Source organism: Eumetopias jubatus, unplaced genomic scaffold (genome assembly GCF_037043125.1).
Source record: "Eumetopias jubatus isolate StellerSeaLion01/CBP00866 unplaced genomic scaffold, mEumJub1_p1.0 scaffold_6, whole genome shotgun sequence".
In the NCBI taxonomy this organism is placed as follows: domain Eukaryota; kingdom Metazoa; phylum Chordata; class Mammalia; order Carnivora; family Otariidae; genus Eumetopias; species Eumetopias jubatus.
Window position 1 is genome coordinate 9,085,383 of NW_028274812.1, and position 72,089 is coordinate 9,157,471.

At 43.0% G+C, this 72,089-nt stretch overlaps 2 protein-coding genes and 1 long non-coding RNA gene across 4 annotated transcripts in view; all 3 read left to right on the top strand.

Annotated features, from left to right (window-relative positions):
* Positions 1-12,199: 12,199 nt before the first annotated feature.
* Positions 12,200-16,038, top strand: LOC148164040 (uncharacterized). The gene is made up of 3 exons (XR_015768428.1): positions 12,200-12,474; positions 14,946-15,262; positions 15,622-16,038. It is a non-coding gene; the product is annotated as an uncharacterized LOC148164040 (long non-coding RNA).
* A 12,504-nt stretch (positions 16,039-28,542) lies between these two features.
* On the top strand, positions 28,543-38,235 carry TAGAP (T cell activation RhoGTPase activating protein). The gene is made up of 10 exons (XM_028103289.2): positions 28,543-28,689; positions 29,279-29,362; positions 29,451-29,504; positions 29,821-29,887; positions 31,618-31,784; positions 32,434-32,595; positions 33,060-33,169; positions 34,629-34,824; positions 35,405-35,519; positions 36,134-38,235. Exons 2-10 carry the CDS (start codon positions 29,336-29,338, stop codon positions 37,405-37,407), a joined length of 2,172 nt encoding a protein of 723 aa, XP_027959090.2. The 5' UTR covers positions 28,543-28,689; positions 29,279-29,335; the 3' UTR covers positions 37,408-38,235.
* A 30,268-nt stretch (positions 38,236-68,503) lies between these two features.
* The window catches only part of RSPH3 (radial spoke head 3), a 20,094-nt gene continuing 16,508 nt past the window's right edge, over positions 68,504-72,089 (top strand). For both annotated transcript variants that reach the window (XM_028103204.1, XM_088023813.1), the window contains exon 1: positions 68,504-69,122. In XM_028103204.1, coding sequence (XP_027959005.1) covers positions 68,512-69,122 — 611 coding nt within the window. In that variant the 5' untranslated portion in view covers positions 68,504-68,511. The remainder of the gene's footprint in view (positions 69,123-72,089) is intronic.

Consider the following 72,089-nt stretch of genomic DNA (forward strand, 5'->3'; position numbering starts at 1 on the left):
AAATTGAGGGTTGATGGAGGGAAGAAGTGGAGGATGGGCTAGGTGGGGGATGGGCATTAAGGAGGACACTTGTGATGATCACTGGGTGTTGTATGTAAGTGATGAACCACTGAATTCTACTCCTGAAACCAATATTGCACTATACGTTAACTAGAATTTAAACAAAAACTTGAAACAAAATAAGATAAATCAAAAATAAATAAATAAATAAATAAAAAGGGGCACCTGGGTGGCACAGTTGGTTAAGTGTCCAACTCTCGGTTTCAGCTCGGGTTGTGATCTCAGTGTCATGGGATCAAGCCCCACGTCAGGTTCTGTGCTCAGCATGGAGTCTGTTTGGGATTCTCTCTCCCTCTCTCTCTGCCCCTCCTGTTCATGCTCTCTGTCTCTCTTCTGAAATAAATAAATAAATCTTTTAAAATAAATAAATAAAATAAAAAGAGCTACTCTAGTTAAAAAGGAAAAAAAAAAAGAAGGGAATACATTCTATCCTATCTCAGGTTCATTGCATATGCTGTTTCCTTTCTCTGGAACAATCTTCTTGCCTCAGCCAACCCCACCCCTACTCCCACCAATACCATCATTCTTCCACTTAGTCTCAAGTCCCAGCTTGTTACCTTTGCAGCGAGGTCTTCTCTGCCGCCTTATCTAACATCCGTTAAATAAATGAATGAGTAGAATGGCAGGAAGAAGTTTCACAAGGAAATGGAGAGTCTGGATATCTACAGTGTTGAATTTGGGGTGTTTTAGCCCATACCACTATGATTAGTATTGCTTTTACTTTTTAAGGTGGCACATATCTCTGTGAGTGAGTAATGAAGACTTCAAATATCCATAGACTTAAAAATATATGAAGTCTGACATGATGTTTTTGCCTCTAGCCAGCTCCAATGAAGGCAGAGACTTTGTTTATTCCTTAACATATCAACACCTAGCATAATTCCTGACACACGGTAGGCACTCATCAAACATCCACTGAACAGAGGAAAATGGACCAGTCTTAGCAAAACTTCACCCTTTGGCCCCACCTCGGTTGCTTCTGTTACTGCTATCCTGACTTTGGCTCCAAGTCACAGAGAAGCTGGTGCCAAAGTTGTGTGGCTCGTCAGGGCGCTAGAACCAGGAGCCAGACACTCTGTTCCCTGTTACGATACTTAACTACCATGTGTTGACTGAGGGCCAAGCAGAGCTCTATATCAAAATGTGACTATGGCTTTTCCTTTCTTCAAATGACTTTGAACCCTTCAAAGGATCACAGTGTACTCACAGATTAATTCCAATTATTGTTAATACTAAATTTTTGTTTTGTCAGATCTGAAATTTAGAGATCATTTTATTTACATTTTCTTTGTTGCTTTTATACTTTTTCCCTATAAAGAGAAGGGGAAAAAAGACAAAAGAAAGGCACACGGTGGGATGTATAGTGCTGCTCCATACCCCGCAATGAAAACCAAAGTTGCCCTTTCACAAAAACATGAGGCATTTCTGGAGAAGATAGTAAATGACACTCCACCAAAATATGTCCTACAAAATATTTGGTTTTGTTTTTAATTATTCTTTCTCTCCCTTCTCCTTCCACCACCATTGAAGACTTGTCTACTGAATTAACTCTTAAGTGACTCTGCAAATTTGAAATCTCTGGGAGAGTTACAGTTTGAGTGTACGTATTCTATTTCTGCTTTCTAATAGAACCCCGATTTTGCTCAAGTATCCACGTCTCCTCGGTAGTTTGTGTTCCTAAGACGAAGCTGAACAACTCTCAGCTGGATTGGGGTGAACTTGATTGGTCCGAGAGTAATTCTCTCCTCCTTGCAATTGACTGGCTCAGGAATAGACATACAACATGTGACTCCATTCTGGTTAATGAGAAGCCAGATGAGGCATCTGGTTAAAGATGCCTATAGATGCTTTACTAGATGCTTCTGCGAAATGCTGAATTGCTCCATAGAATATCCCCATAAGCAATAGCATCCAGTGGAAAACAACCCTTTCTAAAAATAAGTTCAGAGTCCAAATCACATTAGGAAGCAAATTACCAAAAGGGGCAGTTAGCAAGCACATGAAATGGGAACATTTGCACATCAAAACTGGAGACAATAAAACAACCCAAAGAGATTCTAAATATATTTAAAACATTCAGGGATAAAACATTTACTGTAACAAAATAGTGCAGGGGAAAAAGATAGAATAATCTCTCCCCAAAAACTCAAACAGAAAGTATACAAATTAAACAAAAAGCATGGAAATTAAGACTCAATAGGTGGGTTTAATAGTAAGCTATATGCAGTGGAAGAGAAGAGAATTAGAATATAGCACTAAGGAAATCACCTAAAATGTAGTTCAGAAAGATAAAGTGTGAGGTATAAAAGACACAGGGTAGAATCAAAGGGCCCATCTATGTCTAATCAGAGTTCTAGAACAAGAAGATAAAAGAGAAAGATGGAGAGGTGAAATTCAGCTGAATTTCTTACAAAAGGAGAAAAACAGGTCTTCGAATTGTGTAAGTAGACTGAAAGTAGACAAGTAGAAATAAAAGTCTATGGGTGCTTGGTAATAAAGCTGCAGGATATCCAAGGTAAAAAAGAAAGTCTTAAAGTTATCCGAAGGAAAACAAAACAGTTGAGCTACCAAGGAATAATAATTAAACTACCAGTGGATTTCTAAGAAGCCAAAGTAGATGCCGGAGACCACAAATAATATCTTTTAGATACTCGGGGGAAACAATTGTTATTAAATCTAAATTCTAGCTAAATTATCATTCAAAGTTAAAATTTAAAAGCTAAATGAAGACAATTGTAGACATACAGAGATGAAGAGAGTTAGTTGAGTGCCTAAAGAGGCTTGCTGAAAAAATTACTAAGAGGTGTATTTCGGCAAGGAGGAAACTGAATCCAAAAGGAAAGATGAAGACACCCAAAACAATGGTGGCCAAATAACTCAGTAAAATGCCCTGTGGAATCTGAGTCATTACTGACTGGTACAGACACTGATCACAGCTAATTTTGTGTTGCTTAAAATCAGGGTGGGGAGCTCATATAATAGGCGCCAACATCGTAAAAGATGGAAGAGTTCAGAAAGAAGCTAAACCATTCTTGTTCAAGGAGAAGACAGAAACATAAATCACCTCTGGAAAACATCAGGTCAAGTACGCATGTTAAAAATCAATGGATGACCTCAATAATAATAAAAATAGAATGTATGCTTCCCAAACACTTAGAAGGAGAAATGAGGAGGTAAAAGAAAAGTTGATGAATTTGACACAAGGCAGGAAGGGAGGGGAAAGAAGAAGCAAAGCTTGAAGACGCAAGCAAGAGATGGATAATTATTCCTCAAATTCAGTCACATTCCCAGCCAAATGTTGTGCTACCCAGAAACAGAATTGTAAGTCAGCCTCCAACGAGATGTGTTCACAGGCATAAAGAGGAGGAAAGAGGAGACATATGAATATATATGCACACCCTTGTACACACACAAAGAGCATGTGAAGAAATATGCCTGGTTTCTACAGTCTTCCTCTCTAACTGGTTAATATGTGCAACTCCTTTCCTCCACGATCCATTCTGTGCTTCTAATGTTCTCAACCAAGTCTTCAGCTTTTTGAAGTTCTCTGACACAGTGACTCAATCCTTCATTCCAAACGAGTCAGAATCCTCAGGGGCCCTCTCTTTTTTGGTTGCTATAGTTTTCCACTGGGCATGGAAGTTACTAAGGGACAGCCCAGAAAATCCTCTGGGTTCCAGACATAGTCCTCCCTGCCCCCGTAGTGCCCAAACAACCAAATTTCCTTTTGGTGGTTGGATGACCCACCATAGCCTGTGGGGTCATGGCAGGTAAAACTCAGTGTTTCTCCTTGACTCACACTGCTACCACACAACACTTCTGACATCAGGTGTGTGGACTTTCCCACACACCCAGAGCGTCTCTGTGACACCTGTGGGTATCCTACAGTTCCATTTAATTTGGACACTCATTGGAGTTAGGTCAGACCCCACATGTTAAGGGCTCAATCCCACAAGACTGCCCTCACTTCAGATGCCAATTGCAAGACCAGATTGTCACCCATGCTATAAACCAGGGTTCCAAATACCCATCTCCTCAGGTTCAATCATTTGCTAGAATGGCTCATAGAACCATTTACTGGTTTATTATATAATAAAGGGTATGATAAAGGATACAAGTGAACAACCAGATAGAGAGGTACAGAGGGCAAGGTCCAGAAGGGTACAGAGCACAGGAGCTTCTATCTCCACGGTATTGGGGTGCGCCACCTCCCAGCATGTGGATGTGTTCACCAACCTGTAAACTCTCCAAACCCCATGCTTTTGAGATTTTTATGTAGGCGCCATCACACAGGCATGATCAATCATTAACTCAGTCTCTAGCCCCCCTCCTCTTTCCACAGGGTGAGAGGTCAGGCTGAAAGTTACGTTTCTATTCGTGGCTCGGTCTTTCAGGGGACCAGCCTCCATCTTGAAGCCATTCAGGAGCCCACCAAAAGTCACTTTATTGGGATAAAAGACACTGCAATCACCCAAGAAATCCCAAGGGATTTAGGAGCTCTGTGCCAGGAACTAGGATCAAAGACTAAACGCTAGAACAAAAGATGCTCCTAAATGCTCTTATCACTTAGGAAATTATGAGCAGCTCCTAATTATAATTAGGAGCTGTGTGCCAGGAACTGGGGACAGAGACCAAGATACATGGTTTCTATCATTTCACACATAATCTCCTTCTTTTCCTTTTGGTTCAGTGGTGTGAGGAGCCCCAACTGATCAGATGGTAGTCTCAACTGCGAATTCAAAGGAACCACTGTTGGGTCCCCTGGGGAAGCATTCCTCCCTTATAAAATAAAACCTCCTAGAAGAGCTTAAATTGGGGGCAGCAGGAAGCAAAAATTCCAGAAGTGTATTATCAGGTATAATTGTGGGATTCCTGACGCATGAATACTGTCTAAGGCAGAATTTTATTTTTTCATCACTGTTTGATGAAACCCGATGAACTAGCAAGATCACATCCATCAACTGGGGAAAGTTAATCCAATTCACTTTTACCTATTTTTTTCTCCCCAGCTGCATAGGCATCCCACAGTTGTTTAACCAGCCCCACCTAGGGCAAGCTTGCAGACATCCAGGTTTTTAATTTTGTCTCCCTAGCCTAAGGGACTGCCAGGCTTAGCCTCTTGAATGTCTTAACCTATCCCCAGACACCACGGCCATCCAGTTGCCATCTTCTCTCAGCAGAGAAGGGATATCCCCTTTGCACAAAGGAATGTCTCCCCAGAAGAGCAATGCAGTACTTTCCGTGAGCATGTGAAAGCATCCCTCCTGGTGCCTTGAGCTGTGTTATCACTTGAAGACAACACATGATATTGAGTCAACTCTATTTCATAACCCCTCTGAGTGAAGCAATATGTCAGACCCTTTGGACAGCTTTGCCACTTCACACGTCACATGGAACCCTGTTCCTAGGAAAGGCCCGATTCTGTGCCTTCCCCTGCCCTAGGGCATCAGGTTCCTCCCACTGGAATCCATGTTTTAATGACCACATGTGACGTGTAGCTAGAGAACGAGGAAACAGTCTACTGTGTTGTTTCTGGCACCACATCACTACTCTATAATCCTATTTCACGGCTCATGGTGTCATCTTCTATCTTAACAAATATAAAAACAGAGTCCCCTCAAAAGAAGCAAAGAGCTTATTTGGGGGGATAAACAGCCGAACTATTCTCCTAGGAGAGAAAGCATTGACCATTTCTTGATTATCTTTCTCCTTCACATGAACGAAAGGCATGACATCGTGCTGGGGTGACGTGGCCTTTTGTCTTGCCATTGACCGAGTTTGTAAAAAAGGCAGAACCGTGTTATTTGCCTCGTAGTTTGCACAGCAATCTAGAGACAAGCCAAAATAATGCAAATAAACACAAAGTACCCCCAGGCTGCTGCTCGCTTGAGAAGGTGGTGGATAAAAACCTGTCCTGAAGATCATAAAACACAGAGGCTGGTATGGGGGTGAGGGCAGGAAGGTATAGGAGAAGGGAGGGCAACTGTTGAAAACCAAGAGCATAGTTTTTAAATGTTCACATTGTGGAAGGACAGCGTTGTCTCAAGAGTTTGAGTTCAAAAAACACCCAGCGTCTCTGATTGCTCTTGAGAGACCACGTGTGACAAAACACAGCTCCCTTGAAAACAAAAATGTGCTGGGTGCGGGGAAGGGGAGTAGGCACTGAAGACCAAGTTCTAGCAAAGTCTGGGTCCTTGATACACTCCAGCGCTCAAAAAAAAATGAGTTTTGGAGGAAGACTTAGATGTCTGTTTACTTCCAAAGAAACAGTATGTGATCACACGGCATGGGTGCCATCTTTAAAGAGAATAAATTTCCAAATGATAAGAATTATAGGAAAATGTCAGGCAACTTCTTCCCTGGAGCCTAAATGGGGGATACCACTGGCCATTTGCCCTGGATCTCTGCAGTGAAAATAACCTGAGGGGCCCCGGTGGCAATGCAAGAGGGGAAAACCAAATGCGACCTCAATTCCTATTTATTATTTCAAGCAGAAAAATGTTGTTGCAAATCCATATATTTCAGATGGCAGGTCAGCCTGCCCTGAAGAGTAACTGGACTTTTTGCAGAGAGCCAGCAGAATCCCTTTTGTTAATCTTCGGAAACATGAAAGAATTGCTACAGTGACCTGCCCTACGCTCTCTTTTGCCCTCAGCCTCTCCCTCCCTACCAACCAGCAGTCCTCCCAATGCCCTGGCATCATCAAAGTTTGCTGTTATGTATTAGAGCCGCCACGTGTTTCTGGGATGGTTGAAATATTTTGAAAACACGCCGAGGCTAAATGATATTTATGGGTCCCTAGTTTTGCACTCACTATTTATTCCATTCTCCTTATTTGGCTCAGATCTACTCATCGCGATAGAGCGATCCTCCTCTCCCTAAATCCACACCCACCCTTGGCACTGAGCCACAGAAACAGGTAGCTCGCAAGCCCCTGTTGTCCCCTTCCCACAGTTCTGTTGCATCCAAGTTAGGATCTTCACAGCAAAAGAGCCTGAGAATAGTCCATAAGCCAAGAAATATCTCGCTTCTAGGATGACTATTTTCTGCACGTTCAGAATTTGTTTCTTTCCTGCTTCACAATAATTATGTTACGGTACATGGTGGCGGCCACTACGATTGAAGGGGAAACTTCCAAGTTTGTCCTCGTCAGGAAGGAATGTTTCGATAGTTCTGTGTACTCATGAGTCTTTTTCATCCTTCAAAGTGCCTGGCAAGTTCTGATTCTTCCATAAGTTTTTCTTTTCATTATTAAGTGCCTACTATCTGCCTGGCCTTACACTTTTCTTTTGATCTATCATATTATGCTTTTTATTTACATCCACAACAAAGATGGGAATCTCCTAAATGTGAGCTGGGAGGAAATGTCCTTTTGCTGACTTTTAGTGTTTTCAAAAAAAAAAGTAATGGAGAAGACAATAACCCTCATCTATTATTGTTGCTTTTATTATCAAAACACTTGGCCACTGAGTATGTCATTGCATAAGACGGGGGTGGGTGGGGACAGTCCCCACGCAGTTCTATTAAGGAGCCCATAGCCCTGGTGCTATGCCCAATCTAAAATACAAGTCCGTTCTCCTCTTGGAACTGGGGATCTGGTGGAAATCTCAAGTCATTTGTGCCATTGGGTGTCACGTAAGACCAAACCCACGGATGGCTCCTTCCTCACGTGCCTCACACCCACAGATCCAAACATGTTTGCTAGTGCTTACCCTTTCTTTCCCAACACTGTCTGAGTAGACGGTCAATCAAGTGACAGCTATGGATATAAAAGAAGACGAGAGGACTAAGCTTCTAAATTGGGGCTGCTGAGGGGTCTCACGAGGTGGCTGGCTCAACTTGGAGCATTTCCACTGTACTTCAGAGTCGAATGGAAAACACAAACCAAACTCTCATTGTCTTTTATCCAGGTTTTCCAGGAGCTACAGATTCAAACAGATGCTGCATCGCTCTGTCTTGAGTGTAGTCTCCTGGGACGAAGAGGAAGAGCAGGAAGAGAATGAAGCCGGTGACCTCGTTATGAGAACGAAGCCGGTGACCTCGTTATCGGTGGAGGAAATGCTCTCTTCTTCACACTGGCCTCCAACCCTTCCTTGTGTCACTGAGTTTCTGTGAGTGCCACCAAGTTCAAATGCAGGTGTACAACACTAGGATCCTCAGGAAGGCCCTGGCCCTTTAAGTAACTCAAGACCGCTATCAACAATGTCTTCCTGAGAACCAACGAGGAAGGGTCTGCACTGTTATATGCATATATGCACATAAGCATTATCATTATTCCATTTCAGCTATATAAAACCTCAGAAAGGACAGTATTCTCCCTTCAATGTGGAATAGAAGGCAACGTAAATATAGGTCCATTTTGTCCTCAACATCATCCTTCTTTGCACCAGTGACCCTAACAACCCACACACGGTGTTGGGTCTCCTTCCATCTCCATCCCCGACAGAAACAGGTAGCTCCTACCTGCAACTCACTATTGGCGCAGAGACTGGCACATAATAACCTTCAAAAAATACGTTTTGAATCTAATTGAATCTTCCTGCTCCTTTCTGGTGATTTCCGTGAAGCCTTCTTCATCTCCCCTTGCCGGCCCTACTCACTGTGCTCTCAGTGGGCCGCCAGGAGCCATGTGAGTGAGAGACCCACATGGGCAGTGCTCCTGTGTTCCCCTCCACATCAGGGACTTAAAGTTGGATGGTCACCCTCTGTAAACAAAGGGCTGGAAACAGAGACTCTGACTAAGGAATTCCAGCCCTCTGGAGAGACCTGGGAGAGGGGTTTCCGTACATCTCATCAGCCTTGTCCATCCCTGTCTAGATAGCCCACCCTGACTCTGGTTCTCCCAGGCCGAGAAGCTCTGTAGGGATTTAGAAACGGTCTAGAATATGAAACCAAAAAGACCTGCATTGAAATTCTAGTATATACGTGTTTATTTTCCAGGGGCAAATTCCCCCACATTTCTGAGCTTCGATTTACTCCACTGTTAAGGAAGTAACTGTATGTGCTGTACAGAATTGTGAGAAGAAATAAATGAGTTGCTGCCACACAGAGTCTTGAAGATTGAGAAAGAAAGCAACTTAAATAAAATTCTGAGCACTTAGCAGGTGCATGATTCAAATGTCGGCTGCTAATTTTTTTTTTTCGTGGAAGGAAAAGCCAGGTCAGTAAAGTTGGGCTTCACTGCCAAGATGATGGGTCAGATTAGAACTGTGCCTCATAGTTTCTGATCTTGGTCTCTTAGGGGTGACTGGAAACCTTCCAACAACCTCCCTACTTGCTTCAAATTGTTCTGGCAAACCACTCACTGGCAAAGTGTGAAGAAGAGTTTTGTGGTGTAGAGCAGAGATGCACACATGCGAAAGAAGGGGCCAAGAAGAGGGCTCGATTTATACCTGAAAAGCTTGGAGTCACACATAAGAACTGAGCTGTTCACTGAGCATCGTTCCATGGGAAGTAGGTCTTGCGAGGTTGGAGCCCCAGATTTGGGGCGTGGCAGGAAAGGGCTGGTATTGTGTCACCTCCCTTGATTTGCTGCAATATCCTAGATAAACAGTTGCTATTTCATCCTTGTGGTGGATAACTGTGATCCCATAAACATCGTAGGATCAGCTCGCATACACAAGGGAGGAACCAAAGTTAACGTTTGTGCCACACGCCCCTGGCAGAGATGTGGCAGAATAATACTAATAACAGCCAGGAGTTCCGTAGTGCTTGCTATGTGCCCAACACCACTCTGAGCACTTGACACACAACACAACACCCACTTCCCTTCTGACACAGATGCCCTAGTCTCATGTGAGTAAGTCTTTCAAACGGGGCATCACACATTTTCTTTTTCCAGAATGGCTTCCTCTAAGTCACTCACACAAAAAAATGATTTCATCTTACTATGTTGGAAGTCCCACCACACCCAATATCAGGTGACCACAACACGTCCCGGTGTCATGCTGGGCCCAGGGCATGGCGCCCAAGGATGGCGGTGCCCTGTGACTGGTTCCTTCAGCGTGGTCACTGGGATACCATGAAATCATGGAACTGCTCTCTTTGGTTCACTGGGATGAATTCCAGCTCTCCTGTCAGTGCCAGCCAACCAGGATATGAAGCGCTTCTTTTTATAAAAAGGAACTTCCAAATACCGTGTTGCCCTGAGAATTCAATGAGGTAATGCCTGTAAGCCTCCTAGCACAGAGCCTGCCACACAGAACAGAAGCTGAGCTTTCTGCACCAGTAACGGAGGGACATTCCAGGCAAAGGGAACAGCACGTGCAAAGGCAAAGGCACGAAGGAGAGGCTGAGGGACCTGAGAACAAGGGTGCCCTAGTTTGCTCGGGCTGCCATAGCAAAGGACCACAGACTTCGTGTCCCAAACAACAGAAACAAAGATGTCTCATATCTCCGGAGGCTCCAAGTCCAAGAGCAAGGTGTCAGCAGAGTTGGTTCCTTTGGAAGCCAGTGGGCCTGTTCTAGAACTCTCTCCTTGGTTTGTAGGTGGCTGCCTTCCCCTTTTGTCTTCACATCGCCCTCCCTTTATGTGTATCTCTGTGCCCGAATTTCCCCTTTTTATAAGGACACCAGTCATATTGGATTAGGGCCCAACCTCACAACCTCACTTTAACTTGATTCCCCCTGTAAATGTATTATCTCCAAAAAGGGCCACAATCCAAGGTACTGGGGGTCAGTGCTCCAACATATGAATCTGAGGCCACAGAGAGGGGAACAACTCAATGCTTAGCCAAGAGATTGGTTTCACTGGATTGCAGTCCAAGGTGGGGGGGGGGAAGGGGGGGTCAGTCGGAATGAACAGATCAGACAAACTGATCCTGAAAAGCTAGCTGGAGACGAGATCCTTAAGAGCTTTAAATGATATTCACTGCACATCAATATGTCATTAGGCTGAGGAAATTCAAAGGTCAATAAGGCATGACCTCTGACCTTACGGGCTGCAAGTCTGGTGAAGACAGGCCTTGAAGAGATCATTTGAATAGTGGGCCAGGCCTGTACGTTAATGATGGGAATAATAAAATAATAATAATAATTTTAATGGGAAACACAGAGGCAGGAGCCCCTCACCCAGTGCTGCCTGGGGTGTACTAGCGAGGTTGTGGTGGGGCGGCGTCACCCCAAAGGCCTGAAATGACAGAGAAGCTTCAGGGTGGGGCCAGAATTGGGCTAGCCCCCAGCTGGAGGGTAAGAGCAGCCTGAGTCCAGTCACTGTAGGAGCATGAACTGGCCTGTTCCCCGGCCCCCCCCAAGCCCTCCATAGCACCCTGCAAATATTATCAGAGCACCAACCCTGCAGAAAGCATCATAGGAGACCCGAAGGGTAATCCCGCTGGATCTGGTAGGAGAAGGCAATGTGTACGGGAGAAGATAAAACATGGGGTGAAAATTGATGGGTCTCAGGAGAAGATCAGATGGGATGATAGGAGACCCCGAGAGAGGTGGTATATTAGTTTCCTGAGGCCGCGGTAACAAATCACCACAAACTTGGAGGCTTGGAACAGCAGATATTTATCCTGTCACCATTCTGGACGCCAGAAGGGCAACCCTGAAGTGTCGGCAGGGTCGACTCCCTCTGGAGCCTCTGAGGGAGAACCTGTTCCGGGTCCTCTCCTAAGTTCCAGTGCTGCTGGCAATCCTCGGTGGGCCTGGCTTTGGGGACACATCAGTTCAACCTCTGCCTCATCTTCACACAGCCTCCCCCTGTGTCTCCGTGTGTCTTCCGTCTCTTATAAGGAACCCCTTCACTGGATTGAGCGTCTACGCTCATCCAGATGAGCTCATCTCAAAACCCTTTCCTTCACTACATTTGCGAAGACCCCATTTCCAGACAGGGATGCTTTCACAGGTGCTGGGAGTTAGAACTTAGACACAACTTTCTGGGGGACACAATTCAACCCATGACCAGCAGTTTGCCTCAGGTTGGGAGAAACAAGGGAGGATTTGGGGGTGGGGAGTAGGTAGCATCTGAGCTGGCCTTGCAGGAAGACAGAGGATTGGACCTTTGGAGAGGTGGGAAAGGGACATCCCAGCAGAGCGGTAAGAGGAGCGAAGGTCCAGAGGCGCAAGAGCGCCATTCACACGCAGAGGACACCAGCCATGTCACGGGAGGGCTGAACAAAGAGTGTGCATCTGACTGTCCCTTCCTTGTGATTCCTTAAGTCGTCTCCGTCATGAGCACCGTCCCTGTCATGACCCAGCACTGAGTTCAGCCACGTGGCAGAGACGTGGACCAAGGAATGCCCCTCTCCTCCATTCCTTCAGAGCAATTCCAGCTTGCCCACGTCCTGAGTTGTCTTGCTCCAATTCCCTTACAAATGTGCTCAGTCGAAAGTATCCCAAGAACCCAGTGTGACCCAGGGACTAAGCACCTCCCTGCACCTCAACTTCACTAGGTGCTTGAAGAATGAAAAGGTATTATTTTATTTTATTTTATTTTATTTTATTTTATTTTATTTTATTTTATTTGAGAGAGAGCAAGAGCAAGGAGGAGAGGCAGAGGGAGAGGGAGAAGCAGACTCCCCAACTGAGGAGGAAGCCCGACACGGGGCTGGATCCCAGGACTCTAGAATCATGACCTGAGCCGAAGGCAGACGCTTAACCGACTGAGCCACCCAGGCGCCCCGAAAAGGTATTATTTTTATCAAGAAAATACACCCTGGTCTCTGAAGGAGGACACTACAACAATTACCTGAGATTTTAAGGAAAAGGTGGGGGGCAATAATCCCCACCTCTCGGGTTTGCGGTAAGGCGCTTACTTGATAGAGTCTGTACAATGCTTCACAGAGAGCTCAGCCTATAGGATGAGGCTGGCCCTGAAAGAAAAGCAAAACCCAGAAGAGTTTGGGAGACCGTCTTGGGCTCTCATTTGCCACTGGGTCTCTTCACTAGAAAGGTTTCTGGAGCACTGGCCCACTGGTGCAGTGATGGGAAGGCACAGCGGGACCCCATTACTTGCATGTCAGCCAGAGGGATTTCTGCTTTCTCCTAGAGCCAGTGGGAAGCTGCTGCCTTAGAAATCAGTGAGGTCAACTTGCATCGGATTAATGTGAAGCAAAAGATGGACAAGCACTTGATGCACTGGGGCAGGGTCAGAAACTCATAGCGTACGCCCCTTTCTCTCCTCCTTCTGAGTGCTCAGAGCCACGCGGAGAGCAGTAGTATCTAAGCAACTGGAGACACACATTTCTTTTGCCCCCGAAAGAGAGGGTTGATAGTCTTTAGAAAGTTGTGTTTGTGAGATGAGCCATCACTCCAAGCTGTTAAAGTTAATTCTTTTCAACTAGTCACATAGCTGCCAGTCATTTTGTTACCCACTTGTGCTCTTACTGTTAAAAATTTGTTAACTTCTTTTTTAAAACCCACATTGAGTCAGACTGAGTGAACTCTGCCGTGGGCATTTCCATCATTCGACACTGAGCTTCTTAGCAATAGCCAGAGGTGGGACTTTTTGGCAAATGCTGTTTATCCATCTTTGAAATGAGACATTGATTGCAAGCAGATTTAAAAGGAAATTCCCGTAAAAGCATTTTTTCAATGATAGTCTTTGCTTTTTTTTTTTTTCACTCGCCCATAACTTTCTGGAAAATTCTACTTTTGGCTGAATTTTCTCATCATTGTTTTCAGTATAAATTTGTTTTGTTTTTTATTAATGGAAAGTTCAGGGCTGGGAAAAATCCCTTTGGTAGCTTTTGAGATACGAGAATATGAAAAAAAAAAAGATACTTTTTCCAATTAAAAGAAATCTTTGGCCTTATTTTTCTTTTTAACAAAAACTTTGCATTTGAGGACTGGAGTAGACTCTAAGCAGTGGTTCTCAGTATCGGCCCCATGTTAGAACTCCTCGAAAGGCTTTAAAAAATACTGATGCCCTGGGAGCCTGGGTGGCTCAGTCGTTAAGCGTCTGCCTTTGGCTCAGGTTATGATCCCAGGGTCCTGGGATCAAGCCCGGCATCGGACTCCCTGCTTGGTGGGAAGCCTGCTTCTCCCTTTCCCACTCCCCCTGCTTGTGTTCCTGCTCTCCCTCTCTCTCTCTCTCTCTCTCTCTCTCTCTGTCAAATAAATAAATAAAATCTTAAAAAAAAAAAAAATACTGATGCCCGGGGCGCCTAGCTGGCTCAGTTGGTGGAGCGTGCAGCTCTTGATCTCGGGGTTGTGGGATCAAGCCACACGTTGGGTGTAGAGATTACTTAAGAATAAAATATTTTTAAATAAAATCCTTAAAAAAAATACTGATGCCTGAGTCCAAAGACTCCAGAAAAATTAGTCTGGGTCCAGCCAGACTGGACTGTAGGCTGGTTCATATTTCCTTTCTGAAACCATGTCTTGTCTCCCGCCATGGCCAGCAGGAGGAGGGCAGCACCTCCCACCGGGATGGCTCCAGCCCTTCTGGGCTCTGGGACATTAGAAGCTCCCCGGGCAGTACTGAGCACTACTGTCTTAGGACACTACCACCCCGATCTCCAAACTCGAAAAAGGATGCAGAGGTCTGGAGATTTCAGAAGGGAAAATCAATTCTTACAGGGGAGAGTTGAGAGAAAAATAGTTATTACTGTGTAAACCATATGTCTCTAAGAAAGACGTGAAGGAACTTTAAGTGGAAAACCTTCATACCCCCCACACAAGTGGTCAAGGATCCCCAGCATCAGATCATCTCCTGTTGCTCTGGCAGAAACTGGTTCCTCACTAACACTTAAGAGCAAGGAATCCCCCCCCACCCCACCCATCCAGCTTCGGACAAGGTATCTCTTTTTATGTTTGTGGATATCAAAGAACAAAAGTGAGACTTTAGGGGATCGGCTGTTTTCCTGGCTCTGTGGCCACCTTCTGCCATCGTCGGGTCTTCGCCTGGACTCTTATAAAAGTTTTCCAAATGGTTCCTCTAGGGCGGAAGCTGGGATAGACTTTTTTCCTCTGGTCATGCTGAGAAGGTGATCGCCAAGATGCACCACAGAGAAAACCAGACTCAGTACCACATCGGAAATGTCTTCTCCCTCCGGTGTAGTCCCCAGAGGAACATGACTCTGCTTCCTCGTCCCTCCTGACTCTGGACTGACCCCTGGATAGGCCCAACTAGTGAAGTTGCTGCCGTTTGATAACACCCCGTTGCCATTAGCCGCAAAGTCCAACCACACCTGCTTCATGCTCACAGATGGGAATTCACGGATTCAAAAAGCCTTGACTGGCTGCCCCCTACCAGCAGGTCAGTGTGGAGAGAATATTGATTTTAATAACGCACAGCCCCTGCCCCCATAGAGAGACAGAGAAGCAAACCACTGCACAAGACACCCCCAGGGCCTGGTTATCAGACTTGTTTGAGCGTCGGGGTGCCTGAAAGTCATAAGAAAGGGTCTTGATCACCATGAAACATTAATGCATTGACTGTAAAGTAGCTGTGTGATTTTGTACCAAATCAAATAACATCACAGAGTAGATTTCAACAGAGACAAATGTCGGTGACACGTTCATAATAAATATGGAGGGTGGGGGCTTAAAACTAAGCAAGTTCTATGTCTCAGATTTGTCTGTGAATCAAGAAAATACCCCCACTCTTCTGTTTAGCCACAGAGTACTGGAGAGCAGTTGAGCAACCCCAGGAGGCTCCCTGGGAAGACATGAGGAGACCCTCAGTCCTTTGACGGTCACATCCACCCCACACGGTACCTTCGCTGCTGCAAGAGAGACCCAGGGCTCCGGTGTGATGTATGTCCCACAGATGGCTCCTCTTCTGGGGGAAAGTAGTTTCTCTGTTGAGAAAAAGCAGTACAGAAAATATGTACATATTTTACTCATTTAATGAGCTCTGAGTAAAGTTGATCATCTGTATGTGCCAGGCTCACTGCTGAAATATTGTGCGAGCTCTCAGAGTCTGCCTCCTTTAACATTTTCAACCTGATCATGCCTAAAACAGAACAAACAAACAAAGTGTGCAGGAAGGCAAACTAACTACAAAACTAAAACCCACAGAGAGAAGATGTCCTGTCTGGGACTCCTGTGGGACACGGCCAGCATCTACCCAATATCTTCCTGTTGAGCTCTGTCTGTGGGACTCAGTGTCTGCAGGATTTGATGTTTTCCTTGGGCCATTTTGTTGACAATTCCAATTTTGAGATTGCAATGTAACACTGTCTCACTGTTCCTGGGTAGGCTGTTCATATTTCCTTTCTGAAACCATGTCTTGTCTCCGGCCATGGCCAGCAGGAGGGCAGCACCTCCCAACGGGATGGCTCCAGCCCTTCTTGGGGAAGGCTGTGGGAAGTCTCGCCTCTCTCTGGCTGGCTTCATGGAAGTTGAGTGAAGGTCTGTTAGACTCATTTGGAAAGAGGTTCCTCAGACTTGAGTATGGAATGGATTCTATAACACAGTCTGTTGTGTTTGAAATTAATACACGTTGTCGGGCTTGGGCAAACGCCCTTGACCCTGCTTTCAGACTTCCTAGTTATCTGCAGAATTCCCCTTCAGTTGAGAAACGTCTTGTGTATGTGTGTCTATCTGACCACCGTGCTTTTTATTTGAAGTGCCTCCAATTAGAGAAAATGGGAACTAAGTGACTTTCATTTAAGGAAGTCCCATCTGCCTATCATCTTAAGGAGAGTTTAAAAATGAGAAGAAAAGAGCCGCCAGAAAAAAAAAAGTAATTTCCTCCTTGACAATTATTTCTGAATAGGAACTTGAGCAATCTTACTCAAGAAGGTGGGGGTTTTGTCCCAGTGCACGTGCTCAGGAGTGCCTAAACTGATGCCCACCTCATAGTGTGTGGACTGGCACAGGGCAGCCCACCTCCTTGCATAGAGTGCTTTGCTGCCCACCACAAGCCCACCAGGCTTCCTACAGCTTTCCTGGAGTTTACCTCCAGGGATTCAGTCTTGAGTATCTGCTGCTTCAAAACACCTGCTGTCCCCTTCCCTTTGTCTTTATCTGTAGGTTTTAACATAAGGCAGAGAGCTGATGCTAACCCCTTGACAAAGAAACAAATGCAGGCATACTCTCTGTCAATGAAAGAGAGAGAGAGATGTACTATATATCCCTATACGCTATATATCTATACTTGTGGGCCAAATTATGTCCCCCACCAAATTCGTCTGATGAAACCCTAACTCACAGTGCCATAGAATGTAACCGTATTTTGGGACACCTGGGTGGCCCTGTCGGTTAAGCATCTGCCTTCGGCTCAGGTCATGATCCCAGGGTCCTGGGATCGAGCCCCGCATCGGGCTCCCTGCTCAGTGGGGAGTCTGCTTCTCCCTCTGCCCCTTACCCTGCTAGTGCTCTCCCTTTCTGTCACTTTCAAATAAATAAATAAAACCTTTTAAAAAAAAGAATGTAACCATATTTTGAGAGGCCTTTTACAAGGTGATTAAGTTAAAATGCAACCATTAGGATGGACTCTAATTCAAAATGACTGATGTCCTTATAAGAAGAGATTAGGTCACACAAAGAGACATCAGGGATGCTAACAACAGAGGAAAGGCCATGTGAGGACACGGGGAGAAGGCAGCTGTCTGCAAGCCAAGGGGAGAGCCCTCAGGACAAACCAACCCTGCAGACACCTTGATCATGGACTTTCAGCCTCCAGAGCTGTGAAAAATACATTTGTGTTGTTTAAATCCCCCAGTCTGTGGGATTTTGCTGTGGTAGCCCCAGCAACATAAAGTGTGTGTGTGTGTGTGTGTGTGTGTGTGCGCGCGCGCGCGTGTGCACATGCACACAATGTGAGGAGGTGATAAAAATTTGAGTGGTTAGTTGCAAGGCAAAAACCTTCTCATTGAGTTAATTGTAAATTGCTGAGTCACATGATTATGTTGCCCAGGAGAAGCCCCTTGCCAAGGATGGTGAGTGAAAAGTCCCATCTTTCCTGATCCATTCGTCAATCCATGGAGCCCTGACAGAAAAGTTAGCTCCCCTCCTTAGCACTAAAGAACCAGAGACAGTTTCCAGAAGAGCTAGATTTGAATTCCAACTGTTAGGACTGAGATATGCACATTGTCAGCAGCTAATAACTTAGAAAACTGAAATGATGGGATAGGAACATGATACACACTTCCTGAGTTTGATAACAGCATCCTTTTTTGAACCTCCTCAACATCCAATAAAGAAAGTACCTTGCCCATTGCAGGGACAATATTTACATATTGTATATACTATATATATATATATATATATACTGAGTGAATACAAATAATATCAGGACTAAATTTACAAAAGTATCCCAGCTCCACACCTCCCATCCTCAAAGAAAGTCATGCTTTTCTGGAATTTGTAAATGTCCTACTCAAAGTTGTAGATACTCTACCCTTCAACTTTGCATCCTGGAAATTCCCTTATATATAATTTGTATCCCTAGGTACTGGGTTTTTTTGTGTTGTTTTTTTTTTTTTTTTTGACATCTACCGCTGATCGATGTTTATTTTACATCTCTACAGTCTATTTTATTTTTTTTAAAGATTTCATTTATTTATTCGACAGCGAGAGAGGGAACACAAGCAGGGGGAGTGGGAGAGGGAGAAGCAGGCTTCCCGCTGAGCAGGGAGCCCGATGCGGGGCTCGATCCCAGGACCCTGGGATCATGACCTGAGCCGAAGGCAGATGCTTAACGACTGAGCCACCCAGGCGCCACCTCTACAGTCTATTTTAAATCATATTAGCATGAACACACTGAAAAATGCATCAGGGGCTCATGGTGAGAAATACCATATCATCATGGAGCTGCTTTAAAATAAAGACTCCCACTGAGAAAGAGATTAAATCAGTGCTTTTTAAAATCAGTACTTGCAGGGCAATGCACAGCCGTCCTCGTGGCACAAGTGCAAAGTCATGAGAAGGACACACGAAGTCACTATTTGTTTCAGGCCTCTATTCCTGAGTAACCACCACCCCAAAACTCTGTCTCTCAAAACCACAGCAATTTCCAGTGTCCACTGATCCTGTGGATGGCTGGGCCGCACCCCTCTGCTGGTTTCACAGGGCTCACTCAGATGACAACGTTCTGCTGGAGAGTCACTGAGCTCTGGGGGTTGGTGTCGGCTGTGGCCGGGGGAGCCTGGCCTCTCCTCCTCAAGGAGGATACACTAGTTTCCCATGCAGGCTTCTCAGGGCCACATTCAGGAGGGCAAGGTGGAAGCTTCCAGTCCATGGGAGGCCCAGGCTCCAGAACTTACGTGACATCTCTTTTGCTACAATCTACTGGTCAAAGCAAGTCATGAAACCAGCCCAGTTTCACGGAGTGGGGAAGTAGACTCCATCTCTTCATGGGAGCAGCTGCAGAGAATTTATAGCCACATTGAATCAACCACAAGAACGCAGCAGATTCAAAGTCACCCCACTACCTCCCTTGGTGAGCAAAGGGGTAAGTCAGGGAAACGGTTGTGCTGTGCTGGTGCTCTTCTGTGGAGGGAAACTGAGGCCCAGTCTTCCTTCCTGGCCAAGGATGAACCTGCTGTGTCCGAGATGGCCTGGTGCCCACCTGCAGCCCACAGCTGCAGGAAAGAATCCAGTTAGAGAATCAACAGATGGGTTCACCCAGAAAGCTGTTGCTGACATCACTGCTTCTCACATTTGGCTGCATGTTGGAATTCTCTGGAGAGTTTTTAAAAATACTGATGTCTGTCTGGGTCCCATCTCTCGAAATTACAATTTCACTGGTATAGAGTGTGGCCTGGGGATTGGGGATTTTTAAAAGTTCCCTAGGGGATTCGAATGTGCAGCCAAGTGTGCCAAGGACCGGTGTCTAAACTTGAAGCTGCCCTGTCTCAGTTGGCAAGAAAGATTCAGCCATACTTATTGATGCTTATTGATTCTATTTACCTGGTCATTTGTGATGTGTAAGTAGAAGGATAATGTTACACGCACATGCACGCACGCGCGCGTGCAAGGCATGTTCTGGTAGATGGTGATACAGGAAGCTTGCTTTCAAGTGTTTAGGGATTTGCAGAAGGGTATATTTTGTGGAGAACTGAGCTCTCTTATTGAGGAATAAGATACCCTGTGGGCAAACAGCCGACTCTAAGTTTCAGAACAAACTAGAGTGTCTTGTGGTCCATTTGGTTTCCTTAACCCAGGGCCACTGGAAGTGAGTCACCAACAGGGGAATACCACATTTATTTGAAAAAAAATAAAGTTAGCAAAGCTTCTATATAGTTAGATCCTGGACTCTGAGTCAAGCGATAGATGCCTTAGCTGTCTTTGGCTACCTAGTAAAGGTGCTTGGAATGATCCTGAACGTGAAAGTTTGCACCATTCCTTTGGAATGGTCCCCAACTTTTTATCTGATAAAAAACAGCATTGAGGGGTACCTGGCTGGCTCAGCCCCCGGAGCGTGTGACTCTTGTCTCGGTATTGTGAGTCTGAGCCCCATGTTGGGCGTAGAGATTACTTAAAAAAAAATCTTAAAAAAACAAACAAACAAACCAGCATTGAGCATAGCAATCGGAGTAGATATGTGTCGAAATATCTGATAAAAGCAGAAGTATAACTTCTACTGGGGAACCCGCCATTTTGCTCATTCTTAAAAATGAACATTCGTGCCCTTCCTACCGGGAGGGCCCCAGGGCCTGCCTCGCTGTCAGCGTGAATTTCTCCATTGGAAGGGCCTGCAGGCTAATTTCAGGGCTAAGACATAGGAGTGAAAGCCAGCAAAGTACTAGAATTGTGGAATAACCCAGTGATTATAAAAATGCCATGCAGTCAGGCACTCCAGTGCCCCGGGCAAGCAGCGGGCCAATGTGCTCACTGTTTATTCCGTCCTGAGGCTGCCGCAGCATCACCAGGACCTCAGTAGGAATACACCCTTCAGGCCTCTCCCAGACCTGCTGAATGTGACGCTCTCAGGGTTAGGCCCACAGTCTGTGTTTCCCTGAGTCCCCAGGGGATGCTAAAGGGTGTTCAAGGTTGAGCGCCACCGTACTGCGCATCTGAAAAAGGATCATCCTTGATTTCCTGAAGATCTCACGAAGGCTACACCTCAGAGAAAGGGCATCAGGGGGCTCAGTTTTGCAGTCCACGTGGATAATATTGAGGAAAGATGCAAGAATGTTTGAAAATAGAACACTGCAGGGGCCTGGTCCTTTCTCTCCAGCCCCCGAAGAAGAGGGCTGAGCCGTTGTGATTATCAACTGGGTACACAGATGACAAGACATCTTTCCATGGCCAAGCGTAAATGTGGCTTCGCTCCATTCATTTTCACTCCTCTGCCTTTCTCTAAGGGAAGCTGTATCAGGATTACCAGAATCATCAGGCTTAACCTTGCCCCCTCCGTGCAAAGTCTTCTCACCTGGACCACACGATGTTTTATACAACACCCCGGGACCAGGCCTAGACTGGAAGTCAGAACCAGTCTGCACAATTGCATTCCAGCCAGGTTGCGGTTTCGATGGAGACCCCTTCCCCCATCTCCCCAGGTGGGAGCTGCATGGATGCTGGCCACACCCCCACCTGTCTCCAGCCACCCCGCCCTGAACCCCAGCCCCCCCGAGCCAGAGCTGCCTTCGGAGGCCATTATTGGGACATTTTCTCAGGAGACGCCAAGTAAGGTACAGTATCTGAGAAAGGGACCACACACATTCAAAATGACAAATAGTCTTCTGTTTTTAAAATTTAAACAGGGAGGTAAAAGCTCTGGGTAATTTTTTTTTCATATGACAAATGGAAAAAGAGCTAAATTAAAAAAAAGAAAGTAAACTAAATATCTCTTTAAAAAACATTTTGAGAGGATAAGGCTAACTAAACATTTCCCATCATTTCTACTTTTCTTGTCCAGATTTTTGACAAAGGCTGCGCATGAATTTTGTGGGCTGCTAACAAAGAAACCTCATTTTTCATAAGTTTCTCTTTTTCTCTTCAACAGCCAATCGGTTGGGTTATATCTTAGTTTAGTGATGTTCAGGGCTGCTGACATACCCTTTGTGACATTGTGTTTTCTTTGTGTAATTTTTCGAGCCAAAATATCATCAGAAGGGAAGGACTCATTAGTTCTTCAAGTGATATATGCAAGCAAGTTGGAGCATTGCCCGTGACACAGTGGTATTTTGTATCATCAGCAATTCACAGATTACAATCTCCTAATCTCAGAATATTTTATTTCTAATTCTTCATCTTGATCTCAATAAGTGAGGAAGGCAGTTTAAAAAGAACATTTTGTTCTAGCCTTTCTTATTTTTTGAGCCAGCTTTCTGAAAACACAGAGTGTTCTTCGAACATGATTTTATGCTGAGGCTATATCTGTCTTCCAATGCAGAGATGAATTAGTTATCATAAAGATCTCAGAGGCAAATTTAAAACATATGCATCCACCACAGAAATGCAGGCATTTGCAGGTACAGCAAATAATTCTGCGAGACACAAAGACACTCTGTAATATCTCAGGAACACTGTGGCCCCAGCAATCCTCAAGAGACATCCAGATAACCCTCATGCAACAGCATGAGTTAAAATTTGACTGGAGGACAGCTCTTTTCCAGGAAAAAAAATAACCTTTAAGGACAGGGACTGGATTTACTCTAGGCCGGACCCAGTCCCCACCTGCCCTCTGTCCGAGGCACCCGGGGCAGAGGGATCTAGAGAATCCAGGATGGGCCCATCCGGGGAGTTCCTCCTCCGAGAAGGGGAAGCTTTGGTCCATGGAGGGACTGAGGGACAGTCAGTCGTGATGCCCTCCAAGCTCATTGACAGAAGTCGCCATCCCGGAGGCCCAGGGGCCTAAGTCCAAAGTACTGGCATCACGTAAGCCTGCTGGTCCCCAGGGCAAAGCCTGCAGGGACACGTCCTCCTCACATTAATCACAGCTCACGTGCACGGTCACTGTTCTATCCCGACAAAGAGAAGGTCTTTCTCCGGGAGGCAAGGAGTCAGAGAGGCTAAGTAACACTGCGATACCAGTAAACACACAGTGAGATCAAGTGCTTCATTTAACAACACAATTTTCACGTGGCAAAGAATCAAAGTATAGGAAGGAATAAATACCAGCTCCGTGCAGAGTACTATGAAGGCGCTCATAAGGACAAGAGCAAAAAATCGGCCCCTGCTTTCTGGAGGCACCCAGTGAGCTGCTGTTGGAGAACTGGGAAAGGGAGCCTAATTCCTTCTGGAAGAGTCTGTGCGGTGCTCTCAGAGAAGAGGGGACTTGAAGAGGGCTCAGCGGGAGGAAAAGGTGGCTACTCTGAAAGACAAATGTGTGGTGGTGAACAGTATTCCAGGCGGGCAACGGCTTCTCACAGGCCTGGAGAGGCAAGAGTGCACTTTTAGGGAATGACCAAAACAGGACAAGTCGGGGAGAGAGGAGGAGCCATGATCAGCGAAAAGGCTGGATAGCTTTTTAATTTTTTTTTTTTTTTTTGGTAACTTGGAGAACTTTCTGGAAGCTCGATGTATTAATCAATCATCAGGCAGCCAGACAGTGGCTGATGTAGAAGTCCTCTAGGAAACTGTGACCTCTTTGGGGAAACCGTCCTCTTTGCAGGAAATAGTTGTTATTGCTGTAATTAAGGAATGTGGGGCTCCGGGCCACTGGGCAGTCAAGGGGTTAGAGGGCAAAGCGAGCTGGGAATGAAGACACTGGTTCTGGAGTTGGTGTCCGACAGGTAAGGTGGGTAACACCGCACACACAGCGGTCAGGACTGAAGTAGTGACTGAGCTCACTCAGCACAGAAATCACAGTCCCTGACACAGGGTTTATGTCTAGATAGTCGCCACAGTAAAAACAAAGCCAGTTCTTGGATAAAAATTGGTTGTGATCAGGAGCTAATAAAAGTCCTGGGGTAAGAAGCAGCCGTCTTGTCGATTTCTGCTTGCTAGCAAAAGCCACTTAAGTCCCTTTCCCTGTTCTGAAAACTCTTGTCACACAGGATAAGAGCTTGCTTTTCAAAGGAAATTGTACGGGGCAAGACTATGGAGAGAATGAAGCTAATCCTTCCAACTTTTTGTCTGTATATATATATATGCCTGCCTCCACATTTCACACTGTATTTACAAATGTTTCTCCTATGGCTGGGAAAACTGCCATCAAACTTACTCTGAGATTTTTGGACTCAGCGCATCAGGAACTGCCCCTTCCACTCTATCTCCACCGAGGGAACCTTATGCTGGACAGGCCAGCACTAATGATAGGAGAACATCTCCTCCATCCGCCACCTGGACCAACTGCTCATGGTGACTTTCCATCAGTCACAAACACATCTGTTAATTAGATGGTGACTGTCAACATCTCCCAGAGGCACCAAGAACACCTCGCTTTGGGGTCCCCTATCAACGATCTAGCCTATAAGAAAAAGATATTCCTGCTTTAGAAAACACTGGGGGCCCTGACACACATTTCTATTGCCTTGTTTATGGCTAACTTCCAACCCAGATAGCTCAGTACCCCCCTTCTTTGCTGAAGTGGGGCATGGTAGGTTGATGGAAGAATTACAGACAAGTGGAAAATTCTAATCTGTCGATGTAACACTGTCTGCATGTCACTGAACCTTCAGTGCTATATATTTTTTAAGACGATGTAAATTGAATTCTCTTTATGATTATTAAAGAAACTAACAGAAGGAGGGGTGCCTGGGTGGCTCAGTTGGTTAAGCGTCTGCCTTCGGCTCAGGTCATGATCCCAGGATCCTGGGATTGAGCCCCGCATTGGGCTCCCTGCTCAGTATGGAGTCTGCTTCTGCCTCTCCCTCTGCTCCTCTCCCCGATCATTCTCGCTCTCTCTCTCTAATAAACAAAAAAATATATATTTAAGAAAGAGAGAGAGAGAAAGAAAGAAAGAAAGAAAGAAAGAAAGAAAGAAAGAAAGAAAGAAAGAAAGAAAGAAAGAAAGAAAGAAAGAAAGAAAGAAAGAAAGAAAGAAAGAAAAAGAAAATTAACAGAAGGCGAGTTGAAGTTTCAGGACAAGGCCCAAATCTGACTCTTTGTGCTAGGTAAAAAGAGTTCCCTGGAAGGATTCACCAGGACTCATCTGGCATAAATGGATAGAATAGGTCTAGACATCTTATTTCCATTTATAAATGAATCCCTTCAAGGATTATCCTTGAGAGAAACTGGAAAGAGCAGGTTCAAACCCAGCAGCACGACCTTGGGAGAGCTAACTGACCCGTGGAGCCCCAGATGTTTCATCTGTAAGCCTTGGAGAATGACAGACTCAGAGCATTGTTTTAGTCATTATGTGAGATAAGGTACTTGAAAATACTGCACAGTATACAGCACATAATAGGTGTTAAATAAGTAGGTCTCACACCCCAGAATGCAGAGCTAAGGATGGATGCCCCAAACCAAGGCGATGTTTAAAAGAACATTTCCTACTGGGACAATAAAGGCTCGGGGGTCATTTCATTTCAAAAAGAGAGGCTTGTATGCTTGGGGCGGTGGGTGGGGGTGGCAGGGGCTGAGCAGAGGAAGCTGAAAACTCTCTCTCAGAATGGGATGGGATTTAAGACAGGAGAGTTTTGGAAGGTGGGCTCCCCTCTGACATATGCAGAAGCCTTCTGCCAGAATAGAGAAGAGCTTATTCCCTTAGCATGGGAGAACCTCGAGAACAACCATAAAGAGACAATCTGGTGGGGTGCTGCAGAGATAAAAACATCAAAAGAGGGAGAGGACATTAAATGAGTTGCTCACTTAAACCCTATTCAGCCCTGAAATTCAATGTCAACAAATGTCCACATCTAGTCCCATAGTTCAGTCCCAGAATAAGAAGAGAAAGAAAAAGGGGAGGAGGAGAGAGGAAGAAGAAAATCAAACTAGGTTACAGGAAATTTTATACCTAATGTAATTTATAGCATTTGCATTTTAATCACTTCTTCTTATAAATGTCCAAAGTCACCACAATAGCATTAACAGACATATAAACCGTTATTCCTCTTTCAAGAGTTGTTACTGAAATATACATGTTGATTTAGGTCTAATTCTTAGTATGTTTCATAATAAGTTTATAAACATGATTCTCTACATAATAAAAAAAAATAATACCCCAGCAAAAATTAAATCTCACTTAAAAATTCACAAAGTTCTAGGAGGGGTGCCTGGCTGGCTCAGTTGGTGGAGCATGCGACTCTTGATCTTGGGGTCATGAGTTTGAGCCCCATGTTGGGTAAAGATTAGTTTAAAAAATGTTTTCCAGGGCCCATTGGTGGTGGTTAAAAGTTGAATAAAGATTTTTTTTTTTAATTCAAAAAGCTTTGGGATTACATATCCAAAGGGAAATAGCACTTTTCTTCTGTCCAACTAACTTCCTCATTTTTCTCCATTGTCATATTTTGGTGGCTGAGTTTACAGTGAGGGGCATTTGTGTCATTAGAGGGACTCAAGCAGACTCCCCACGGAGTGCAGAGCCCAAGTGGGGTTTATTCCCATGACCCTCAGATTGTGACCTGAACCAAAATCAAGAGTCGGATGCTTAACCAACTGAGCCACCCCCAGTCGCCCCTTAAAAATTTTTCTTTTACATTTTATACATCAGGAATCTGGGTTCATCTTCCCTTGAATATAGAATTGCATGGCAAAACAAAAACAAAAACAGTTTTTAAACCACTATAGAATGTGTATTGTGGGGTATAGTGCATAATCGAAAGAAGAAAAAAATATGGCCTTCATTTGAAATATTTAGATTGAGGACTGATGCATTAGTTAGAGCAATGCCAACATGAAATTTCATAGAAAACCCCAAAAACTGTGCCAAATGAAAAAAAGTTCGTGAAATACGTATTAGTGTAAAGAAGGACTATTTTATACGTAAATGTATTTGTTCAGAAATTATTTCCTAAGTACCTACTACCTGCTTGTCTCTAGGCTAGGAACAGCATATATGACCTTTTTGGTAATAAAAAAAAAAAGTCAGTGAGTCATTTTGAAGGTTCGTAAAGGCAGGAGAGAGGATGAAAGGCAGTAACGTGCACAGACTCTGCGGGGACACAGCTATAAACTCGCCTGTGTGGCAGTTTTCAGAGAGGGAGCCTCCAGCTGGAGACCTGAATGCCACCCGCCGAAACACTGAGTTAGGGGGCAAATTTTAACTGCTCTGTGCTCCAGGTCCCCGAAGAACACCTAATCATGACTTCCTTTCGGTATAAAGATAAGAGAGCTATCAATCCGAGAAAGTCTTGGAATTAAAGCCTTCTGATGATGAATTAAGACAAGATAGTTTTAATCTTTTGTCGAAGAATAACACATATGCAGAAATGTGAACTTGAGATGATCAGCGCCCAGATCAAGAGATGGAGCATCATGAAGCCCTCTCTGGCCCCTGGTGGTCACTACCCACCCCGAGGATACTGGTATAGTGGCACAGATTGGCTCCTAACAGCATGGATCACTTTGCTTTGCATGCAAGGTATACTTTTTGGGGTCTGGCTTCTTTAGCTCAACGTTGTGTGGTGAGACCCTGCACAGTATACAGCACATAATAGGTGTTAAATAAGTAGGTCTCACACCCCAGAGTTGGATGTAGTTATAGACCACACGTTCTCAGTGCTATGCAACACTCCACTGTGTGAAGATGTCACAATGGATGCCACATTCTGCCCCTCAGGGACTCGAGTCATTTTATATATATAGCCTTTTAGCCACAGAAAAGACCAGAGATTTTCTCTTATCCAGAAGAAAAGATCCACAGATGAAATTCACCATCTCCTTTCTATTTGAAATTGGTCTGATCAAAAGAATTTTGGTGGGTACCCGGGAGGCTCAGTGGGTTAAGTGTCTGCCTTCAGCTCAGGTCGTGATCCCAAAGTCCCAGGATTGAGCCCCACGTCGGGCTCCCTGCTCAGCGGGGAGTGTGCGTCTCCCTCTCCCTCTGCCACTCTGCACCTCCTCCCCCTGCTTGTGCTCTCTCTCTCTCTCTCAAATAAACAAATAAAATATTTTTTAAAAGGAATTTTTGGTTTTCTTTCCATGTCAGGACTAGAGATGGTCAAACTACAAATTAAGTATTAACAATTTTAACTAGGAGTTAGAGAAAGGAGAAGGGGGTTATTATCTTGGCAGGTGACTTTAGTGGACTCTTCCTAATTCCAAAGGAAACTGATGGTGACCATTTATCAAATGAGGCAGTGTGTCTAGGACTTCTTAGAGGCAGAGCATCCTGCACCCAGAGAGTTGCCAGGCAATGTATGGTGGTGACTGATGAACGGAGTGGATGGTGGGTGGGAGGGGAGACAGCACCCAAACAGGATACAAAATAAGGGCACCTGAAATCACCACTTTACAAAAGAAAATTATATTTATCACAGAATAACACAATTTCTTATTCATACATCCCACCTGTGACATTAATCAGAGCCGTCACCTATGGGCCATATGTCATCTTTTCCACCCTTACTAGTTTATAGATTTTTTTTTTTTTTTTTTTACTTTGAAGTGTTAGAAGAAGAAAAAGAACCAGAGCTGCCCTAAAAGGAATGAGGAAGTGAGAGCTCCCCACAGTATCTGGCTAGCTATGTCTGGGTGACAACCCATGATGTTCTTTCCGGTCCCAGTAATATTCTGAATTTCCACCTGCCCGCCCCTTCTTGTTTATAATGCAGAACACGTGAAGTTAGAGCAGTTCAGTCTTCCTCTCTCTATCGGTGGATTAGTAGGAGCAGAGTGTTATGCTGTCTCTCCCATTTTGCACCGTTCCCCGGAGATAAGAGAACCCTGGCTGGAGGCCCTCCGAGGGTGAGTACCATAAATTAACACAACTGGAAAATTAGCTAGCTGGCAAATCACTGGTCTTTGAGTGCACCTCCAACAGAAAACAGCTGTACCCCAAAACATGCAGCAAATAATGTTAAAGACGCTGAGCACTGAAAGCTTTCCTTCAGTGTGAAGCCTGCACTCTTTCGGTATAGGAATTCTGTCAACGTTAACTTTGTTTTATGTTTACTGCAAGTAGCATCCTGGGAATAAGGTTTTTCCTCTGGGGGTTAGAGGAGCTAATCCATGCAGAGCACATAATACAGTACCTGACAACGTGAGCTCCTCCCCCCAAAAAACGTTAGTTATCATATGATTGTTAGATTATCTCTTGATGGGAATGGAATAAATGAATAACAAAGTTTGTCGTGGTAAAGATATTGGGTTTAAAAAATTTAGAAATAAGTGTGTTCAGGTGCGTCCTTAGTAGCCGAAGACACCTGGAAACATATCACAGACGTCAAATGAAAACTTTTCTATCTAATAGTTTCAGATTTTGTGTTTTGGCACCGAAATTGGCCAACTTATCATGTGTCTCCCTCCTCACTCTCTCCCATATGATTTCTCACAGGCAGGGCTAAGGCCACACGGAGCTAAATTCATCCCTGGACAGTCAGCCCAAAATCTAATGAAGTTGATAAGCAACTGCAATGCTGTACGTACCCCTCTTATATTTCTTAATTCATATTTTCCAGAGGTAATAGTCAAACGATCTTTACCTAATTTAATTTTTTCTCTTTCAGTCAAAAACACTAAGTGCCAATAATATGGAGACATTGATCGAATGTCAGTCAGAGGTAAGAGGGCAATTTTTAAAACTTTTCATCTGCACTGTGAGAACATGGAAAACTTTCTGTTTTTATGGAGTATTGTTTGGATTGTATAATTATCAGAGTAGAAAATTAACATCCTAAAGGTAGTTAATTAAATACATTAATTGGGACCTTATATGATGACAATCAAGACTTTATTACTGATTCTAGAAGCTAGAAAAAGATCATTGGACTTTACTGGCTAATTTTTAATGTGAATAAAATGTTGTCCATGTATTTTGTGGGGAAAGACTGGGTATATCTCTTCAGTCATTTTTAACGAAAATAAATATATTTTTAGGACAATATCAAGGAACATCCTCTGTTGGCATCATGTGAGAGTGAAGATAATATTTGCCAGCTAATTGGTGAGTTTTGAAAACATACTGGTCTTTTATGTAAGTACTAACAACAAATGTTCTTGGTTTGCAAAACCACAGTACTTTACCCTACTAGGAATTTCTTTTTTTAAGTGTTCTTCTAAAGACCGCAGAACATTAACACTTAAATGGCCAGCAGACTCCCGCTCACTAGAGCATCAGAGCACTCTGACAGGAAAGATCCTTCCTTCAGCCAAGCCCCCAGCTTTCCGAGGAGTTTTTAGTGGGGTCAGATCTCCTAGCCACTTCTGTTTTGACAATTAAAGTAGGCATACATATAAAAAGCAGACAGTTCCTTTTCCCTTTTCTTCCTTCTCTAATGAAGAATGAATGTAAGAACCCATGAAGCAATTGGTGCTGATCTCCAATTCCCAGGAACCCACCATTCACTCTTGAACCGTTTTCGTAATGTGTTTTGTATTACATAACCGCGACCCAGTTCTGAACTGTAAGGGACCAGCCCCTTCTCCAGCCATCCTCTCCCACTCGCCAGTGTGGAAACCTACTGCAGTGCATTAGAAAATAGAACTTTTATATGTAGGGGAAAAGAAGAGAAGGAAAACGGGAGAATAGAAAGGAAGGAACGCGTGAGATGCGATATCCATTGCACACACGTCTTCAGGATTTTGCAAAGATAGAACATCTCACTAATGTTTTCGTGATAATTCCCAATTTCCTGGTCTAGGTTCAAGCCTAACTGAGGCAATTTGTGCCAGCCCTTGTCCTCAAGCAACCCCCACCCAGGGCGGGGGGGGGGGGGAGAGGGGGGGAGGGAGGGGGGAGGGGGGCCGCTGGAGGAATCCTTAAGAGAACTGCAGCCTGTTGTAGCTCCCTCTAGTGGCTAGTTGGTGCTAGTGTGGCTGCAGGGGTGTACTGGCCCGCGCCGCTAAGGGCATTCAAAATGGTCTGGAGCAAGATTCCAATCTTTTTTATGGCTCAGTAATATTCCGCCGTATTTATAGACCACGTCTTCTTTATTCAGTCATCTATCAGTGGACACTTTGGTTGCTTCCATTTCTTGGCTATTGTAAATAATGCTGCAATAAACATAGTGATGCACATAATCTTGTTGAATCAATGTTTTCTTTTTCTTTGGGTAAAACCTAGTTTAATGACTGGATCATATGGTATTTCTGTTTTAATTTTTTGAGGAAACTCCATATTGTCTCCCATCGTGACTGAAACTAATGTAACATTCTGTGTCAACTAAACTTCAGTTTAAAAAAAGATCTTGAGCAAGTCACTTCCTCTCCTTTTAAGTTTTGTTTCCTCTGCCAGTCAAAGGAGAAAATTAAAATAATCTATTTCGCATCAGAAAAACCCACCATAGTTATTAAGGTCAATATATGAAGATGGTTGTTTGTGATCTGCTCGGCTAGTTTTGCTGATTTTCTGTAGCAAACAGCCAGCGAAGAGTAAAAACAGGAAAGGTGGAGACTTTGAGGAACCTGGGTGTTGATATTTAGGGGCCGGTTGCTCTGGTGACCATGTGTTTGCTTTTCGGGTTCATTTTTCTAGATTAAAATTCATGCCCTTTGCTTTCTCAGTTTTTCAAAATTATTCCCCACCCCCACCCCCGTGGCATACCATAGATGACATTATGTGGCTGACAATATCCATGGTCTTATATGGATCTTTATTAATTATTTTAATAATTATTTAATAATTTAACAATTATGAATCTAATTTTTCTCTTTGCCTTGTTTTCCTGGCTGTAGAAATTAAGAAAAGAAAGAAGGTGCTGTCCTGGCCCTTTCTCATGAGAAGGCTTTCTGCTGTGTCAGATTTTTCTGGGGCTTCAGAACCTGAATTAAAAACATCACTATTTGATCAGCCCTTGTCAATCATCTGTGGTGAGGATGACATGCTCCCCAGACCCATTCAGGTAGGTGCACGTACTCGCAAATCTACTTCAGGTTTTTGTCCGATGTGAAACATCCTTGGGAGCTCTAAATATCATTCTCATGCTAAACTTGTTGGGGCCAATCTTTAGGTTTTTCCACTTTTGGAAATAGTGTTTCCACATATGAGTGCAGTCAGGAGACTACCTAACTGCTTACATTCTAGAAATCCATCCCTCCATCCTCCTGATTTTGTGGAGTTAAGAATGCTAAAAGATGTGTAGCTTCTGAGAAGTCAATGGATAGAGATGGGGTATAAAGTATATGATCAGAAATCCAGCGTTTATTTAGAATGACTTGAAAGGAGAGAGACCAGAAATAATTTTAGAACGTACAAAATTAGAGCATTCGCAACTTACCTCCTCTTAGAAAAATAGCAGAGTGGAGGGAGGAGGTCAGTAGCAACGGGGCTGTGAAAACCCGGCAGGCATGGTCTCTTGTAAAGACCATGTTGGTATCACAGAGACCTATCTTTTATGGAGAGGATTATCTATGACGGGTGAGGTTTGCTACCGTTCACATGCACTGTTTTAATACCGAAACATCGATTCTTCATGTAGTTGTAGCCTCATATGGTTTCACGTATTCAAAGTAAGGGTAACCTTTTCCTATCCCTACATCTCTTTCCTACAGGATATTCTCACTATTCTGTGCCTTAAAGGACCTTCCACGGAAGGGATCTTCAGGAAAGCAGCCAATGAGAAAGCCCGCAAAGAGCTCAAGGAGGAGCTCAACTCGGGAGGCGTGGTAGATCTGAAAAGTCTCCCTGTGCACCTTCTGGCTGTGGTCTTTAAGGTGAGGTCCCGGCATTGCCACCAATAATCTGCCAGTGGGCTCGGACACTTTGTCTCCGGGAATAAGAAACAGGCCCTTCTCCCTAAAAATCAAAGTAAACTGATCTTGGAGTTTAAGTTTTTTAGTGAAGCCTTTTACTTTCTTATATAAACATCTCTGTGTCTGCAATCTCAGATTCCAACAGACAATGATACAGTACATTCTCCTCAAATTCTTATGAGAAAAGGCCAAGTCCATGCTCCTGAAGCTGGGAGCCCCTCAGAGGACGGCCTTACTCTGTCCATTGTCAGGATATTGCTACGAGAGATTTCCCTAAGAGTGTTCAAATGCAGGAAGGAAGGCGGCGCGCAGCCTGTGGTAGGATGATCAGAGGGTCCCTGGGCTGGACCAGACAAGGGGAAGATGAAGACGCCAGCGCATGATGTAACCTAACCGGGCCCAACCATCCCCCTTTCACCCTTCAGGACTTCCTCAGAAGCATCCCACAGAAGCTACTTTCATGTGACCTGTTTGAGGAATGGATGGACGCTCTAGAGAGGCAGAATGAGGAGGACAGAACTGAGGCCCTGAAACAGTAAGTGGCCAGAGTCGTTGCCAGAGTCCAGGCCCACACAGTCTCCATCTTCTGATTCTTCACACAGTTCTCTGAGTGTTTCAGGAACATTGACGTGTTTAGGGAATCAGAGTGGAATTATATGTCTACTCCCAGAATAAAAATCACGAGGTACCCTGGACATTCCTTTTAAAGTAGTTTTAGCCAAAGGAGAGGAAGCGCTTTTTCAAAGAGTAGAAAGTGAACTTCAATATTCACAAACCCCAAGAGATGGAAGAGTCTAAAACATAAGTAGTTCAAGAAGGTATGAGACAAAACCATAGATGGAAGCCTCAAAACAGGCTAGGTGGCCAAGTGTAGGAATGTGGGGTTATCCTTAACCTAATAGATTAGTGTCAGGCGAGGCAAAAATTCCCCCGTAAAACATCCCTTAAAGCACAGGAGAACAATCCGGAAGGGATTGCTTTGATCGTAAAATTCCACAGCATATTTCATATTCTTCTTCTTCTTTTGCTTAAAGATTTCATATTCTTCTAATTAACCGAAATGAAAACTCTATAAAAACAAATTCCAAAGACAACAAAAACGATTACCTTTGTAAATGAAACTGTAACCTGTTAGCAACTAGACGATCTCAAACCCCTAATTTCAAAATCTCAGCACTTTTGCCAAATGCTATGAAAGTCTGTCTCTTTGTTATGACTGTCCCATGCGGCTAAATATTTCTAGTGAAATAGTTATTGAATTGAAGGCATTAGAGTATCCGTCCCAAATTGAAAAGCCTAAGATTACCACAAGTTTCTCCTTAAAGGCACTAAGCTCTTGCATAATAGTAACTTCTTATGAGAAGTGAAAACAGTCCCTATCTTAGAGTTACCATTGCATATTTTGAAAAAGTGAGGCTTTACACATCTCATTTATTATCATTCGTACCAATGTTCCCGTTGAAGTGCTGACCTGACCATATTTACAAACATGCCCTTAGAAACTGATTTCTTCTCCATAAAGATGTCTCGGAATGGCATAAAAATGGGTCATCTTTGGGTGATGATCACAGATCAAGAAAGGCAACTGATCGTGCTCCCAAAATACCAGTCTTGCAGTGTTAGAAAGACATTCTGCCTGGCCACACGATTGTTCTACAAAGCAGTTTTCAAAATGTATTCGACTATGGAGTTTGTTGTAGAAGTTAAGGATTCCCAATGTAAGATCTATACAAATAGTAAAGGGCTGTGTTATTGGTGTCCTAATTATAAAGAACCAGTGTCTTAGGTCTTGAAGATCTCGTGGTTAACCAGTTTCATTCCACATCAGTTGCCACTGGAAGTGTCTGAATGAACGTTTCACAATCTTACTGATGAAAATGCACCTTCCTCATTTTGAAGGAAGTCTGGGTTAGGCAGAAATTTTCAACTTGCTACACTAAAACTGAGATAGAACATTAATCCTCTAAAACCAGCTTTCCTGAACTTCATTCCAGGGTTGCAGATAAGCTCCCCCGGCCCAACCTCCTGCTGCTCAAGCACCTGATCTCCGTGCTCTACCTGATCAGCAAGAACTCTGAGATCAGTAAGATGGACGCCAGCAATCTAGCTATCTGCATCGGACCCAACATGCTGACCCGAGAGAATGACCGATACCTGTCTTTCGAAGCCCAGAAAGACTTGAACAACAAGGTTTGTTCCCGTGTCTGTCTGAGAAACTCCCAATGTATGATCTCACCATTTGTTCGAAAAAGCCAAGTGATAAAATGCCTCCGAGTCTCTCTGGCTGACTCAAGCTCACAGTGAAATATGAGATGCAAAAGGCTTTTGTCATAGTTCTGCTCTCTTAGATTTATTCATTTAATGAAACGGAACAATCCTGTCTCGTAGGATTTCAAAGGTGTCCTTTGTTACGACTAAGTCTCACTGCCTCCTAGGATAGAAAAGCCCCTTTGTTTGGTTGGGTTTTTTTCATCTGTGCATTGCACTCTGTCAGTCCAACTATCAGTTTGGGAAACTCCTTACTTAAGTGAAAATTTTAGTTAGAGGGTTTTTTTATAATTCTCAAAAAATGCATGTCTCAAAAATAACTTCAATATATATGATTTTTACCAATTTTCTGTATGTTCTTTTCAAAAACATAAAGATCTCATATGCTCATTTTGGCGCCTCCCTAACAGTGGACCCTCATTATATCCCCATTCCTTCCCCTCTTCCCTTAAGAGAATGAAAGATGTCTTTAGGCTGACAAGTTGCTTCTTTTTCCTCACAGGTTAAAACATTGGTGGAATTCCTCATCGATAACTGCTTGGAAATATTTGGGGAGAACATTCCGGCACATTCCAGTACTGCTTCTGATGACTCCCTGGAACACACTGACAGTTCAGGTACCAAATGTGTTCTTGACTGATTATGATTGTGGGGGGATGTCCTTTCCAGTCTGCCAGTCCATGCCAGTAACGTAAAGTATCTCTGGCATTTGAAGCACAAGTTACCTGCACAAGTCACCAAATCAAATTCATAGGATGCCATTAACATGGAAACTTGCTCTCAAATTTTCCTGCAGCCTCCTCATTCCGCTGACACGCCTTCAGCTTCTTTCTGAATCATAAAGAATTGCTAATTTTACTGAGTTACCTTTAGCTAGAGGGTTGTTTCCACATAACGGGATACGGGTCCATTAAAATGGAATGGATCCCATCAAAGAGCCATCCAAAGGATTAATTTTTAAATTTAAGATCAACAAATGTTCAACGAAATGTTTTGTCTCTTTTCTCATTCTCATTGTCTCACTCGTATTTCCTTTTCCTACTTCTCTTCTGCACCTCAAGCTAAGAAAGAAACAAAATTTTAATGTGACAGATTTCTCTCGTATCAAGCCCCAGGGTAGCTTCACCAGCTTACCTAGCGCCATACGTGCTACAAGTAGGGTGAATGGTACTAAAGTTTATTTCTCAGAAAAACTGACCCAGAAACTCAACTGTCCCTTAACTTCTTCCAGACATGTCAACACTGCAGAATGACTCAGCCTATGACAGCAATGATCCTGACGTGGAATCCAGTGGTGCCATCAGATGCCCAAACAGGCAGCCCCAGGTGCCCTTGGAGACGGCTGCCGGCTGGGAGCCCAGAGGCCTGCAGCTCACTTGGGAGTTGAGGCCAGAGCCCATTGTCAGCACTGTAGCCAGGCTGAAAAACTCCCTCAGGGAACCAGACAGGAGCTACTCAGAGCCCTGCATGTCATCCTCACAGGAGAGCCTCGAGAGCCAGAAAACTCACCAAAAACTAACACGAAGTGAGGATGACTTCACCATGGCCCAGGCAGGGGCTTGTTTGGAAGGTGAGGAAGCTGAAGACCCATTTCCAGAGGAGGTGTTTCCTGCAGTTGAAGGCAAAACTCAGAGGCCACAGGACCTGAAGGTGAAGAACTCGACTCAGGGTTTGGGGTTACTGTGGGGACTGGCGCCCAAAGCCTCCTCCAGTGGCTCTCTGGATGCTTCCTCTGACAGCTCCCCTGTGGTTTCTCCTTCCAGTCCCAAAAGAAATTTCTTCACCAGACATCAGTCTTTCACAAAGGCAGAGAAAAGTAAGCCCAACAGAGAGATTAAAAAACATTCCATGTCATTCTCTTTTGCCTCTCACAAAAGAGTGTTGACCAAAACCCCCAGCTGTGTGTCTGTGAAATCCAAAGGCTTTACAAGAGACCAAGTAAAGAAAGTCTTTAAAAAAGAAAGCCAGCTTGCTGGGCGAATCATCCAAGAGAACTTGTCTGAAATCCAGGGCCAAACAGCTCTAGACTTTAGCTCCAGATCCTATGCCCTCTCAGTCGAGGATGTGTTCCAGCAAGTGGATCAGAGGACCCCTGGGAGTCCACCATCTTATGAAGAGGCCATTCGGTGCCAGGCATTGGACCTCTCGGCCTACGGGAGCCAAACAGTTGGCAGCATGAGGGCTAGAATGCTCAGCTGGGACACTCAACTACCACCTCTCCTACCTTTTCACCACGGAGGGAATTCAAGAGATATATGCAGTCAAGAGCCACTTGACAGGCACAGACTATCTCCCAGGACTGAGAGTTGGAAACAGAGCAGGACTGTCCATGCTTCTGTTGAAACGACAGGACAAGTGACTATCACAGGGAGACCAGAGCTGCACCGGCTAAGAACGACATCTGAGTCAAATCAGAAGACTAAGCTGGACCACTTCGTGCGGCGATGTAGTCAGCCGGTCTTTGAGGCTGACCAACTCCAATATGCTAAAGAATCCTACATTTAGGAAGGCAGACCAGACACCATGACGTGGCTTGTGGTATCTCTGTAAATGCATGACTGTATGAAGAACTGCTTTAGACTCTGTTTTCAAAAAAGTCGAGAATAAGCTCCTTTAGAGAAGCTGTGTAGAGCCCTCCTCAGTGGGGCTAGCTATGCAAGGGCACTCAGGCAGTGTCTGTGTGTGCCTGAATTTGTGCAACATGTAGCAAGTGTATGAGATGTACTGAAGATAAGGTGTTAAGGGCAAAGATGTCTAGATGGGTATGTGTATATTTGTTTGTGAACTTGTGGTCAATGGCACTGCTGTTCTCTGCCTCCTGGGGCACTTTTCTATTGGTTAGTGTTCAAAAATAATTTTTCTTCTATTTTTTTGTTGCCTCCAATATCATGCCATTTTTCATATTTTCCACAAACTCCATTTAGGGGAAAACATTTAAATCTATTAGAAGTTTACTCCAGTAAGCAGCTTTGTGATACCTACTCACAAGGAAAAGGAGCAGACTGCAAGGAATAGACTTCAGTGTTTGGAGTTATCAAAGGCATTACAAACTCCAGGAAATGAAAAAGCCATCGTTAAAATTTATGAAAAACACTTAAATGTGTCCTTTAAATCATCTCATTTTCAATTTGGATAGATGAGTAAAAATGCAATACATCAATATTATCTGATTTATAGCACTTTGAGTTTCTTTGTGACTCAGTTTTGTCTTCTCCAACAGTGTGCAGGAAATTACTTTATACGCATTGGGGATCATATATAGAATTTCAATGTAATCTCACTACAGTAAATTGCCTTCCTTGTTTCAAAGTAAAAATGTTTATTCTTTACTGATATGTTGCCTTCTCTCTCTTGATTCTATAGAAACCCAAGAAAAGCACTCACACATTGGTTCATTCAACAACATTTATTAAATATATATTCATTACCCTAGATTAATAGGCAGGCTGGGATCTTGTCTTTAGAAAAAAAGACAAATCCAGTTCTCCAGTGGTTTGCAAATTCATAAAAAGTACCTACTTGAAGCCATTTTTTCAATAGTAACTCAGAGGCCAGAAAATTCAGAATGCAGGGGGTGCCTGGGTGGCTCAGGCAGTTAAGCATCTGCCTTCAGCTCAGGTCATGATCCCAAGGTCCTGAGATGGAGCCCCGCATCAGGCTCCCTGCTCAGCGGGGAGCCTGCTTCTCCCTCTCTCTCTCTGCCCCTCCCCCCACCTCTCGTGCTCTCTCTCTCTCTCTCTCTCTCGCTCTCTCTCTCTGTCTCTCAAACAAATAAATGAAATCTTAAAACAAAAAGATGGTAAAAAAATTTAGTATGCAAATACAGGGTAATATAATATTTCCCGTTACTGAATTAAACTCTTCAGTACCTTTACAAACCTTATTTTTATGATGCTCAGGTTGCTTATTCACAAACATAATGGTAAAATATCTGTCATATATTAGAACTTTAATGCTCAATGATTAAGATATTTACCTAGTACCTTGGAGATACTAGATTTCTATTTTCCTTATTTTATCAACCTCTTTCATAAAACACTGTGTTTTTGATTTATTCAAGAAATATTTTTGCATCGGACAACCACCAGATGGTGAAGGTCTATTATTCTTTTCAAAGGAGATTTATTGATAATGTGGTAAAAAGTTAAAAATGTAACCCAGATTGCTCAAGGCAACATGCTCAGACCACAAAATGTCATTGGAAATACTTTATTAGGCACACCAAAAGTGTACAGATTTCAAGGGATAGACACTCCCCTCTGACTGCTAACTTCAAAAAAGCAATCCTTTTCCAGAGTTGGACACGAATAGTGATATAACTAATTTTTACCATCTACCGTGTGCCAAGCACTGTTTTATTTCAGAACTAAAACAAGCATAGCAACTTCCTATTGAGAATCAGAATTCTCATCAATAAATAAGACTTGGAAGCCTCCAATCGATTCCACTTTACCACACTGATCTGACCTCTGTGTGACCAAACTCAGATCACAAAAAACCTGTCCCAAATGTCCTTATTTAAAAAAAAAAAAGCAGGTGTGAGACTGAAGTCTTCTCCCTATTCCAAGTAGTACAGTTGCTGGCAAACATTTATGAGCATCTTGCAGTCAAGCAAATGTCATTAATACTCCTGTCTTTGAACAGTGGAGGAATAGGTGCGGTGACTACTTCAAATATTGCAGAGTGGTCTTCCCACATCTATCCATGGTTTTTAGGATTGCCCAGGCTGCTGGCCAAGCCCATCAGTTGGCTAGGGCTACCATAACAAAATATCACAAACAAATAACTTGAAGTATAGAAATGTATTGTCTCACAGTGCTGGAGGCTAGAACTGAAATCAAGGCAGCAGCAGGTTGGTTCCTTATGAGGGCTGCAAGGAAGGATCCGTTCCAGGCTTCTCTCCTTGCTCGAACCCAGCTATCACTCTGGGTATCTACATTGTCTTCCCTCTATGTATATCTATCCCCAAAGTTCCCTTTCTTGAGGGACACCACCAGTCAAACTGGATTAGGGTTCTAGTGATCCATTTTACCTCTTTATAGCCATATGCTGACATACTATGAGTTAGGACTTCAACAAATGAATGGAGGGTGGGAAAGGACACCGTTCAACCCTTACACTAAGTTTCACAGACTAGTACTTCATGAGACCTTCATTATGGCAACAATTTTTGGGGGGGATTTTATTTATTTGAGAGAGCGAGAATGAGAGACGGAGAGAGAGCACATGGGGGGGGGAGGGTCAGAGGGAGAAGCAGACTCCCTGCTGAGCAGGGAGCCCGATGCGGGACTCGATCCCGGGACTCCAGGATCATGACCTGAGCCGAAGGCAATCGCTTAACCAACTGAGCCACCCAGGCGCCCCTATGCCAACAATTTTTAATACTTCACCATAACCAGAGGGCCCAAGCTTATGGTAAGATTTGGATATTAAAATGGTGCTCTAAGGTGGGCACGTGATGTGATGAGCACTGGGTGTTATACGCAACTGATGAATCATTGAACACTACATCTAAAACTAAAAATGTATTATATGTTGGCTAATTGAATTTAAATTTTTAAAAAAAATTATGCTCTAGTGAAGGACCCAGGAACACCAGAGTCCTGTCCTCCATGGACCTCCCAAGGGCCACACAATCACAAATGGGACAATCACAAGTGTGCCTGACACCCCGTTACAAGGTGTATGGTAATGTCAGTTTGGAAGTCAAGGGCTAAGTAGGGGCTTCAACCTAAATCCAGGTCTGATCTCTAGCCTCTGAGCCACTGGGCCTCCCCAGCATCCATGCATTTCCTTCCTGGGCCTAGTTTAATAGGGACCCTGGCCCTCTTACCAAATGAAATAGAGGAAGCATGTACGGTTATTGTGCCTACTGGGAAATACCCAGCATTCACTGCCCTGGAATCTGACTGAACAGACTAGAATTTCTTCCTCTTGGGGAAGATAAAGAATTTTCTCTCCTCCTATAAAGAGGGAAAGAAGTGGGTTGCCACATGCCATTGCCAGCCTCCCGCATGATGCACTGTGATTACCTGTGAAGACATGCTGCGTCCGCCCCCACCCCAACACCACCCACGATGTGGTTCAGAATGTTGACCTGTGGATGTTAACCAAGATTGGGTGCTTATGCTGGAGCTCAGCCAAACTGCAATCATCTCAGAGTCTAGCAAATACAACACCTGTGTCGCATGGGGTCCCCAAGCAGGTGAAGTGGCAGCCATAGCTTGTGTGCTGATCAAAGAATTAACAGTGGCCAGAGCGCTTCCCATGATCATAGCTGAGAATGTCCAAGGGCAATAAACACCTATTTACCCTGATGCTCCATTAAAGGAATAAGTTCTAGCTGCATTTTCCTGATTGGGATCTCACTGGAAGGACCGCCAGGACATGCTTTCCTCTTGAAGGGTCAAGTAGACAGAAACCCACATCGGATGGGATCTCACATATTTTGAGTTTCTTTTTTAATTGAATTATGTAAGATCTTAACTCTTTATCTGCAAAGCGAGAGGAATAAGCTATAAACATTTGCTAGAGATGGAAGTGAATCACTTTTTTGGGGCCATATTTTAAATCTGGACTGAGATTCTGCATCTTGTCTATTCCAGAGAACAAATTAAGTGTGAAGGAGGAAAAATCAGTGGGATGAAGTGCTGCCCTCCTCCTATTAATAGACTACAAAGAGGGGCCCCTGGGAGACAAGCAAACCTGCAGAGTGCAAAGTCTTGCCAGAAAAAGGAAATGTACAATGATACCATCTCTGTAGGAAAGGAAAGACACCGTGTTGATCCAAGAGTACATGACCCAATTCGCAGGGCCTGAGTCCACACCCCAAATGGCCTACCAGAACCAGGTACTAAATTTGTCTGAGCCTCAGTTTCATCATCTGCAAAATGAGGGTAATCACAACACATCAGTTGTGGGAGGCACATAACAGAAAACTGAGATAACCCCCTTAAACAAGAAGGGGGTTGTCCTCTCCATTAGAGGAAGAGCAGACAGCAGTCCACGGCTGACATGGCAGCTCCAGGACATCCCAGGGCCCCAGGCTCCTTCACACCAGGGCCAGCTTCACGGGCATGGGACCTGTGCTGCCCCATTAGGCCCTACGCCGAGAAGGGCCCAGCACTAGGGTTAATGCTCTGCTGCTGGCATTTTTTCATTATTAGTAACTGTTGAACAAGGGCCCCTCACTTTCATTTTGTGCTGCCCCCTGCAATTAGGTGGCTCATCTTATTCACACTTTGTGGCCTTCCATCATTTCCGTATGCAAGAACCTCCTCCTCCAGCCTTGACCTCCAAATTCCAGGCAGGAACGTTCTGCTCAGTAACTTCTATCTACATCCCAGCAGCCAGAAATTATTCCCATGGCTACTCTTACCCATGGAGGAGTCTAGAAAATAGTTTCTCATGGTCATATTGCCTTGCCCCAACAAAATCAGTAGGGGTGGGAATTATTAGCCCTTGACACAAAAATCAAATAAAAGAGATCATGGATATGGTACAATACATACTAATTTAGTTGCTCTAACAATAGAAAGCAGGATAAAGCACAGATTATTTAGGATAATGAGACAACTGAAAATGTTGAATATGATTAGGGATAACATAAAGACAAGGCAGATAATAATTTTGGAGTATTTCAATCATGCATGTGCACATTGTGAGAATTCTATAATTATATGAGTAGTTTTAAGTAAAATAAATTACTAACAAATACAAATTGACCTCCTAGAACTTAAAACATACTGTACTTATGTAAGGAATTCACAGTCTAGTAGAGAAATAAGACAGTGTTGAAGGCAAAGCTACATTCCAAATGAGAAATAACATCAAGTGCTATAGTAGAAATGAATAATTGCTTGTGGTCTAATTAATTTTAGGATATACTTCAAATTTAAAGGTGCTTCCTATGTGAAACTCCAGAGTCAGTAACAAAAGATTTCAGCTAAGTGTATGACATTTAAAATAATCATAAGGGGTGCCTAGGTGGCTCAGTCAATTAAGCATCTGACTTGAGCTCAAGCCATGATCTCGGGGTCCTGGAATCAAGCCCCCGAATTGAGCTCCGTGCTCAGCAGAGAGTCTGCTTCTCCCTCTGCCCCTGCCTCCCGCTCATGCACTCTCTCGCTCTCAAATAAATAAAATCTTTTTAAAAATAAATAAATAAATAATCATGAGAGGTTCCAGGAAAGGCGTTCATTTACATGATCGGAGCACATCACTATTTAGAAGGAAGCAGACAACTTCTTTTTTCCATTCTTGTCAAAAAAGGCATTACCTATCCAAAATGGTTTTGGAAAAGATGAAGTACTACATAAGATAACTAATATGTGGATGCTCATATTTTCAAAACAACACTTACATCTTATTACTTTCCTAACCAGAGATCTCCAATGGCTTTTATAAAAAGATTTATTTATTTATTTTAGAGACAGAGAAAGAGCATGTGTGAGTGGGGGGAGGGGCAGAGGGAGAGACTCTCAAGCAGAATCCCCATTGATCTTGGAGGCCAACTTGGGGCTTGATCCCACAATCCATGAGATCATGACCTGAGCGGAAACCAAGAGTCAGATGCCTAACCAACTAAGCCACCCAGGTGTCCCTCCAATGGCTTCTTAATACCATTTTCATCAAGTCTAAAGCCTGCCACCTACCACCTACCACTCAAGGCCCACCTAACCTAGCTCCATCCTAGGACCCAAATTTACTTCTTTCCTTAATCTCCAGTGACTTCTACAATAAATAATAACAAAAGCTAAGGTGAAAGATGCATGTGAATACCACCTTTCAGAACTGGAGATAAGCCAAAGCTGTGTTTAGATGAAAATTCATGTCCTTATACAATTATATTAATAAACAAAAATAAAAGTAAATGTATTCAGCATACTGTTCATGAAGGTACAAAAGAAATAATAAAAATGAAAACTAAAGTTGAAATCGGTAATTTCAAAAACAAACAAAAAAAAAGAGTAGAACTAATAAGTAAAAGCAAAGCTGGCTCTCTGAAAACACACTTCTGCCTAATCTAGGCAAGGGAAAGAGAAATCAAAAGTACACAACAGGAGAAATGATGATGGGAAATAACAACAGAAACTGAAAATTAAAAGGACCAAAGGACTCCTTTGCTGAGCTCCATGCCAATGCATTTAAAAATGTGAATGAGATTATCCCACGTCTAGAAAAACATAATTTACTGGAGTGCCTGGGTAGCACAGTCGGTTAAGGGCTGACTCTTGATTTTGGCTTAGGTCATGATTTCAGGGTTGTGAGATCCAGCTCTGCATGGGGCTCCACGTTTAGTGCAGAGTCTGTATGAGATTCTCTCTCCCTCTCACTCTGCCCCTCCCACTCATGCTCTCTCTCTCCCTAAAATAAATAAATCTTAAAAAAAAGAAAAACAGAATTTACCAATCTAACTCCAGAAGAGAGGGAAAATCTAAAAAGATGAATTTATATAAGAAACAGAGAAAACTATAGATCAATCTTATGAATATTGATGCAAAAATCCTAAATAAAATATATAGATGGAATGTATGAAGACTAATTGGAGTTAGTATGGGAATGCAAGTCTAATTCAATGTGAAATTTATTAGCATGATTCATCATTTTGGTAAGTTACAGGGAAAACATAACCAGCTCCATAGATACTGAAAAGTCACCTATCACAATTTAATCTCCAGTACTGAATTTTTAAAAGATTCTTAATGAAAGAGAAACTGATGAACATGTTTTTTTTTTTTAAGATGTCAGTCTTAGACCAAAAGGCTGCCTGGGCTTAATGAGGAAACACTAGGAACTCCTATTGAAGCTAGAAAAAGGTCAGGTTGGTACTATTTCCATTAACTATCACTGTTCTGGAGGTACTATCTAAAGCAACCAGACATGGGGCGCCTGGGTGGCACAGTTGGTAGGGGCAGCCGACTCCTGTCTTCGCCTTAGGACGTGATCTCAAGGTGTCGAGATGGAGCCCCAGGTCAAGCCCTGGGCTCAGCAGGGAGTCTGAATGAAAATTCTCTCTCCTTCCGCTCTGCCCCTCACCTCCATGCTGGCTCTCTCTCTCTCAAAAATAAATAAATCTTTAAAAATAAAATAAAGCAACCAGATGAGAAAGATACCGGAGGAATAAATATTGTAAATGAGGAGGCAAGGCTTTCCTATTTGTAGATTATATGACTATTTGGAAAATCAAGAGAATCAATTAAAAACAAAAACCACTAGAAATAAGAAAACACATTAAGCTCGCAAGCCGTGAAATTAATATACAGAAACCAAAAGTCTCCATACATACTAAGAGAAAACATAGTGAAAGAGAAGGCTCCATGCACATTGGCAACAAATGGATAAAATACGTAGGAAGGAACATAACAAAACCCATTTGACAAAAATCTAACTGTTCTTGCAGGACAAAGGAGTAGAATGGAACAAAAGTAGAACTGACTGTATTCTTAGAGAGTAAGATTCAAAATCATCAAGTTTTCCTAAGTTAACTTATAAACTTAATATGATCACGAAAAAATATCCAACAGGAAGGATTTTTGTTGTTTGTCGTTTGTTGTTGCTGTTGTTAACTACTGAAAACCACATTTAAAGAATCAGTAAATGCTGATAGGAAAGAGATCTCTGGAAAGAAGGATCTGCGAGGGAAAGCCAGCCCTGCTTGATTTTCAGCTATGCTCAGTATGTGAACAGATGGGTCCTGGCACATGAACAATCAGCAAACCAACCAGACAGACTAGAAAGCCCAAGGATAGAGGCAGGTGCATGCAGGACTTTAGCACGTAAAGATGGCATTTCAAAGCAGTGGGGATTATAAGGATAACTTAATAAATGGTGTTGGTATAAATTGGCGGCCATCTGGGAAAAGGGGGGAACATTATCTCATAATATGGGCCAGGATAAATTCTAGACGGCTCAAAGATTTAAATGTGGGAAGTCAAAGAACCAGACTTCTAGGAGAAATAAGGGAAAATTCATATCATCTCAGACTGGGAAAGGCATTTATAACATGACTTAAAGTCCTGATGGCATGAAAGAAAATGACAAGTTAATGTCAGAATCAACAACACCTGCAGGAAATAAAACACCGTAAACAAGAGACAAATGACAAACCTGGGGAAATGTTTGCATCTCGTATAACAGAAAAAGGGCTAATTTCCATAACATATACACTACCTGTAAATTGATAAGGGAAAGCGCAGAACAATTTTAAAATGTGCAAAGGGTATGAACGGCCAAAACAGAAAAACAAATGGCCTTTACACATTTGAAAAATGCTCACACTCACTCGTTTTTTTTTAAAGGCAAAATAAACTACACTAAAACACCATTTCTCCCATCTATAGGCAAAAATGAAAAGTTTAATACCACAGTGTGTTGGCAAGGCTGTGGGGAAACTGTTGATTCATTTGTTTCTGTTGGAAGTAGAAATCGATATGTCCCCTAAGTAGGACAGTTTGGCAGTATCTATTAAAATTACAAATGCATAAATCACTTTCCTACTTCTCCCTCTAGGGACGTACTTTACAAATAAGTTTTCATGCATACAGTGTGAATGAGGATATTTGCTTTGTTTATAACCTGGAAAGGACATAAATGTATATCATCGGGGAATAATTAAGTTATGGTTAATTATGATATGTCCATGCAGCTATAAAAATTTCTATGCAGCTGTAAAAAAAGAAATGAGCAAGCTCTTCAGCTATTGATGCAAAAAGATGTCCAAGATGTATTCAGTAGAAAAAGGCAACATGTAGGTCAATGTATATTGTCATTTATCTTAAAAAAAAGAAATTAATTTTAATAGTTTAATGTGTGGGGGATGGGGAATGGGAGGTGGGATGATGGGCCCGAGAATTAAGTAGAAGACATTTCAACGATCCATTTCTATACTTTTAGTGTTTGAACTATGTAACTATGAATATTATCTTCCAATATTAAATGCAAAATAATGAAAACTAACATTAAGTGTTTATTATATGCCAAGCACACTGAAATGAGCTGAGAAATACCTGTCTGGGGTTGGTGTTTCCACATCTGACTAGAACTGGGGAGTGTGTCAAAGAGTTTGGAAGGCCTTGAGTGTTCTCCAGACTAGGATTCCAAGGACAACGGTGGCAGCCACCCAAGGCTTTTAAGAACATGTATTTAAGGGGATCACATAGGATGGTCTGGGGGAAGAGCAATGTGAGGCAGGACAGCTGGTTCTGAGGTTAGTGCCCGAACATTAGGGAGCAATTCTGTTTGGACAATAGGAAATCAGGCAGAGTAGCTGCTGTGGGAATACAGAAGGTCTAAGTGGCCAGACAGTGAAGGGTAGACAGGACGCGACCAGTGGAGAGGGCAGGCTGGGCTCTCCAGGACGACGAACAAGACGAATGTGGGCGGGAAAGAAGAGGGCAGGTGCGGGGAGGGGTGAAGAGCTGCTCCTGCGGTTTGGCCAGGGCTGGGAGGGTGCAGGCTCCACCGACAGGAGGCCAGGGTGAAAATCCTGAAGCTACATCATCTCTTTGTGCCTGCATTTTCCCATCTGCAAAATGGGGATAATGGTACTACCTACTCTGTAGGACTGACAGGGCTGAATAAGATCATATGCATAAAGTACCTTACAGTACCCAAAGCACAGCTGGCGTTCAATAAGTGCTAGTTTTCTCTGGAACATCAAATTTAGATGATTTCCCATGAACTCATTTGTTACATTATTTGTTTCCCATAAATTCAAGTAAAGTATGCTATAAAAATTCAGATTCACAGAGGACATTTTTCAATTTCTCAAAGTGATTTTTTGCTCTCTGAACACAGGGGCTTTTCAGAAATGTAACCTATGCAGTTCAAGCCCTTCATGGACACAGTTCCGTATTGGAAATCCTGAAAGATGACCTGATTTCACTTCAGTTAGATAACAAAGGCCGGTGAACGCATATTTAAGTAAGTGCTCCTCCCTTGAATTATCTTTCATTTTTTTTCTTACAGTGGAACCTGCACACTAACATCAAATGTAATGTGACAACAGTTTAATACCTCAGTAATTTCAAGATGATAAAATGTCCTCTTAGAGGAAAAAATATCAAATTTCAATGAACCTATCATTAAGCCCAAGAAAAGCATAGAGAAAACACATACAAAATATATAGGATATTAAAATATTAAAAATGATAAGCTGGAAAGAAATTTGGTAAATTTACATGTTATTTGTAAAAAGCATTAACTCAACACATTCTCTGCATTTTCTGATTCTAATTCTTTACGTACTTTTAATCCATCTGATTCTTTATGTTCTTCTAGTTACATACTTTGGAATCCATGAAATAGGTTCCAAGGAGCACTCACTCATCAAGTGGCAGGAGGAGATGTGTCCAGAGTTCTTTATTCACATCCCTTAACGGTGCATAGTATAAGTCACTCGGACTTTGTTTCCATATATGTCTATATCATTCGAAGTGACTCTGTCATGATTAGGGAAGAGAAAGAAAAATAAGGAAGCTATTTTAAAAGATGAAAAATGTTCAAGTTAACAGCAAGGCATGTCTTCAGTCCCGTGGGGAAATATGTTGACATCCCTGGTTGGGACAAGACTAAGGGTCTGGATTACAGCAGATCCATTCTTAGGACACTTGTTCCCCTTCTTTCTTCTTCCTTCCTTCAATTCTGCATTCTATGCTCAGCCCTGTGAGATCACATTGGAAGGTAAAACAGTCTGGGTTAAGAACAAAAGTCTGATCCCAGCTACACTTACGACTTTAATAAGTACCCAAGCATCTTTATATCTTGGCCCATTGGGATAACAAATTGTTATTCTTCCATAGGCGTATCTTTAAGTCAATTTCATTAAGGTACAATTTACATGCAATAAGCTATATCCATTAAAAATGTACACTTTGATTAAATTTGCCTTATATATAAACTCATGAAAACATCACTGTCAAAATATAGAACACATTGTTGATAATACTTGGTATTGTCAGATTTTTTTGGTTTAATTCATCCTAGTGGGTATGTAGTATTATCTCACTGTGGTTTTAATTTGCATCTTCCATTGGCTGGTGATGTTGAGCATCTTTTCATGTGTCTACTGGTCATTTGTGAAATATCCAATCCTATGCCCATTTTTTTTTTTTTTAAATGGGCTGTCTTTCTTTTAAGAATTGAGTTCTGAGGGGCGCCCGGGTGGCTCAGTCGTTAAGCAGGGTCCTGGGATCGAGTGCCGCATGGGGCTCCCTGTTCCGCCGGAAGCCTGTTTCTCCCTCTCCCACTCCCCCTGCTTGTGTTCCCCCTCTCGTTGTCTCTCTCTGCCAAATAAATAAATAAATCTTTAAAGAAAAAAAAAGAATTGAGTTCTAAGAGTACTTTACATATTCTACAGATATAAACCCTTTGACAGACACATTTTGCAAATATTTTCTCCCAATCAATGGCCTGTCTTTTGGTTTTGTTTTCTTACGTTCTGTCTTTGGGGAAGTAAATGTTTTTTATTTTAATGAAGTGCATTCTAATATGTCTTTCCTTTGTGCTTTTCATCTTCTGTTTAACAAATCTTTTCCTCACCCAGTGTCACAAATTTTTTTTCCTGTTTTCTGATAGAAGTTTTATAGTTTGAGGTTTTACAGTTCGGTTTATGACCCATTAGAAGTTAATTACTGTGTGTGATATAAGGTAAGAGTCAATGCATTTTTTCGCCATATTGAAAGACTATGTTTTTATTGGCATGTAACAGTATATTAGTTTCAGGTATATAACACAACAATTCATTATTTGTATGTATTGTGAAATGATCTCCACAATTCTATTAACATCCATCACCATAGTCACAAAATTTTTTTGTTATGAGAAATTTCAAGATCTATACTCCTATCAACTTTCAAATAAAGACTTTCCTTTTCCCATTGAATTGCCTTCTGCCTTTATTTAAAAATCAATTGATTAGAGGTGCTGGGCAGCTCAGTCGGTTAAGCGGCTGCCTTTGGTTCAGGTCATGATCTCAGAGTCCCGGGATCAAGTCCCGCATCGGGCTCCTTGCTCAGCAGGGAGCCTGCTTCTCCCTCTGCCTGCCGCTTCCCCTGCTTGTGCTCTCTCTCTCTCTCTCCCTCCCTCCCTCTCTGACAAATAAATAAAATCTTTAAAAATATCAATTGATTAGACATGTGTAGAGATATTTTTGGACTCTGATGTTTAGTGGATTTATCAATATACCTATCCTTTTGTTTATAGTACAGTCTTGAATACTGGAACTTTATAGTAAGTCCTGCAACTTTGTGCTTCTTTTTAAAAATTATTTGGGCAATTCAAAGTCCTTTGCATCCATATAAATTTTAAAATCAGTTTGTAAACTTCTAGGGATTTTTATTGGGATTAAATTAAATATATAGATCAATTTAGGAAAAATTTACATCTTAAAATTGAGTCTTCCAATCCATGAAGATAATATATCTTTCCACTCATTTAAGTCTTAAAATTTCTCTCAGCCATGCCCTGGGGTTTTCAGTGTATATCTGTTTACATTTATTTCTAAATAATCTGATTTGGGGACCTATTATAAACAGAACTGTTTTTCCATTACATTTCACAATTTTTTTTCCTGTTAGAAGATAATAATAGAATTGAGTTTATAAATTGTAGCTTTATACACTATGGCTTTGCATATTCACTTATTACTTCTAGTTGTTTTGTAGATCTTCAGGGTTTTCTACGTAAACAATCATGTTAGTTGCTATTTAAGAAAAACCCAGTTCGCCTCCTGTGTGTCTCCTTTACACCACTACCACCCTCACAACACTTCCCACACCAGATGAGGGTTTTCCCCCAAACAAGCAATTCTCTGTGATAGCAGTGGGGTTTCCAAAATTTTAGCTCAATTCTGACACTCTCTACCTGGAGATAGCATCAGATCCTGCAGGTTAAGGGCTCAGTCCCACAAAACTGCCCCCTACTTCAAGATACCAACTGCAAATACTAGTATGTCCCCAGATTGCCCACAGTTCTGCCTGACTTAGCTACAAATCATGGTTTCCATGACCTCTTCCCCCTTTGGATTCTCCTGATTTGCTGGAGTGGCTCACAGAACTCAGGAAAACACTTCCTTATGTTAACAGGTTTACTGAAGGATATGATAAGGGATACAGATGAACAGAAAGATGAAGAGGCACATAAGGTGAGGTCGGGAGGATGCCAAGTACACAAACTGTTGGGCTGGGTTACCATCCCCATATGTAGATGTGTTCACCAACCTGGAAGCTCTCTGAATCCCATACTTTGGGAATTTTTATGGAGGTTTCCTCACATAGGTTTGCTCAATCATTAACTCTATTTCTAGTCCTCCTCCCTTCACAAGAGAATGGGGATGGGGTTGGGTGTGGCGGAAAATTTCAAGCTTCTAATCATAGCTTGGTCTTTCCTGTGATCAGTCCTTATCAAGGAGCCCAGCCAGAGTCAACTCATTAGAACAAAAAATATTCCTATCACTCAGGAAATTACAAGGGTTTCAAGAGCCCTGTGTCAGGAACCAGGTTCAAAGACCAAATATTAAAACAAAAGATGTTCCTAGTTCTAATACTACTTAGGAAATGGCACGGATTTTAGAAGTTTTGTGCCAAAAACTGGGAACAGAGACCAATATATATTTTTTCCTATTATTTCACACTGAAAATGAGTACAATTTTGCTTCCTCCTTTCCAATCTTTATCATTTTATTTCTTTTTCTTTCTCTATTGCAATGGCTAGGACCTCCAATTCAATGTTGCATAAAAGTGCCAAAATTGAGCACATTGCCTTGTTCTTGATTCCAGTAGAAAATAATTTAATATTTCAACATGAACATACGATGTTAGCTGGAGGTTTTTCATAGATGCTCTTTAGAAGTTGAATAAGTACCTTACATTCTTTGTTTGGTGAGAACTGTTCATGTGAATGGATGTTGAATTTTGTCATATTTTTTCCTCTATGTATTAAAATGATCATATGGTTTTCTCCTTCATTCTATTAATATGGCAAAACATTGATTTTCTAAGGTTAAGACAACTTTGAGAGACGAGTGACATCAGCAAGATGGTGGAATAGGAGTTTTCAGCACCCATACCCTCACAGAAATACTACTTAGAAAAACACTCCATGCACAAAAATACCTTTACAAAGGCTAAGGACTCCAGGTAAGGGATTACAGCACCTGGATGGAGCACAGGAATAAGAAAAGATACACGGAAGTAGGTATGAAAGACAGCTTCATATTACTCCTGTCACCATTCCCCCAAGACCCAGCAGCCCACCTTGGAGAAAAACAAAAGAGAGTTGCAAAGTGTTCACTTGTCTTCTCTCTTCTTCTTTTTTTTTTTTTAAAGATTTTATTTATTTATTCATGAGAGACAGAGGAGGAGAGAGAGAGAGGGAGAGAGAGAGAGAGAGAGAGAGAAGCAGAGGGAGAAGCAGGCTCCCAAGGAGCAGGGAGCCCGATGCGGGACTCGATCCCAGGACCCTGGGATCATGACCTGAGCCGAAGGCAGACGCTTGCTTAACCATCTAAGCTACCCAGGCGCCCTGTCTTCTCTCTTCTTAGTGACATCATCAGGACTGAAGTTTTCTTTATAGGAAGGTTTTTGATAGTTACAGAGTTACTATGGTTTACTGGCTATAGAGCTATTCAAATGTTCTGTTCCATCTTGGGTCAATTTGGTAAGTTGTATTTTTCAAAATATTCAATTCATCAAAATTATTGTTTGTTGGAATCAAGTTGCTCATAATCAATTGTTCTTATTATCCTTTTAGTATATGTAGGATTTGCAGTGATAACACTTCTTTCAATTATGATATTGGTAACTTGTGTTCTCTCTCTCTCCCTTTTTTCATCAATCTAACTCAGGATTTATCAGTTAGGCTGAACTTCTCAACAAACAAGCTTCCAGTTCTGTTCATTTCCTCTACCAGTTAATCTGTTCCATTTAATTTATTTCTTCTCTGATCTTCTTTTTTTCCTTCTAATTGGTTTGATTTGCTTTGCTCTTCTTTCCTGGGTCTCTTTTTTTTTTTTTTTCAAGATTTACTTATTTATTTTGGGGGGGAGGGGCAGAGGGAGAGAATCTTGAAGCTAAAACTTGGAAATACCAAGATGCCCTTGAGTGAATAAATAAACTGTGGAATATTATTAGGACTAAAAAAAAATGAACTATGAAAAACTGAAATGGCATGGAGGAACTTTACACGTATATTGCTAAGTGAAAGAAGCCAATCTGAAAAGACTACATACTGTATGACTCCAACTATATGACCTTCTGGAAAACATAAAACTGTGGAGAGAGTGAAAGGATCAGTGATTGCCAGGGTTGGGGGTTGGAACTGAGGGAGAATGAATACACAATGCACAGAGAATTTCTAGGGCAGTGAAAATACTCTGTTTGATACTTAATGATGGATACATGTCATTATACATTTGTCCAAATTCACAGAATGTACAACAGCAAGAGTGAACCATAATGTAAACTATAGACTTTGGGTGATGTGTCAATGTAGGTTGATCAATTGTAACAAATGTACCATTCTGACTGGGGATACTGATATGGGGAGGCTGTGTGTTGGGGGGCAGAGGATATGTGGAAATCTCTGGCCCCCTCTGTTTTGCTGTGAACCTTTAACTGCTCTAAAAAATAACATCTAGGGGCACCTGGGTGGCTCAGCTGTTAAGCGTCTGCCTTCGGCTCAGGTCACGATCCCGGGGTCCTGGGATCGTGCCCCACATCGGGCTCCCTGCTTGGCGGGAAGACTGCTTCTCCCTCTCCCACTCCCCCTGCTTGTGTTCCCTCTCTTGCTGTCTCTCTCTCTGTCAAATAAAATAAAATCTTTAAAAAAAAATAATGTCTAAATAAAAATAATTAATTTTAAAAATCAGTTAGGTCAAGATAATTGATCTACAGATCACCTATGTCTTTATTGACATTTTGTCTAGCTATTATATCAATTGCTCTTTAAGAGATGTTTAAGTTTCCCACTATGATCATACCATTTCATCAATTTTTGTTTCTTTTATATAGAGTCTGTTTTAGATGCATACACATTTATGATTGTTATACCATCCTAATAGGGGTTTTCTTTCATTATGTAATGTTTCTATTTGTTTCTGGTAATACTCTGTTTGGAAGTCTATTTTATCTGATATTAATATAGCCACTTCAATCTTCTTAATTTTTTTTGCATATGTCTTTTTCCATCCATTTTACTTTCAACCTTTTTGTGTCTTTATGTGTGTTTTTTGTTTGTTTGTTTTTCAAGCCCCAATGCAGGACTTGAACTCATGACCCTGAGATCAAGACCTGAGCTGAGATCAAGAGTTGGATGCTTAACCGACTGAGCCACCCAGGAGCCCCTGTCTTTGCATGTTTTTTTATTTAATATGTTATATTTTTCAGTTCTAAAATGTTTAGTTTATACATTTTCAATTTCTCTTATGAGATTTCCTGTCTTCTCATTTATTAGAAGCATTCTTTTTTACCCCACTGAACATAATTATAATAGCTGCTTTACATTTTCTTGATTGTCTTCTCTCTTGAAAATAGGTCTCATTTTCCTGCTTCTTCAGATTTGGGGATTGTTTGGGATTGTATCCTGGACATTGTGAATGTTATATCATCAAAACTGACTTCTGTGGTCTTGATGGATTGATCCCATCGTTGAAATTTCTTTTTAACAGGCAATTGACTTGGTTAGACTCAAACGGCAAAGTTTGTCTCACCTGTGGTGGGTAGCAATTAAATCTCAGTTCACTACTCTAAACCTTAGCTGCAAGGAGCTTTGAGTCTGCCTTGTGCATGTGTAGTGTGTGGGTCAGCTAGTGTCTTGGACAGACTTCAAATACAGATTCTAGGTCACTCTTTCTCTGGGTGATCCCTCACTCTCTCCTGTTTGTGCTCCAACCTCTGATTTGTCAGGCCAGAAACATGACAAGCTTTCTATTGGAATTTTAGCCACCCACACAATCTTTGCAACCATGACCTGTTCTCTGGCCAAAGCTGAATACCAGGAAACTCTCCTCCCCCAAGTTTCAACTCCCTCGTCTGCTTTTGTTCACTCTCCAGAGCCCTTGGGTAGTTGTTGTTTGTAGTTTGCCTAGAGTTTATAGTTGCAGTTTCTGAAACAGTCGGTCTGTTAGAAGCCTGCTCCCCTGTGACACTGGGTACATTTCTTCCTCAACACTGAATGTGCATTACCCAGTGAAAAGCTCTCAACATAACATGGACTGGTGTCCCTGGTCCCCACTAGACTTATTAAAAGGATAAAATGTGATCAGAACTTGGAGAATTCTTTTGGTACGTTAAATGTACTGTCAAGTAAAAAGAGGCATTTAGACATATGTAGAAATTGACCAGTTTCCAAAGATGTAAATATGGCTCAAACAAATGTTAAGAAAAATATATTGAAGTTTTAAGAAACCAGAAACATGGGTGTGGGGAGATGCTCCCTTTAGGGTGATGGGGAGGCCATCTGGTCATTTCATTCACGACCTTAATTATTTTTTATCCATGAATCTGTAGCAAAAAGTGATAAGGTTTTCGCTGTAGTTGGAAATGAGTAAAAGTGTGGCTTGGTTTCTGGCAAATTTGTAGGTGGAATGACACTTGAGTTGTATATACTTAGTTCCTAAGAAAAATTGTATATGGCAAGACTTAGATGTCTAAATCTAAAGCTTGAAAAGACGACAAACATCCACAGGCCTCAGAGTACACCGAAATGCATGCTATTTAAATTCATTCCTTTCAGGATATTTAATTTATAAAGAAAGTTCAATAACTCCTTTAAAGACAGGAATTGTCTATCCAACAAACATTATGGCAGATCCAAGCAGCAAAACAATCTGTAAAATTCATCCCTTCTCAAATTGCTAAACTGGAGTTGCTAAATCTAGCACTTCTTGCCTAAGAATTTTCACAGGTGTTGATTTGCATGTGTAAGATTCCTCTTGCTACATAAGCTTTTAAACAAGTCGAGTGGGATTTCAAGTCTAATTTGTGAACACTGCTGTCTGACGATTCATTCCAATAGCAGAGATAGTAATTGTTCTACATTTCCAGCCATTGCCAGGGATTAAAGAGAAAATTGAAAGGCAAAATTTAAACTCCAATCTACTGGCCCCAGCTCGTATCAAATGCCTAGGCTTAAAAAATGTCTTCTTCCTTAATATCGTTGCCTCAACTGTCTTCCCCATCCAATTTATACAGCATGCGATGATTGGAAGCCTCATCTTCCAAATCCCACCTCACTGTGTTTACCAAAACCTTCAAATCCCACCCTCTTGCCTGACTCGCTAGAGGATGTCTATTTGCTCATGGAATCCCTTCCATAGTCACTGTCATGACTCCTGGATGGGGCCCCTCAGAGCCTTGCCACAGAAGCATGGCAGGCTAGGCTCTCCATCACCTGACTCTGCCTATTTCCCCAGCCCACTGCTCCGGGTGCCCCTGCACCACCTGCCCTGGCCCTGCGTGCCGCTCCCACCTACATGCAAAGCATGCAAAGCCACACCTGTGCCTTTGTTCATTCCAATTCCTCTACCTGGATTCTCCGCACAGTCCACACTCCCCTGCCTACCCTGCCGTGCAGACACCTTATCTCTTCCACCAAGCCCTTCACGGAGCCCACCTCCTCTCCAATGTAAAACTGACCCTTCCTCTTCTCTACCCCACATTTTAATGTCCTTATTTTTTCATGGCTCTCTCTCCCCTAGTAGAGTATAACTTGTTTGAGGGCAAACATGGATCACATTTCTCTTTGTATTCCCCAGTCCTAAAAATCATCCTCACATATGCTAAATGTTTGTTACGTTACATGCTGTTACCAATGTTAAATGTAGTTCATGAAAGAACAGATACATCAACATGTACTCTTTAATTCAACCAGGAAAAGAGGACAGTGGTTCCCTACACATAATTCACCCGCTTACATCTCAGCTTTACACAAAACTTCCTCTGAAGTAGAATTTCCCCAAACTACAACCACTCATCTTTCTGCCACTTCCTTTGACATTCATCAACTTCAAAGGCTCTGTGACTCAACCCTTTCGCTTTGATCCTTCTTTCCTACTATATTCTAGATTCCCAAACCCCTTGGGGGGGGCGGATATTGAAGGCATTATCCTTCTTTTACTTCAAACATTTACTGCGCTCCTTCTTTGTACCAGGCGCTATAACTAAATGGGGATGGGGGGTATCTCATTTAATTCTCACAACAACCTCGCGAGGTGAATACTAATATTCATGTTTTTACAGACGAGAAAATGAAGTAACTTTCCCAAGGCCACATCAGTAATGAGAGAAAAAGGCAGCACTTGAACATGGATCGACCATTTTCTGAAGACACATTCCTTTTCTCCACCCCAGCATGGGACCTGAGGGACAAATATTCTAGGCTGGATACTGGCTTTCCGTCCTTCCGTCCTTACGTTTCACAGACTTGAAATATTTTTAAAGCCACAGAGTAGTTCCCATCAAAATGGGTAACGCTTATCTTTGACAAGAGATAAAAGCAAAGAAGCTCCTGGCTTTGAGTTAAAACCACATGTATGCAAAGGTAATTGTATTACTCAAGACCAGTTTTCCTTGGTCTTTAGCACAGTGGGTGCAGAAGGAGGGCAATGGAGGGGCTTCCCCAAGGAAGGACCAGAGACTCATGGGCCTTTTCACAATCTGCCAAAGGCACTTCAAAAAGTGTCATTCAGGTTTCAGACCCTTTGACAAAAACAACTCTTATTTTTACGAATAGGAAGAGTTGGGGGTTTTTTATACCCTCTTACAAGAAATTTCCATCCATTGGCTTTTAATTTTACTTTTCATTCAAAAGCACAGCATGTTTTTATATTGAAAACTTCCTAGGAAGCAGAGGGCCATTTCTCACACTCTGAGTCACCGTTTTGCTCTGGTGAGGTAAACAGCATGCATCCTGAAACCCTTACTAGAGAGAGCCACTGAAACCTTTTAGATGAAAAGGAAATGATTGTTAAACGTTTCAATTCTGAGTACTTCTGTGGCAAATGGAAAAACGGAGAAGGGGCAATCCTAAACGTTAGCATCAGGTTCAAGGAACAACTCTGCAGAGGAGCAAGAACTGATTTGGAAACAGGGTCTTTCGAGTCAGACCCGGGTTTTGAGGGGGCCTGCCACTCATACAATTTTGGAGACCCCCTGTAAGAAAAAGAATGCAAACTCACAAATACAAATTTAAGAATGAACACAAATATTTACATAGAATGAGGGAAAAAATCATAAATCATAAATTTAATGGAAGTGACATTAGATAAATTATAAATTTAATGAAGCTGTGATTTATCTAACAAGCAAAATCCACCCCCTCAAAATTATGTAATATTTTTATTAACAACCTCCTGACACCTTTCAGTAGTGCTTCTTTTTCTACAATTTTTGGCTCTGTACCTCTTTAATCACTTCTTCCTGTAAATATTTTGTATGATTTTCTGTAGAGAGAAAATAGGTAATCCTGGAGAGTTGTTTTTTTTTTTTTTTTTAGCTTGATTAAAACTTGGGATTCTCTTCAACATTAATAGCTTAAAATAAATTTTAGCTTCTCAACTCATTATTAATATAAATTTTTAAGATAGTCAATTTGGAGAAATCTCTATCAAGTTTCTTTTTTTTGAGATTTTATTTATTTATTTGACAGAGAGAGACAGTGAGGGAGGGAACACAAGCAGGGGGAGTGGGGAGAAGCAGGCTTCCTGCTGAGCAGAGAGCCTGAAGTGGGGCTCCATCCCAGGACTCCGGGATCACGACCCCAGCCTAAGGCAGATGCCTAATGACTGAGCCACCCAGGCGCCCCTCAAGTTTCATACAGAAGCTCTAAAGTCTGGGAAATTTTCCCACAGACTACCTACTGGCTCCATATATTTCAAATCTTGTTTCTCCTCCACTACCCACATACTTTCTGTACGAGGCTCTGTAAAAAGCATTCGTGTATGTGTTCTTGTACAGAAAGCTGAGTGAGTAGGCACTGTAGCCAGTGGGAGTATCTCTGGAAGCCCTTCCTACCCCAGGACAGTTATCAATAGCTTACCTATTCAGGGAACTGATTGCCAACCACATACATAAATCTCATAGAACCCAAATTAAAAATATCCATAAGTCAACCGTCCCTGAGCCCAATCCCAAAATCCCCATGGCCACTCCAAAGGGGGTGGGTGAGGGGGACACAGGGGTCCGAGTGGAAAGAGACAGGAGTCGTAACTGATTATAGTGAAGACACATTTTCTGTACAGCCAGGAGGGAGACACCTGCCTCCCAGGAAAGAGAATGGTCCCCACTTTCGAGAGGTCTCCCTTTTGGCAGGCAGGGGACTCACCTACCAGTGTCTCCATCTCCTGGATTTTCACAGAATCTCAGGGCTGAGAGAATCCATTCATTCAATACAAGAACTTGTATGAAAACTGGCTTCTGCTTCCTGCTGAGGGAATTTGGGTCACGAGAATTTATTTTCCGGTAAAATCTCACAGATAACTAAAATGGCTTGTGATTCATTAATGCATATGTAGGAAAAAACATTTAGTAACGGTTCTAGTCATGATTCTTTTGTTAAAAGCAATTACCATATTTGTTTGGATTGAGAAGAAGTTAAATATATGTATCATATCTAGCAAGTGTACCTCATAATACTGGTGTGTATGTTCCTGAAGAGTTTTGTAAAAACAGGTTCTTATATTAACATATATTTCAGAGCACATTTCCTTTTAGAAGAATTACATTGTGGGGGTGCCTGGGTGGCTCAGATGGTTAAGCGTCTGCCTTCGGCTCAGGTCATGATCCCAGGGTCCTGGGATCGAGCCCCACATCGGGCTCCTGGCTCAGCAGGGAGTCTGTTTCTCCCTCTCCCCCTGCTCATGCTCTCTCTCTCTCTCTCTATCTCTCTCAAATGAATAAATAAAATCTTTTTTTAAAAAAAAGAATTACATTGTGAAATTCTGTAAGTGAAGATTTCTTTTGAAAAATTATAACTGTCTGGGACACCTGGGTAGCTCAGTCGGTTAAGCATCTGCCTTCGGCTCAGGTCATGATCCCGGGGTCCTGGGATCGAGCCCCGCATCGGGCTCCCTGCTCCGCGGGGAGCCTGCTTCTCCCTCTCCCACTCCCCCTGCTTGTGTTCCCTCTCTCACTATGTCTCTGTCAAATAAATAAATAAAATCTTTAAAAAAAAATATGTAACTGTTGGGGTGCCTGGGTGGCTCAGTCGTTAAGCGTCTGCCTTTGGCTCAGGTCATGGTCCCAGGGTCCTGGGATCGAGCCCCGCATCAGGCTCCTTGCTCTGTGGGAAGCCTGCTTCCCCCTCTCTCACTCCCCCTGCTTGTGTTCCCTCTCTCGCTGTGTCTCTCTCTGTCAAATAAATAAATAAAATCCTTAAATATATATATATATGTCTTTTTATTTTAGGTAAGTTTTCATTTTTTTAATCTTTCATTTCTTTAAATTAGGTGGATCTAACCCTTTATAATGTCAATTTATTGAAAAAAGATAATGATGTAATAGGGTCTAATTTTAAAAAATTAAAGACATGCAGACCCTAGGATATTAGATTGTTTCAGAACACTTGGGTTTTAGTTTTTTTAAATCTGAAGGTTAGTATTAAATGACACTGGCTTTCATAAATTTGAAATTCATATTCTCTTCACCAAAATCAAGGTAATTCTATGGTATCTACTTCTCCAGCTCTGCCTTCTTCTCAACCCATAGGATGTTGTCATGTGCATATCCTACAACCTTAATAGTATCAAAATGTTCCCTATCAGGTAGAGGAAGCAAGTTGGAGCCAAAGAGAAGAAAGACACTGGATGGAAGCAAAAGAGGGGTGTACACATTCAAAGCCCCCCCCCCGCACTGCTCCCACCCCCAGAGCCACCATTCCGGAAGTCACATGAACTACCCTTATAAACTTCAAAACACTCCCTTCTTGGCAGGCAAGTCCCAACTGGGTTTCTACAATCTGCAACCGAACCTTCACTAACACAACCACTTTAGGTAACAACTATTTTGCTATAAAGTTGGGCGTAAACAATTTTTATAATTTTTAATCTTATATTTACACAGCTCTCCACAACTGTCTAAACACTGCTACACACATTCTCTTTGGATACGTAAAAATCACTGGGTGAGACAGTAAAGCAGCGTCGACCCTAGAGATAGCATTATTTAAAAATAACAACCAAAAAAATGTCTTTATCAGTAAGACAAATAATCATTTACATTTTGCCCAAGGTGACACAGCTAGCAGGTGCAAAACTGGAATTGAGCTGGAGTCTTCTTGGGGGGGAGGGGTGTAGACACCCGGGTGTCTACACCCCACCCCACCCCCACCGCCGATGTGCTCATTCCTAGCCTGCTGCTCAGTGCATCGCTCCACACCTAAGCACGTGTGTCAAATATGCTACAGAGACTGGCTTTAGAAAGGAAACCATCCCACAATGTAAAGATCTACTTTCTACTTCATCTATTTCGTAAATGTGATTTTGTCAAACAGCATCTCCATAACGCCAGGTCTACTTGTAGGGCTACGATTTTACTTACTAAAAGCTAATAAAGAATTAGTGACACCTTGTGGCAAAAACGTATGGATTCGTGTGCTACCACCCATGCTCACTTGACAGACTTGTCCAAAGGCCTTATTAAGTAGTTAAGACAACAGCAAAAATTCTGAAAGAATTTTTCAGAATTTTGTTATACATTTAGATTATTCAGAAAGAATAATCTAAGTGTATAGGTTCTCCTCATAACTAGATCTCCCTCCAATTCGCTCAACTTGGGCTTCAGTCCCCACGTCCCAAAACTACTGTTACTGTCAAGTTCCAGATGCCATCCATGTGGGCAGACCCAATGATTACTTCTCGGTTCTATCTTACGTAAGCCCTCGTACTATTTGACCAGGTTGAGCCCACTGCTCTTGAAAGCCTGGGTTTCAGCAATGCTATGATGTTTCCCTCCTATCTCTAAAGCCGTTCAAGACTTCCCGGTGCTCATGAGTACCAAACTTAGATCCCTGGCCCCAACCTTTCCACTGAACTCCAGACTCACATCTCCAACCTACCAATTTGACACATCCATTTGATGTTCGGTAGCCTCCCAAAATTTACATGCCCCAACGGGACTTTCGATTTCCTGCTTCTTCCACCCCATCAACTACATCTCAGTAAATGACATGATTATCATGTTTATTTTACTCAAGCCAAAAAATTAGAGGTCATCTTTTCTTCCTCTATTACTCCCCCTCTATCTAATCAATCAGTAAGTTACCTGGACTCATTCTCCAAAATGTCCCCAAGGCGCCCCTTCTGTCCATTTTCCCTATGATCCCCTAATGCAAGCCACATCCCCTCTCAGCCTCAGCACCTTCCCGACTAGTTTTACTCTTCACCTTTTACAATCCATTCTTCACATGGCAATCGGTGATCTTTTTAATAGAACTTGGAATGTATCATCATCCCACCTTAAAACCTTTGAATGGCTCCCCATAATCCAATCCTCCCCATTCTACAAGGCCCTACCTGACTGTACTCCTAGCTACCTCTAAAAAACTCCCTTCCAGCCTCTCTTCCCCTTGCTCTCCGTGTCCTAGACACACCGGCCTTCCTTCTCTTACTTAAACATGACAACTTTGCTCCTGCCTTGGGACAGTGCACCAGCTACTCCCATCTGCCTGCACTGCTCTCCCCTGCAACTCCCCATGGTCGGCTCCTTCCCATGGCAGACAGGTCTCATGTTAAAAAGTACCTTCTCAGCCTTTTGCTGCAGTCCGTCTAAAGCAGCCCCTAAGACACTCCCTATCCTAATACACTGTTGTGTTTTCATGACAGCTTTTATCATTCCATGGAATCGTTTTCTTTCTTTTTCAATTCATTTGCCTCTTATCTGTCTCCCTTCACTAGAACGAAAGCCCCCTCTAATTCCTAGTTCTTACTAAAGTGCCTGGAGCAAGGAAGGTGCTTGATGTTTGTTGAATAAGAAGTGCCGTGTAAAGTTCTCTCTTACTTTCTCTTACTTATGCTTAGAAATATTTCAGGGGCATCTGGGGCGCCTGGGTGGCTCAGTCAGTAAGCGTCTGCCTTTGGCTCAGGTCATGATCCCGGGGTCCCGGGATCAAACCCCGCATCGGGCTCCCTGCTCCGCGGGGAGTCTGCTTCTCCCTCTCCCTCTGTCTGCTACTCCCCCTGCTTGTGCTTGCTCTCTGCCTCTCTCTCTCTCTCTCTCTCTCTCTCTGTCTAATAAATAAATAAAATCTTTAAAAATTTTTTTTAAAAATTAAAAAGAAATATTTCAGGGGCATCTGGATGGCTCAGTCAGAAGACCGTGCCTCTTGATCTCAGGGTTGTGAGTTCGAGCCCCACATTGGGTTTAGAGATTACCTAAAAAATAATAAAACCTTAAAAAAAAAGGAATATTTCAGAAACTCATTTTCAGCCATTCACTCATTTTCATACTCTAAAAGGAAAAGAAGCTCCCCCTTCTTTTCTTGGATAAACCTGTGCTATTCATTCAATCATTCATTCATTCATTCATTCATTCAATAAACTATTAGAGCCAGACACTAAGCCATGAGGTAAGGCCAATTCCTATGCTCAAGAAACTCGTGGCCTAGTTGTGGAGGCAAACATGTTAGCCAACTTATTATAAATGCCACATGGCAAATAAAAGATGGAAATATGATCGAGGATTGTGTGAGCCTCAGTTAAAGTTTTCAGAAATGTGTCCCTGGAGAAAACAACAGGAGCTGTGGCTTAAAGGACGAGCAGAAAATCGGCCAGAAGGGAGGAAGGGATGGGTGCCTGGGTGGCGCAGTCTGTTAAAGTGCCTGGCTCTTGTTTTTGGCTCAGGTCGTGATCTCAAGGTCATGGGATCGAGCCCCGCATCAAGCTCCATGCTCAGTCTAGAGTCTGCTTTAGGTTCTCTCTCCCTTTGCCACTACCCCCTGTTCTCCTATGCTCACTCTCCCTCTCTCTCAATCTAAAATAAATAAATAAATAAATCTTTTAAAAAACACAAAGAAGGGGTAAAGGGAAAGCATTAATCATAGAGGCAGAAAATACAACAGTCTGCACAGTGGGACTACTGTGCAGGTTCAGCTACTCTGGGGGAAAAAAGTATAAGGAGAAACTGGCAAGATCAGAGACTGAAAAGATAGGCCGCACCAGGTAGTGAAGAGCTTACAGCACATGTAAGGAACTTGGATTCACATGGACACAGAGGTTACAGAAATGTTTGAGGGGGCACCGAGCATGATCAGAGTAGCATTTCAGTTAGACCATTCTGCAGTTGCACAGAAGAGCCAACTCGGGCCGTCTGGATCAGGTCAAAAGCTGATAAGAATAGTAGGTAGGGATGCAAAGAAGAGGTCTCAGAATCAAGAAATATTTAGGAGGTAAAATGGGCAGGACTTGGTGATTACTGGGGATATGGAGAATGAGAGGAAAAGAGGGAGAAAAAGAGAAGCGTAGCAAGAGAGGTTTAGGGATGGGAAGTTAATTAGCATAAGCTGATACTTGAGTGCATAGGTTCTGGACTCAGGCAGATAAGGGTTTATATCTGTTTTGTCACTTACTTGCTGTATGACTTTGGTAAAGTGACTTGAACTTCTTTAAGCTTCTGTTGCCTTTATAAGCAGAAATGATCTAAGAACCTACCTCACAGGGTCATTGTAAGAACTACGTGAAATCATGTGTGTAAAGTGCTTAGGACAGTGCCTGCCGTATCAGAAACACCCCCGTTAATTAGTAAGGAATTTGAAAACTATTATCTACCTACCTGCATCGGCAGTCACGTCTACCTTTTGTATTACTATGGATGAACTGTACATGCTTCCAGGGAAGGCCAGCCCCTCCAATTGTTCACGAGAACCTATCCCTTCTTGCCTACATCATCCCATCAATTCTTGGCTCTCTCCCCTACAACGTCCGTTCTGCCCTCCCTACTCACTCCTAGAGCATCCCCAAGTACAGTCAACTCTCCCATTAAAAAATATAAAACTTCCGGGCGCCTGGGTGGCTCCGTCGTTAAGCGTCTGCCTTCGGCTCAGGTCATGATCCCAGGGTCCTGGGATCGAGTCCCACATCGGGCTCCCTGCTCCGCGGGAAGCCTGCTTCTCCCCCTCCCACTCCCCCTGTGTTCCTGCTCTCGCTGTCTCTCTCTGTCAAATAAATAAAATCTTTTAAAAAAATAAAAAATATATATATATATATATAAAACTTCCTCTTGGCTGAGCTTCCCTCTGGCTACCAGCGTGTTTGTTTCTTTTCCTTTGCAGCAAACCTCCCTCCTCCACTCTCTTCTAAATCTCTCACTGAACTCTGTCCTCCCTAACTCCACTACAGGCACCCTTGCTCCACCGCCAACCATCTCTGTGTTAGAGCCAATGTAGATCTCATTGTTCGATCCAATGTGCACAGCTTGCTTGACCCATGAATTGCATTAGCCATCCTTACTCCCTTCCCCTCAAGAAACACTTCCATCACGTGATTCCCAGTGACCAGATTTTCCGCAATTTCTTCCGTCTCTCTGGCCATTCTTTGCCAGGATCCTTTGTTGGTTATTCTTCATCTTTGCAGCCTCTAACTATGCTCAAGGGCTCATCTGTCTTCTCTCTATGCTCCTTAGCATTCTCACCAAGTCTCGTGGCTTTAAATAGCATCTTTATGCCATTAACCCCAAAATCCGGACCTCTACTCTGGACCAGTCCCCTGAGGCTCCAGACTCCCATGTCAAACTGTCCACTCAACACCTCCACTTGGAAGACTAACATGCCTTTCAAGCTTAGCGTACCTAAAACCGAACTCCCTCCAAAATATGCTCCCTCCAAAACCTGCTCCTCTCCAGTGTTCCCTCTATCAGTAAGTGGGAACTCCATTCTTGGTGTAGCTTCTAGCTAGGACTGAGCAGTAGCTTGAGTCAGACAACCCTCTTACAGGAATAACTGTAAAGGCCGAAACTAAATCTAAAAACAAAAATAAAAACCACACAGACTGAAGGCACTGGAGAACCAAACCAGTGAGGACATGAGGGACTGGGGTCCCAGGGAGAAAGAAAATTCATAGGGATACAGAACTTCTCCATTGCTTTTCTCCTCGGGCATTTGCTGAGTTTCGGAGCAGGGCATTTAGGGGCAAGCAGAAGGCAGTGGTCAGAGGTGTCAGGAGTCTTTCAGATCTGGGCAAATAAAAATTATAGTTGAGAACTACAGAGAGAACTTGAAGGGACAAGACCCCAGACAAAGGGGGATCACAGAGAAATAAGCCTGACAATTTGTTTGGCTTTTATCCTTAAGGCATTTGCTGAATTCTAAGTGGCAAGGACACTAGAAATCAAGAAACCAAAACACTGCAGGTGGCTAAAAAGGTAAGCAAACCTTTCAATAACCTCGCAGACTTGGGAATACAAAAATTGGAGCGCAAGGTCCCCAGAGATGGGTACCTGTTGAATATCCCAGGCTTTGTGCTGAGATTCCTAAAGGCTTATGCCCTGAGATTAGGGCAAACCAGAAAGCAATCAGCCCTCTCAAAGCCTGAATCCTTGATAAAAAGGTCATCTACTCTAATTGCCAGCCAGAATAAAATTAAATCCTTCAGAAAGAGAGAACATCAGCCAGAGCCTCTCCACAATTTTTTCTACACAATGTTTAACATCTCATCAAAAACTTTAGAGTGATCTTTAACTCCTTTTCTTCTCTAGTGTTCCATTTCTAATCCATGTGTATCTACCTTCAAAATAGATTCAGGATCTATCTGACTGCATCTCACCCCTCCATTGCCTGGTCCCCAATCCAAAACACTTTCTCAGCCAGGCTGACTGGCTCGATTTGGTCTCTCTAGGCTTCTGCTTTGCCCCGCGTCAGTCTATTCTCAACCCAGCAACTAGAATAGGAATGCTTTTTTAAAAAATTAAATTATGTCAGGGCGGCTGGGTGGCTCATTGCGTTATGTGTCTGCCTTCGGCTCAGGTCATGATCTCAGGGTCCTGTGATGGAACCCCACGTCTTCAGGCTCCAAGCTCAGCAGGGAGTCTGCTTCTCCCTCTCCCTCTGGCCCTCCCCCCCTGCTCCTGCACGCTCTAATTTAAATAAATAAATAAAGTCAAGCTCCTATTCAAAACCCACTGGGGTTTGGTTTTTTTTTCTTTTTTAAAGATTTTATTTATCTATTTGAGAGAGAGAGAACGAGAGATAGAGAGCATGAGAGGGAAGAGGGTCAGAGGGAGAAGCAGACTCCCTGCTGAGCAGGGAGCCCGATGTGGGACTCGATCCCGGGACTCCAGGATCACGACCTGAGCGGAAGGCAGTCGCTTAACCAACTGAGCCACCCAGGCGCCCCACCCACCGGGGTTTTTAACCTCAAGAGTAAAAGTTTGGCTTTACACTGACTTCAATACCTGTGACTTCATTTCCTAATGTTCTCCTCTGCTCCACCCACCCTAGCCTCCTTAGTCTTACCTTGAACACACCTGGTTTGTACCTGCCTGGAATGTTAGTCTCGAGTTCCACTGCTCCACCTCCTTCACATCTTTACTCACATGTCACCTTCTCAGTGAAGCCTTTCCTGACCAATCCAAAATCTCTAGGTCCCCCTCCCTCTCTGACACTTCCAAACCTGCGTTTTATCCTTAGCTCTTATAATTATCTAACATATATATTTTACTCAGAGTTCTCCAAGGACCTTGGGCTTTTCAGCCTTTGATCAAGCCATTCTGAATGTACATCCCCAAGACTCTCACCAGTCAAAACACTATCACCCATCAAACAGTATTAAATGTCACTTTCTCCTGACATGTTAGGATTATTTATACCATACCTACAAACTGGCTTTAGATCTTAATCTTCTAAGTGCAGGAGGAATCTAGATCTTAATATAATGGCTCATCATTTACCAGACACAGTTCTAAGTATTTTATACTTACTAACGCTTTTAACCCTCACGACACCCCCTAACAGATAAAATTCTACTATCCCCGTTTTACAGATCAAGAAAATGAAGCCCAAAAGCCTGCCAGAGGCTGTGGGCTTGGTACACTGCAGAACCTGGATTCAAATCCAGACAGTACTTAGCTGAGCTGAAGGAGTGAATGCAAGTGTAAATAACTGATCATTCAGGGATACATACACTTCACTTACACAAACTATAATATTGACATTGCTAATACTAAAACCAAAGCATCTGCTCTTCTAAGCACAGACCCACCCCATGACGTTTCGTTCTCCAGTTTGGGGCCTGGGAGATTAAGATACAGGAGGCCTTATAGACTCAACAAAGCACCCACCCCTTTGCCAAAATTAGATGTCTGCGGGGCGCCCCTGTTGCTCGTGCGCCCGAGGATCCGCTGAGGTGCTAGCAACCGAGCGGTAAGAGTTTCGAAAAGGAAGGCGGGAAATGGAGACACTGCTGCGCAGCGCGGCGGCAGCCCGCAGCCCAAAGTGGAGAGGTGGCGGTGCTGGGAGACATCAATAAGCCCTCGCCGCGCCCTCGCACGTAAAAGAGCTGGGAGCCGGGGGCCACGTGTGCGCGATCACAGGTGAGCAGCCCGGAGGAGCCGCGCGGCGGCAGTGGCGGGAGCAGAAGCAGCCGAGGGCGCCCCTTAAGGGACGGGAGCACGTGGGCCTGGAAGAATGGCGCCGACACCAGCCCGGCAAAGCCAGACTCCAAAGCGGGAACGAGGACCGCCGCGGTGCCTGCCCAGTTCCCCGAAGCCCCCAAGCCCGACTCGGTCAGGAGAACGGTCCTTAACCCGCAGGCTCACCGGCCGGGGAGGCGCCAATGGGCGGAGTCAAGGGCCGGAAGTGCCCCGGAGGGCCGGCCTCCCCGCGAAAACCGCCGGCCGGAACTGCCAGGAGGTCCCGCCCCCAGGCGGAACTCCGGGTTGCTGGGCAACCGAAGTGGGCGCCTTCGGGTGGCTCGGTGTTCCCTGGAACAAGCAGAGTGTAGCTCCCACCTCTTGTCCTGGCAACCTCGCGCCCCGCCCGCCTTCCTTCTTGCCGCCTCTCCTTGCGTCGCGGAATCCCTGCCCTTGGCACTACGCACACGTCTCCGGCTCCCACCACCACTTAGCGCCCACCTGCTTGAAAGCCAGTCTCCACCGGAAGCGAAGCGGCCCGGCCCCAGGCGTGGCTTCCAGGCTCACAGACCGCACCTCCCCAGCCATGGGCACCTACACCTACACCAGCCGGCCCCGGGCCCTGCCCTGCCAGCGCCGCCGTTACCGGGACAGCACAATGCAGCCGTGAGTGAGCAACCAGCCCCTGTGTGATCTCCACCTGCCCCAGTTCCGGGACCGCGCACCGCGGCCCCCTTCGCCCTGGCGAACCTGCCTGTGCTGCTTTCTCAACCCTCCACACCCTGCCGAAATAAAATTTCTTCCCTAAAGAACTCTCCCGTGGCGTGGAGGAATGAAGCAAGAAGGGGCACGGGCGGCCCGGCCTCCCTTAGTGAACTTTTAGTGATAATGAGCTGCGGGCGGGATCGATTAACATGTACAGGAAACCCACTGGTTTCACAACCTTTGAGTCAACTACTGTTGGCCAACTATATGCACCTCACTAGGGGCATTCGTGTACATTTTCTTCCTTAGTCCACAGTACTGTGAAGTTGGTTTAATAACTCCATTATGCAAATGAAGAAACAGGTACTAAGGTGTCGGACGCGATAGCATGTCCAGAATAACAGCCAAGTAAAGCTCTTTCCACACCAGCCTTTGGTCAGGAATCAGGTTATCCTTCCATGCTGGACCCCAAATTGTATTTTTACATTACTGAGTATTTATTTGCAAATATTCAAATATCCACTTCATTATTATCCATAATAATGTTTACGGGCCTTTCTAAAGCTTGAAGTTCTTTCTATAAGCCTCAAATTTTGGAACCAGCCAAACTTCCCAAGAATGCGGGCTCCATGGAAGCTGGAAACTTTGTGTCTTTTGTCCACCTGGGATTGTGCCTGACATATAGGAAGCACTTACACAAATTGTTGAATTAACTGATTGAACACATCAGCCAAGTAACTCTTGATGCGTTATTTCAAACACTAAGTCTAAATTCATAATTATCTTATGGCAAATAAGGACCCTCTTAAGTAATGCCTGTCACTTTAAAGAAACCAAAATGGAAAATTTAAATTGTTTTTTAAAGATTTCATGTATTTATTTGAGAGAGAGAGGGAGAAAGAGACAGAGATAGTGACAGAGATAAAGAGAGAGCACCAGCAGGGAGGAAAGGGAGAAGCAGGCTCCCCACTGAGCAGGGAGCCCAGACGCAGGGCTCGATCCCAGGACCCTGGGACCCTGACCATAGCCAAAGGCAGATGCTTAACTGACTGAGTCACCCAGGCACCCCGGAAAATTTAAAGTTATAGAGGGATTATTTATATTATAAAAGGATTCCATTTAAAAACACTTTCAGAAACACTTTCTGGTGGCTTTAAGTAGTTGCTCACAAATCATTACTATTAAATTACACCAACAAATGAAATAAGAATCAATGCTGGTTCATTAGGAATGATTTTTTTTTATAGCTAGTTGATAAGGAAGTTGCAGGACCTTGCTTATATTGAAGCAATCTGTTGATTAAAGATTGGACGAAGTATATGTGTGTGTGTGTGTGTGTGTGTGTGTGTGTATTTGATTTTTAGTTTAAAATTATCCTTAGTGGTGATTTTCAATTTATAAAAGTAATATATGCTTGTTCTTATATTACTCTTTTACACCTCCGTACTTGAGCATATGTACATTTTTATAGGAGGTTTATTTCCCAAATTGAATCATACTACACATATTTATCTGCAATTAGCTTCCCCCCCTTTTTTATAACCTCTAATTCTTTTTTTTTTCTAATTTCTTTACATATACATACATATTTAATTTTATATAAATAGACTCCTGTGGTTCATGCTTGGGTACATTCTTAGTGCCGAACCCCCTTCCCTTGTAAACTTGCTCTTTCCCCCCTGCCCCCAAGGTAAACCTTGTTAATGCCCTTACGTGAATGTTTCTGGACTTTTCTCCACACTCACATGGTTATGTATGAATATATAAATATATACATACAAGTACACCTCATAGCGATGCTAACATTATACACAATTCTCAGCATCTTCCTTTTCTCACTTAATTCTTTGCAAAAATCCCTCCAATTATTTTTTTTTAAAGATTTTATTTATTTATTTGACAGAGAGAGACACAGCGAGAGAGGGAACACAAGCAGGGGGAGTGGGAGAGGGAGAAGCAGGCCCCCCCGCGGAGCAGGGAGCCTGATGTGGGACTCGATCCCAGGACCCCGGGATCATGACCTGAGCCGAAGGCAGACGCTTAACGACTGAGCCCCCCAGGCGCCCTCTCCAATTGTTTTTAATAGCATGATATCCCCTGGCGTATGGATGTACTACGCATTCTTAAAATTTTCCAATTTTGACAGGTATTCGGTTTGCTTCAGGTTTTTACCACAAAGAGGAAGGTTTCAATAAACAACTTTATGTGCTGGCCTTTTTATTTCTATGAAACAGATTCCTGGGATGGGATTGTTAGGTCATGTATATTTTTAACATGAACAGATGGAACAATATGCTGTTCTTTAGTAATGTTTAAATATATCTTTTTTCCCTACATCCTCACCAGCAATAGGCATTATTGGATTTTTCTTTCTTTTTGGCTTTTGACAGTGTGAAATCAAAACCACAATTTTTCCTCATTATTATGTTAATTAGCATTAGGGGGTTTTAATCAAGTAAGCGTCCTTTAGATTTTTTCTATTTTAAAAGATCACTGGGTACAATGTATAGGACAGATTCAGAGAAAAATGTTGTTCCAGACAGTTAAGAGACTCTTGCAGCAGTCCAGGTAAAAGACAGTGGTGGCAATGAGTGATGGAGAGATGTGAAAACGATTTGGGGAGTAGAATCAGTATGCTGGATACAAGCGGTGAGGAAGAGAGAAGAATCATGGATGACTCCCAGACTTCTAGATTAAGCCAATTGGGTGGTTAGTGGTACCATTTAATGAAATAGGGAACACTAAAGAAGTAACAAGTTGGAGTGGGAGAATGATAATGAGTTCAATTTTGAGGTGGCTTTTGAGACATCTCAGTGAGATGTCACTGGGCATATCAATTGGATATACATTCCTGGAGCTCAGAGGAGAGTTCTGAGCCAAAGGAAAATTAAAATTCGGAGTTTTAGGTATATGGATTATGAGTAAAGC

What these genes read in the sequence shown, in the direction of transcription:
- TAGAP (XM_028103289.2), top strand. Translation starts at nt 29,336, where the DNA reads ATGAAGTTGATAAGCAACTGCAATGCT. An exon ending in TGATAAGCAACTGCAATGCT is followed by an intron (nt 29,363 to 29,450) that starts GTACGTACCCCT and finishes TTTCTCTTTCAG; the next exon opens with TCAAAAACACTAAGTGCCAA. An exon ending in TAATATTTGCCAGCTAATTG is followed by an intron (nt 29,888 to 31,617) that starts GTGAGTTTTGAA and finishes TCCTGGCTGTAG; the next exon opens with AAATTAAGAAAAGAAAGAAG.